This window comes from Cupressus sempervirens, chromosome 9, assembly GCF_028749045.1.
Source record: "Cupressus sempervirens isolate cs-2001-9-10 chromosome 9, ASM2874904v1, whole genome shotgun sequence".
NCBI classification, from domain to species: domain Eukaryota; kingdom Viridiplantae; phylum Streptophyta; class Pinopsida; order Cupressales; family Cupressaceae; genus Cupressus; species Cupressus sempervirens.
Window position 1 is genome coordinate 799,360,967 of NC_143126.1, and position 72,089 is coordinate 799,433,055.

Here is a 72,089-nt window from a genome sequence, read left to right on the forward strand (position 1 = left end):
GGATCTTTTGGTAGAGAAAGAGTATCTCAAGGAAGTAGAGGAGGAGAAGAAGGAAGGAGCAGCTCCTATTTTGCCACCATGAAGTGTTACCAATGTGGACAGCTTGGGCATCTTTCCTATAGGTGTCCTAATAAACCATCAACCTCTAGTAATGAAAAAAGAGTGGCTTATACTCAAGAAGATGATGGTAGCTCAAGCACTATTGAATTAAGAAAACTAGAATTAGAAATGGGTGAGAACTTGATGATTAGAAAGGTGCTCATAAGGTAGCCTAATCTAAGTGAACCTAAGTAGAGGAGGGCTCTCTATTAGTGTAAATAAATATTCATTATTTACGCTTACTTATGTTTACTCAGGTTAATGCATTATTTTAATATTTATTAATTAGTCACCTAGGAGTATGTGTACTCTTGTGAGTTTTCATGATGACATCATAGGGGTCCACACCTCTTTTAAGCACATGTTGTCTACAACACAAGAATCTTCTACACACATATGACACTTTGTCATTCTTATCCACTCATCTAGAATGTTGCATAAGGTGCTTAGTTGTCTTATCTCCTAGTTGTCTCTAGAGACATTCTAGGTGCTTCTTGAGAGGCTTTTATATATAGGCACTCCTAGTGTGTTTGAATATCACATTCTGAATAGAGCAATGTATTCAGACATACTTTGATTAATTGATCATATCCATTTTTGGTCTATAGTTGTGCTTGTGTTTGAGTTCTTAGTTTAGGGGTGAATTTTTCCCTTAGATGAATTCTTACATGGTATCAGAGCTGAGGGAGATTCTCTACACATAGCCATTCAATACCATTGTTGCTTCATCACCGCAACTTGACTCTAGAGTATTGCAGAAATTGGGAGTGTCCAGCACTAGATTTGACCTCACCATTGCATCCAGAATGCTAATTCGATGAAAATTGGCTATAAAGTTGCCTACCTTAGGCCAAAGTCGATTGTGAGGCAATTTTTTTTGCAAACTGACATCTGAAAGACCTATTTGCAACATTGGTATGATCATTTCAAATTTGTACATTTAATTTTTAGATCTGCATTTTTTTATCTGCATCTCTGCTATTTTTTTGGATCTACATTATTTTCCAAAACAAATTTGGCCATAGGGCCATAGGAGAGATTTTTTGCAGGTGAAGATTGGTACCTTTTGGTGCAAATCAGATATTTGCATCACATTTAGAAGGTCCAAAAACTCCTAGATCAAATTTTGTTTCATCCAAATCAGACATCTGAGGCAATATCTAGAGCCATTTTTTTTGGAGGCACAATCACAATTGAGGAAAAATAATAGCAGCAATGATTTTCAAACAACAATATCTTCCTCATACGAACTCCTTTTTGCAAGTAAATTTTTTTTTTTTGGGGTAGGATTTCGGATCTAAACATTGGTGCAGCTGGTTTGAGATCTGTATTCCTAAATTTTTCTACAACTCCAAAATCCTAATTTTTGCCACTTAAAATGCTTAGTACAAGCTCATTTGGACACATAATCAGATTCCATTTTTTTGAAAGTGCATTTTTTTGTCTACTTTTTAGATCTACAATTATATTATAGGTTTTGTAGACAGAAATACTACTTTCAAAAATAGGCTCTAAATTGGCAAGTGGCTATCAAGTGCCTAAATCATACATTGGGGGGGTTTCTTTGATTTTTTGGAGGTTCGTTGATTAATATCATCGAGTCTTGTCAAATTTGTCAGTCTGGTATTAGACCATAGTTGACAACAAGGAACTATCACAAATGGAGTACTTTGATAGTTGACCATCTAAGAGAGCATCCAGAATTACTTCCTTATCTGTATTCATTGCCACCTTATTTTAATTGGACATATGTTGTGAACCTTATTCACTTTCTACATAACAATATGAGTAAGGAATCTTTTTCTCCTCTTAGATTGGCACATTTTCCTTGTGAGATTTTTTTTCCTATTTGGGAAGCATATGGAGATCCATGTGATCCTCAATCACCAGAGAACATTCTACCTTCAGTCACTCCAACTATGGTTTCTTCAACTCCAGATGAGATCACACCTCCAGATGCTCCTGTTGCTCCTACTGATCCTATTCTAGTCTCAGATGCTTTAGATTTAGTGCAATAGGACCCTTTATGTCTTCCTACTCTACCTTCATGTGAAGACTTCCTTTCAGAAATTGCACAGCTATTTGTGAAGTCTCATAGTGAAGATGTGGGAGACATTATTGATCACATTCATCTTCTTTTTGAAGTGGATACTTCATCTTTTGCCGCAGTGATAGATTCATGTACTTCAACACTGTAGGGTACTTATGGCCTTTTAGGTGATGATTTCTTGCCAGACATTACATCTCTATTCTTGGAGTCACACACAATAGATATGGGAGACTTTTATGATGATCTATCACTTCTCTTTGCTAAGGAGGCTTCTTCTATAGTTGTTGCAAGGGCTCACTCTAACCCTCAAGTCCATTCTCTACATTATTGATCCTTCTAGATTGGTGTGATTGTGGATTCACATTTACAACATCTGTAGGAGGTCTCTTCATTAGTTGAGAAGATAGTTGGTTTCCTAAAGCAGGTTTCTCATCCTTCCTTGTTTGATCTACACTTCTCTTCAGCAGTTTTGGAGGAAGCCATCATCAGTATTGACATAGGGACTTTTGAATAGGTTTTAGCAACACCAGTCATCATTGAGATTCCTTCTCCATTCAAGGAACACATCTCATGGGTATCCTTGCATTTATTTCTTCCAAAAGGAAGGAACATCATTCAAAGGTCATGGATAAGCTTCTACAATGGAGCATTTCTCGTTGATCGACACACTACTTTTAGGGGGGGGGACTACCTCATCTCTATCTTCTCCTTTTTTGGGGGGACTTTTTCCTCTTAGGAAGTTTTGTCCTTCTCCTATTATTTCTCTTGTATATATTGGATGTATGTCATAATGGGGGGGTCTTGATTACTCCATCCATCCATGCATCCTCTTTCATCTCTCTTTTTGGGGGAGGGCTTTTTCCATGAGGTTTTCTCTCTTTCCCCACTTTATGAGAGATTTGTATTTTCATTATGTACATGGGTACCTAACATGGCCTAGTAGCCAGGACCCATCATGTATTTCATCCTAGTTTTTGTAAGCTTAACGACATTCCCCTAAGTTGCACTTAAGGGGGGGTGTTGGTGTAAATACGTGTTCACTATTTACACTTACTTAAGTTTACTTAGGTTAATGCATTATTTTAATATTTATTTATTAGTCACCTAGGAGTATGTGCACTCTTGTGAGTTGTCATGATGACATCATAGGGGTCCACACCTCTTTTAATCACATGTTGTCTACAACACAAGAATCTTCTACACACATATGACACTTTGTCATTCTTATCCATTCATCTAGAATATTGGATAAGGTGCTTAGTTGTCTTATCTCCTAGTTGTTTCTAGAGACATTCTAGGTGCTTCCTTAGAGGCCTTTATATATAGGCACTCCTAGTGTATTTGAATATCACATTCTGAACAAAGTAATGTATTTGGACATACTTTGATTAATTGATCATATCTATTTTTGGTCTACAGTTGTGTTTGTGTTTGAGTTCTTAGTTCTTGGGTGAATTTTTCACTTAGGCAAATTCTTACACTCTCTTTAGAGTCAAGTGTAAGATTCAAGGAAAAGTTTTCAAGGTTATAGTAGATTCTAGATCTACAGATAATATTAGATCAGAGGAGGTAGCAAAGAAGCTAAAACTTACAAAGGTTCACCATGCAAATCCCTATAAGGTAACTTGGTTGAATCAAGAGCAAAGTGCACTTGTTAATGAGCATACATGGGTTGAGTTTTCTATTGAAGCCTATAAAGAAAAATTACTTTGTGATGTCTTACCTATGGATGCATGCCATTTTTTATTGGGAAGACCTTGGCAATTTGATAGGAAGGTGATCTATGATGGAGAAGAAAATGCCATTTCTTTCAAGAAAGATGGAAGGACTTTCAAAATTCAATCCTTAATAGAGAATGAAGGGGAAGGCTCTAAGACACCTAGTGTGTTAATTAGTAGTGGCAGGGAGTTTTTGCATGGTTTACAAGATGAGAAAACCATAAGATGTGCAATTATGGTGAAACCAAAGGAAGAAGATATGAAGTTGCAGCCAATACCTCTTGAAGTACAGCAAATTCTTGATGATTTCAAAGATATTATTTTAGATAGTACAACAAGAGTACTACCACCTAAAAGAGCAATCAGCCATAAAATTGATTTTATACGTGGTGCTTCTTTGCCTAAAAAAGTAGCTTATAAGCTTACTCTAGATCAGAATAAGGAAGTGACAAGACAAGTGCAAGAATTATTGGATCAAGGGCTAATTAAGAAGAGCATTAGTCCATGTGTAGTCCCAGTGGACTTAGTAGCAAAGAAAGAAGGAAAATGGAGGCTTTTTATAGATTCAAGGGCTATTAACCGGATCACTATTAGGTATAGATTCCCTATTCCAAGAATAGAGGACTCGATGGATTTTTTAGGAGGTGCTAGGTACTTTACTAATCTAGATTTAAAGAGTGGTTATCACCAAATTATAATCAAGGAGGGTGATGAATGGAAGACCGCTTTTAAAACAATAGATGGGTTGTATGAATGGCTTGTGATGCCATTTGGGCTCACAAATGCCCCAAGAACTTTCATGAGCTTAATGAATGAGGTCATGAAGGACTTCACATGTAGATTTGTGGTAGTGTATCTAGATGATATACTCATCTATAAAAAGACAAAAGAAGAGCACTTGGAACATGTAAGGTTGGTCTTGAAGAGACTCCAAGAAGAGTAACTAGCCATCAATTTGGAAAAGTGTGTATTCATGTAACAAGAATTGGTTTATTGGGGCTTTGTAGTGTCTAAGGGTTATCTAAAAATGGACCCAAGAAAAGTTTAGGCAATCTTCGATTAGCCTACTCCTAGAATAGGGACTGAGGTGAGAAGTTTCATGGCCTAGCACAATTTTATAGAAAGTTTGTAAGGAACTTTAGTGGGATTTGTGCACCAATACTAGACACCATCAAAGGTGGGCTGAAAACAAAGTTCAAATGGATTGAGGCAGCAGAGAAGACATTTCAAACATTAAAACAAGAGGTAGCTACAAAACCCATTTTAATCTTACCTACTTTTGATAAATTATTCACTCTTGAATGTGATGCAAGTAATATAGAAGTAGGGGGTGTATTGACTCAAGAAGGAAGATCTATAGCATTTTTTAGTGAGAAACTCAATGAGACAAAGAAAAGATATTCAGCTTATGACTTGGAGTTGTATGCATTAGTACAATGTCTCAAGAAGTGGAGACATTACCCCCTACCCAAAGATTCTTTTGTCTTTATAGATAATCAGGCTTTGAGTTATATAAACACTCAAGAGAAGCTTAATAATAGGCATTTGAAGTGGTTGGAGTATCTACAAAATTTTACATTCACAATCAAACACAAGAAGGGACAAACACAAGAAGGGACAACTCAACAAGGTAGCAGATGCCTTGAGTAGGAAGCTTTTGAATTTCCAAGAAGTGCAGCTACAAAGCATTGGAATAGAAGGTTTTAAAGACTTGTATGAAGAAGATGAAGACTTCTCTCAAGCCTACAAGTTATGCCTAAAGTTTGAGAATCATTTTCATAGTGATTTTGTAGATTATACCCTTCAAAATGGATTGTTATTTAAAGGTAATCAGCTATGTGTACCTAAGGGATCCATGAGGGAAAATTTGATTCAAGACATTGGAGTTAGTACAAAGATACTACTTTTGGCCTAAGTTAGCAAGAGATGTATGGAGATATGTTGAGCAATGTGGAATATGTCAAAGAGCTAAAGGAGGATCAAGCAATGCAGGACTCTATCAACCCTTTCCAATTCCAAATAGGCCTTGGGAATGTGTAAGTATGGACTTTGTGTTGGACTTCCCAAAACCAAATCAAGTATGGACAACATTTATGTTGTAGTAGATAGGTTCTATAAAATGAGTCATTTTATTCCATGTGAGACTACTCATGATGCAAGTTATGTAGCACATATGTTCTTCAAGGAGATAGTTCAGATTCATGGACTCCGTTTGAGTATTGTGTCTGATAGGGACAGCAAGTTCATGGGTCATTTTTGGAAAACTTTATGGAAAAGGCTAGGAACTAATATTTCTTTTAGTTTAGAATACCATCCTCAAACTGATGGTCAAATTGAGGCCATCAACAGGGTGCTTGGTAACTTGTTAAGGTGCTTAACAAAGGAGTATGGGCAGACTTGGGATCTTGTTATCTCTCAAGCTGAATATGCTTATAATGATAGTGTTAACAGGACCACAAGAAGAAGTCCTTTTGAGATAGTATGTAGACATCCTAGAGGAGAGAATGAGTTGAGAGATTTAGGTCCTATAGAGTTAAAAAGTGGACAAGCCAAAGATTTTACCCAAACTATCAAAGAGGTTCAAGAACAAGTGAAGAAAACTATGTTGGAGTCTACTCAAAGACTCAAGGCCAAAATGGATGAGAAGAGGAATAGAGTATAGTTTCAGATTGGGGACTATGTTATGGTCCACCTTAACAAAGCCAAAATGCAGCAAGGTATGCCCACTAAGCTCCAAATGTGAAGAATTGGCCCATGCAAGGTTCTAGCTAAGTATGGAGAGAATGCCTAGAAAGTGGACTTTCCATCAGACCTAGCTATCTCATTAGTGTTTAATGTTGTAGACTTGATTATATTTAAGGGAGAAATCAGTCAAAAAAGTGCAGCTCCACCAAGGGTCCTACAAGACCTTGACAATAATGCAATACCCAAGAAGCAACCAGATAAAATAGAGAAAGTATTGGAATCTAGGGTAAAGAAAACTATATGACATCAAGTGTATATGGAACATTTGATCAAATCAAAGGATCAACCTGAATCTAAAGCTACATGGGTTGAGCAAGCACATTTCAATAAGTTTGGAATTGACCCAGCTCTTCTTGACCCCAAAGTGCCTTAGTTTGTGTTGAGGGGGGAGTATGGTGTAGAAGCACCCTTTCAAGGCTCCCACCATATCAAATTTTTATGTTATGAACTTATTCTAAGAAGTATGTAGATAGAATAAGAGTTTCTAACTCATTTGGTGTGTTTTGCTATAATTTAGGCTCTTGGTCTAGGTGATTGGCAATGTATTGTCATGTTGTGATTTTTTTTCTTTCTAGGTGCATAGGGTGTTCCCAAAATGTTGGAATGGTGTATTGGGGGAAGTTTGAAGCCCAATAATTCCTTGAGAAGACCCAACAGTGGTCTTGGTGACAGAATTGCAAAAAGAGAAAAAAAGAAATAAAAATTGCTAAGTTGCTGGTCACTTGTGTAAAGCTGTTGAGCAAATTTTGTTAGAAAGAAAGTTAACTTGTTTAAGTGGCTAAAAATTCCCTAACTCAACCCATACACCATGGGATAGCCTATTTAAGGTTGGAAGAACCTGAACCAAGGGTAGTAAGTCATCTTTTTGTATAGCATTGTGCTGCTACAACAAACTGTCATTGGTTTTTATACATTTTTACTAGTTTTTGGTGTTGTTTGGTAGCAAATCACATTTTTACTATCATTTTTTTGCATGTTCTATTTTTTATCTTGCATATTCTCCATTATACATGCATTATATTAGATCTATAAACATGTTTTGGAAGGTTTTAGTAAATTTTTTTTAAAGTAAGAGTTTGTTGTCCGATTTTTGAGTTCTCAATAATGAATGGGCTGTAGCTCTTGTTTCCACCATGGGATTTCCATGGCCATTTGGATTCCAATACTATAGACCCTCATGTGTAACATATTGAAATAAAGGGTACAAAAAATATGTGCAAGCATATGTTTGACAAAGCCCTAGGCGAGCTAGGCAATGCTTGACTAAGAGCAAGCAACAAAGAATTTTTTCTCAAGAGTAAAGTATAATGATTCAAGACTTTCCCTTTAGAGGGATTCAAGAGGGATATAATAGGGTTCTTTCTTGAAGAGGAGAAGTTTCTATGAGTTGAATAGGGTGTTTGAAAGTTGTGGACAATAGGTAGCCCTCAAAACCCTTCAAAGCCCTCATTTTTATCATTATTATTGTGTGGCTTTTTGGTGGCCTAAAACCTCAGAAATATTTGAGTATGTATTGTGTGAAAATTTTTTTATTAAGGCCAAGTATGATGAATCCCTAAGGGTAATAAGTTATTAGCCCTATAAATCTAGGTGGAGGCCTAATTAGGGGCTCTTCTAGTAGCTTTTTTGTGAAGAAACCAAGAAATTGGGTATGAATCCATTGTTACCATCCATTTAAGCATACTAAAAGTGTTCCAATAGCACCTTAAAACTCATAAAAACCTTAGTTGGACTAGATACTATCATGGAACCCTGGTAGACCTACATATGCATTTTGGAAGAATTTAACTCCTAGGAGGATAAGTGAGTCATGGAGCAAGATTTGATCATTTCACCTAGTGGGAAGGTTAGGGAAGATCAAGGGATGTTCTAAGTTGTAGGAAATACTATAAACCACATAGGTGTAGAGAAAACACCAAGATCCTATTGTTGGATGAGAACCATAGACTAGCTAGTCTATCCTAGCCTACCCCATCAGATTGGTGTCAGAGCTTGTAAAGGTGTGGGACAAAGCAAGTACAAAGCAAGGTGAATGCAGTCACCTAGTGAATCTAGTGATTCTAACACAATGGTAACCAATGATGAATTGGATAAGAAGGTAGAAGAGAAAGAAGAAGACACTAGGTCTTTGAGAGAAAGATTAGCAAAACTGGAATAGTTGTTAAGCAAGGTCCAAGACACTACAGATAAAGTCAAGAACAAGATGGAGTAGAAAGAAGAGGAGGCTAGAGAAAAAGGCATTGAGTTGGAAGAAGAAAATCCAACACCAGATCTTGTTTTATCAGAAGAGCCTTTCTTGAAGGTAATCAAAGCAATAAATAGTAAAGGCTTGGAAGGCATTCCTCTATTCAGTGGCAAGATGGATCCTGATCTCATCATGAAATAGATTGAAGGAATGGAGAACTATTTTCAATGTGATGGTATCTCTAATGCTCAGAAGGTTAAAGTGGCAAGGTCAAGATTGAGAGGCACTGCTCTTACTTGGTGGAAATTTGTGCAAATAGAGAGGGAAAAAGAGGAAAAAGGTCCTATTACTTCCTAGAAAGGAATGGTGGCTAAAATAAAACAAGTCTACATTCCTAAAGATTATGAAATACTATTTCATAGGAGGAAACAAAATCTAAGGTAAAAAGATATGGATGTGCACTCCTATACTAAAGAATTCCAAAAGACATGGATGTGGAGGCCTAATTAGGGGCTCTTCTAGTAGCCTTTTTGTGAAGAAACCAAGAAATTAGGTATGAACCCATTATTACCATCCATTCAAGCATAATAAAATTGTTCCAATAGCACCATAAAAATCATCAAAACCTTAGTTGAACTAGGTATTACTGTGGACCCTGGTAGACCTACATATGCATTTTGGAAGAATTTCACTCCTAGGAGGATAAGTGAGTCATGGAGCAAGATTTGATCATTTCACTTGGTGGGAAGGTTAGGGAAGGTTAGGGGATGTTCTAAGTTGTAGGAAATCCTATAGACAATATAGGTGTAGAGAAAACACCAAGATCCTATTGTTGGATGAGAAGCATAGATTAGCTAGTCTATCCTAGCCTACCCCATCATTAGGATAATGGGGAACATTCCATGAATATGAAGGCTTGATATTCATGAAATGAATTAATTTAACATGTATTATAGATTTCTAATTGTGCATATGTAGATCCAAGTGGGATTTAGGTGATCACAGTTCAACAATAGTGAGGAAAGCATTGAAATTAGATTCTCAAGTATAACAGTAAGCATTCTACCTAAACAAGGGACCTATTTTGTGATTGGGAATGTTTTAAAATTTTCACTTGATATTGAATCCATCATCAATTTGGATTAGAAGTGTGGAGAACCAAAAGATTGAGGAAGCCCTAGATTATAAGGGTTTGAGGGCACAATTTGGGGTTTTCTAGGTTAGAGAGCATTGGAGGTTAATTCCTTTCGGAATTAAGAAATTGAAGACATAATAAGACATTTTCCTAGAGTTGGGGTTGATAGGAGGTCATTGGTTGATATTTCCTTTGAAAATTTGGTCTTTTTTATGCTTTGAAAATAGAGGGTAAGTCATGGTTAGGTGTACTGATACAAAACAAGCATATGAAAGTTTTTGATATGTCATAGAACTCTAAAGAGGGTGTCTAGAAATGCTATCATATTTTCAAGTTTTTTGTGGGAAGAGAAATTTATTCCCATCCTCAGTCTACTACAAGGTTATTGGATAGCCTATTAGGCCTTTGGAAAAGTTTGAAAGGACTTTGTGTCTTAGAAGCATGTGAATCAAAATAGAGTCTTATAATCCCTTGAGTTTAAGTGTTTTGGGGCCTAGGAAATTAAATCCATCATTGTGTGTTAGGTTCTTGAAACATTAAGATATCATCCTTGCATAATCATTGATGTAGGAGCATCTAGTGATGTATGGGCAATTCCTGTGTCACCCAAAAAAAATACCTAGACATAGTTTCTATTTCATGTGTTTTAATTTTTAGATACCCATTAGGGTCAAATAAAGGTTCCAACTCTCATAGTTCCACTATTAGTGTTCTGGGTTAGAGTTTTTAAGCACCTTGGAATTTGTGAAAATGCCTTAAAAAGAGGATTAGATAATTGAGCCATAATTATGGTGAGTTAGAAGGTGTAAATTGGAGGGATGATTATAATTGTAATTTAAAACACTTCCAAAAAAGAATCAGGTCAAAAGGCTCCATGGTTAGAAAGTTATTGTAGTTTTTCAAATTCTGGAGACCTCCTAAGAATGCTTCAAAGTCAAGTTTGAGGCAATAATGACCTCGTATGAGCCCAAAAAATGAGGGATGAGAAAAGATGTCCACAAGGCTATAGAGCACTCCAAGAGCTTTCCAAAAATGTAAATAGTTCGTCAATCGGAGCTACAGTTCAAAAGTTATGCCTCCTGGAAGTTCAACTACCGAATCTGGATTCTTCTAATTTTGTGCCGACTTCTAATGCAACTTCTAGGGCCTTCTGTTTTTGCGGTGGATGCCAACTAGCACTTTTTAGAATCTATTCCTAATCTTTATTCCTTTGGGGTCTATTTAAGAATATTTTTGGCATTGTAAAAGACAGTTTAGAGTGGAGTTTGAGAGAAGGTACTGGAAGAAGAAATTATCTCTAGATTTATACTATTATAAGCCCATAGGGCATGTTTTGGAGTCTATTTTTTCTGTATTGAGTGTATTGGCATATTTTCATAGTTAATAAAGTTTTCCTTTCCTATTGTGTCCATTCTGGTCTTGGGTTGTGACCCCATCAAGTGGTATCAGAGTAGGTTTTCCTGAGTGTGTAGACAGAGTGCCAACTATGAGGCAATTTGCACTAGGACTATGTAAGTGTGGGTTTGAGTTAAGAAGATGCCTCCATGAAAAGAGTGTGGTGGAAGGGCTAGAGCTATTAATCCTGAGGAGCCCTCCAAAGGTAGGTTCAAGCATTGCAGGAGGAGCTTCATAGAGGAACAAATGTTGCCGCAAAAGATGAAAGTGAGGATGACAATGAAGAAGAAGAAATTGGATAGGAAGGGGAAGGTGAAGGGGAATTTTTGAATTAGGTAGAGGAGAGGCTTTTAGGGGCCATTACGAAGTTTGGAAAAAGACCTACAATTGATGTGGGTGTATTTTTAGGAAATAGGAAACTGGATGAGTTGATCAACTAGATCAATGAATTAGAGTACTTTGAGTATGAGAATATCAGGGACCCAAATAGTGTTAAGTTTGCAAAGGCCAAACTAAAAGGCCATGCCAAAATCTAGTGGCAAGAGGTTCAATTGGAAAGTAATAGAAGAGGAAAGAAGATGATCACAAGGTGGGATCGCATGGTGGAAAAACTAAAGAAGCAGTTCAATCCTGTTGACTACGAGCTTGATTTGTTTAAGAAGAGGCATTGATTAAAGCAAGCAAGAAAATCAGTCCAAGAATATATAGAGGAGTTTTACTAACTTTTGATTAGGGTAGGGCATGCAGAAAAAAATAAGGAGAAGGTTGCTTGTTATCTCAGTGGGTTGTGACCTAGCATCGAGGAGGAATTAAGTCTTGTAAGAATGACCAGCATTGAAGAGGCATATCAGTTTGCCTTGTCAATTAAAAAGAAGCTAAATAAAAGGTTTGAAGAGAGATAAAGAGGGTGTAGTCAAGGAGGAAGGGGTAGTGGTAGGTCATTTGGAGGCTGAAATGAGACCCAAAAGAAAAATGAAGATGTGGGTACTAGCAGGAACTAGAGGAATGAAGGTCACAACCGCTCCCATGATCAAAACTTTGGAGATTAGAGGGGAAGAGGTAGAGGATGTGGACAAGGTTTAGGAAAAGGAGGCTTCTGTGGTACCTATTTCTATTGCAATGAAGAAGGTCATCGTGCCTTTGAATGCCCTCAACGACATAGAAGGACAGATAGGAGGGCTAAGGGTCAAGCTAGGGTTGCTCATGTGGATGAGGATGCACACTCATCACATTCAGAGGATGCAAAAAGAGGAGAGACTTTAGTAAATGAAAGGGTCCTACTAAGTAATGAGACTAAACTAGGACAAAGGAGGAGTCTATTTCGTACCAAGTGCAAGTGTGAGGATAAATGTTGTGATGTGATCATTGATGGTGGTAGCACTAAGAACTTGGTGTTAGAGGAGATGGTCTCTAAGCTAAAGCTCAAGAGGGAGAAACACCCCCAGCCCTATTCAATTGCTTGGGTGAATGATGATCATAAGGTCCTGGTAAGTGAACAATGTTTAGTGAAGTTCAAAATTGAGAGTTTCCATGATGAAGTTCTTTGTGATATTATTCCAATGGATGTCTACTATCTATTGTTGGGAAGACCATGGTAGTTTGATAGGTATGCAGTACATGATGGCCATGCAAACACATACTCTCTGATAAAGGATGGAGCTCACCACAAACTAAAGCCCATGATAAAGGAAGGTGAAAAGGTATTCAGTAGTGCTAGGATCTATCTTGTTGATGGAAAAAAATTTTTAGATGGCTTGAAACATCAGTGTATGTGTTATGCTTTGATTCCTAGAAAAGATGAGGAAGGTAGTAGTGAAATACCACTTGAAGTTTCAAATTTATTAAGTGAGTTTGGAGATATCATCTCTGATAATGTTCCAAAAGGATTACCACCAGTAAGGAAAATTAGTCATCGAATAGATTTAATCTTTGGAACTAGTTTTCCCAATAAGGTTGCTCATATGATGACTCATACTAAAACTAAGGAGCTGAACAGATAGGTTCAAGAGCTATTAAGGAAGGATTTGATTCGAGAGAGCCTGAGTCCATGTGTAGTACATATAGTACTAGCACCAAAGAAGGATGGAGAGTGGAGAATGTGTATAGACTCTCGAGCTATAAATAGGATAACCATCAAGTATTGGTTTCCTTTGCCAAGAATAGATGATCTTGTGGACTACTTGAGTGGAGCTCAGTACTTCACAAAGATAGATCTCAAGAGTGGCTATCACTAGATATGGATATGAGAAGGAGATGAGTGGAAAACTACCTTCAAGACCAAGGAGGGTCTCTATGAGTGGCTAGTCATGCCCTTTGGATTGATGAATGCCCAAGAACCTTCATGTGGCTTATGAATGAGGTACTTAATAAGTTCTTGGGAAAATTTGTTATTGTCTATTTGGATGATATTTTAATTTTTAGCAAGACTTTGGAAGAACATTTATTGCATAGCTGTAGTGTCCTTGAAAGGTTGAGGGAAGAGAAACTGTTGATTAATCTCAGGAAGTGTAGCTTTGCTAAAAAAAAGTTAGTCTACTTGGGGTTTGTTGTATCACCTGAAGGTCTCAAAATGGATCCAGAGAAGGTAAAAGCCACCTTGGAATGGCCTACTCCAAGGTCTGCTACTAAGGTGAGATCATTTCATGGTCTGGTTAGTTTTTATAGAAAGTTCATTAAGAATTTAAGTGGCATATGTGCACCCCTGACTGACACAATAAGGGGGGATAGAAAAGAGTTCAAATGGATTGTGGTAGCTACGAGAAGTTTTGAATTGCTGAAGAAGAAGGTGATAGAACAACTTGTGTTGGCACTTCCTAATTTTAGTAAGGTGTTGTAGGTGGATTGCGATGCAAGTGGCAGTGCTATTAGGGCTATATTGAGCCAAGAAGGTAAGCCTATTGCATATTTTAGTGAAAAATTGAATGATGCAGAGAAGAAGTATTCTATCTATGATCAAGAGTTCTATGCAATAGTTCAAGCCTTAAAGAAATGGAGGCATTATTTATTGCCAAAGGAATTTTTTTTATATACTAATCACTAGGCATTATAGTACCTAAATAGCCAAGGTAAATTAAACAAGAGGCATATGAAGTGGGTAGAGTTCTTGCAGAGCTATAAATTTGTGTTGAAGCATAGAAGTGGAAAGTCTAATAGGGTTGCAGATGCATTGAGTAGGATGCAGTTGTTGCTTACAGTAATGCAGGTTGAAGTAGTTGGGTTTGATGAACTCAAGAATCTATACCCTGAGGATCCTAATTTTGCTAAAGCATGGAAAGCTTGTAAAGAACCTATTGCTATAGACAAAACCAAGTGGCTAGACTATTTGATTCAGGATTGTATGTTGTTCAAGGGCAGTCAATTGTGCATTCCAAGGAGTTCCATGAGGGAAAATCTAATTAAGGAGAAACACAATGGAGGGATGGTAGGACATTTTGGTTGAGATAAGACCATTTCCATTCCTAGAGAACATTATTTTTGGCCTCAAATGTCACAAGATGTGAAGAAGTTTGTACAGAGTTGTCAGGTTTGTCAAGTGGCCAAGGGATTTAGTCACAATACTGGACTATATCAGCCATTGCCTGTTCCATCAAAGCCATGGGAGGACATAAGTATGGATTTTTTTCTTGTATTGCCAAGGACACAAAGGGGTAATGATTCATTATTTGTGGTGGTTGATAGGTTCTTAAAAATGGCACATTTCATTCCATGCCACAAAACTCATGATGTTGTCCATATTGCAGACTTGTTTTTCAGAGAGGTGGTAAGACTACATGGTCTCCCAAGGAGTATAGTTTCTGATAGAGATACTAAATTTGTGGGGTATTTTTGGAGAACATTATGGAAGAAGTTGAGAATGGACTTGAAGTTTAGTTCTACACGCAGGCTGACGGACAAACAAAAGTGGTAAATAGAAGTCTGGGAAATTTGCTGAGATGTTTAGTTGGGGATAAGCCCAAGGGATGGGATTTGATTCTACCACAAGAAATATTTGCTTACAATAACTCTATAAATAGGAATAGCAGTAGAACACCATTTCAAATTGTATATGGAAGTAGCCCAAGGACTACACCAGAGTTGAGGAAGATGGAGCAAGGGGAGAGGGCAAGTGCGAAAGCAGAAGAATATGGTAAACATATCAAGCACCTACATGAAGAGGTCTAGGCACACATCACCAAGATGAATCAATAGTATAAAGCTAGGGCTGATCAAAGGAGAAGACATAAGGAGTTCCAAGTAGGGGATCTAGTCATGGTACACTTGAGAAAGGAAAGATTTCCAATAGGTACTTACAACAAGCTGAAGATGAAAAAATTTGGCCCCTACAAAATTTTGAAGAAACATGACTCAAGAAATGCATATGAGATGGAGTTGCCAGATGGAATTCACATTTCTCTTATCTTCGACATTGCAGACTTAAAAGAATATCATGATGATGGTTCAAATGAGAGATTGACATTAGAGCCATGTCTAATTCCTACTTTTAAGAAGGAGGAGATAAAAGAGATTCTGGATAGTCATGTGGGCAGGAGTACTAGAAATAGGAAGTATGAAGAGTACCTAGTTAAGTGGAAAGGATGGCTGATATAGGACTCAACTTGGATATTAGTAGCAAAGGTTTCCCATTTGGGGTTTCCTCTACCATCCATAAAGTGATAGGGTCACTTTTCAATCTACCTTGGGTATCTGATGCAGGAGCATCCAGTGGTGTAAGGGCAATCTTGTGTCACCCAAAAAAAATATACCTAGACATAGTTTTTGTTTCATGTGTTTTCATTTCTAGATACTCATTTGGGTCAAATAAAGGTTCCAACTCTCATAGTTCCACTATTAGTGTTTTGGGTTAAAGTTTTTAAGCACCTTGGAATTCATGAAAATGCCTTAAAAAGGGGATTAGGTAATTGAGTCATAATTATGGTGAGTTAGAAGGTGTAAATTGGAGGGATTATTATAATTGTAATTTAGAACACTCCAAAAAAATAATTAGGTCAAAAGGCTCCACGGTTAGAAAGTTATTACAATTTTTTAGTTTCTAGAGACCTCCTAAGAATGCTTCAAAGTCAAGTTTGAGGCACTAAATGACCTTGTACGAGCCTAAAAAATGGGGGACAAGCAAATATTTATATAGGGCTATAGAGAACTCTGAGATCTTTTTAGAAATGTAAACGGTTTGTCAATGGGAGCTACGGTTCAAAAGTTATGCCTCCTAGAAGTTCGGCTACTATTTCTGGATTCTTCTAATTTTGTGCCAACTTCTAATGCATCTTTTGGAGCCTTTTGTTTTGGCGATGGATTCCAACTAGCACTTTCTAGAATGTATCCTAATCCTTATTCCTTTGCGGTCTATTTAAGAATATTTCTAGCATTGTAAAAGTTAGTTCGAAGTGGAGTTTGAGAGAAGGTACTAGAAGAAGAAATTATCTCTAGATTTATACTATTGTAAGCCCATAGGGCATGTTTTGGAGTCTATTTTCTTTGTACTAAGTGTATTAGCATATTTTCATGGTTAATAAAGTTTCCCTTTCCTTTTGTGTCCATTCTAGTCTTGGGTTGTGACCCCATCAATCACCATTGGACATATTAGAGACATCAGTAATGATCTTCACATTGATTGCATTGCTATAGGTGCAGATATATAGATTGAAATCATCTACATATATGTAAGTATTAGTCTAACATAGCAGTGATATTGATATTAATCATATAATATAAACAATATCAATTGTGTATTAAATCTTTCATTCTTATATTGAGAAGTATTAATTATCATTATTTTAAGTATATACTATATCTAGAGACTTCATTGAAAGAAGTCTCTTGCAATTGAAGTTAATACTTTAATTGTCCCTTTTTCCTTTGTTGTAACAAAAATGGACATTACAAGTAGTATTAGATCTTAGATTCTTTCCATCCTCTAAAGTTGAAAGAACTTAAAGCTTGTGCAAAATATCAAGAAAAAGCTCTGAGGACAAGAAAAACATGTGTGGAATAGGAGATCTTAAGAGAAAGGTGGATGCATTATTTGTAGAGAAAGAAGACAGTTAACACAAACTGGTATAATTGTTAGATATGTTAACTCACACCATTGTAAATGCCTCTAGCAAAAGCAATAGAGGAAAAAATGGATAACGTGAGAAACTAAAAACTAGGAGTCTAAAGAGAAAGAAACCATATTAAGTTCAAGGCATCAAATACCAACATTAACTTCTTAAAATGAGCAATCAGAAGAAGCAGAACCAATATTGGAGGATTTACAATATCAATTCAAACAAGATAGGATTTATATCAATTCAAACCATATTTTTATTTTCTTTTTATTGTTGTGTTACTTTCGATGTTTTGACAAGCTAGTTCTATTAAACCTAATAATACGATTGTGTCAGTCCTAAGATGTTTGGAGAAAGCTCCTCAGCTACCATTACAAGACTAGGGTGATCTTATTAGGTGTCTCATGTGATAGAAGGATTAGATTTCTTCCAACCAATTATCCCTTGTTCCTCACAAGCAATCATTACACACATCATAAGTGGAAGAAGAATGTGTTCACTTTTCATTTGCACATATTGATCACATTTCTCCTTTGTTGAACTTCTATAATGAGCTTTGCGAGACTATATAGTACTCGAGGATATTCCATCCTTCCATAAGGATATTTCTCTTATAGTCAATTCTATATGATAGTGAGCATCCCATTTAGACAACTAAAGAGATCTCATCCAACTTCATGCCCTAGACATTGCATAGTAGTGACTAAATTGTATTACCTAGAAGAAGAAAAGATTTCAATATTCATAATCTTGAATACACAAGCTGAAACTCCCTCCTTACCTAAACATATGAAAAACCAAAGTATGAATGTACTATTTGTATTCAAATGATAATTGATTGAGACATTCAATATTAAACAAAGGAGATGAATACTCCTCATATAAGAAATTATACAAGATCTTTACATAACAAAAATGATTGAGGACTTCACCAATTATAGTATCAGAACCAGAATTGGTTTCTTCTTGGCTATCATCATTGTAGGATTCTATAATGCATGTGTCTTATGATTAAAGAATATATAAGAACTCCACTCTCATGATTTTGGTCAATATTTGTAGATGGTTCTAATGATTGTTTGCAGATATTGATATGGGTGGTAAATGCATCCTTATTGACGTGAGTAACATACAAGGCTTGATGGAAGAGTAATATAAGATGGATGTTTATAGACAAAGGATTAATAAGTGTATTTGTATTATAGGATAAGGAAAGGGTATGGATAATGTAAATATATTTGTGTTGTGTGTAGGACAATGCAAAAATACTAAGGATGATGATAAAAGGTTGATTGTTGCTAATAATATGTGTGTATATAGTTAGATCATATTTATTGAATGGATGATGGTTGAAGATCTAATGAATGGACATTGAATGGTAAGGTTGGAGGAATATTGTTAGAGGTATGACATTTCCTTGATAGATGTTGATTAATTGTTGTTGATAGATATTGATTAATTTATGACATTGACTACTCATCAATACAAGAACCATCCAATTCATTTTTCTCATTTATTCTCTATTGTGAGAACTTGTTGCTTTAAAAAGAATATTAAATCTTTTTACTAACAAGTATTTTTTGTTAATGAGGTTTTCAATAGAATATGAAGAAGTTGACAATGATGGAGCTCCTAAGTATTTTTATTCCAGAGGACTGGTCCTTTACATTTTTTGAAGGAATCAATAGGTACCATAATTCTATGTTTAAGGATAGAATAGTGACTAAAATTGATTGTGAGAATGGATGGATATCCATTTCATTAGCTGAAAAGTGGTCCCCTTAGAAGGCAAGCTCCTATTAAATGCTCATTTCTACCAATTTGATTATTGCAGCATTGGAGATCTCTAATTTACCTTTACTTTAATTAGAAAAACCTAATTTAATTCAAATTATTGATCCTTCCTATGTTAAATGCTTCTCTTGTCTTATTGCTTAGGCTGCAATGTTGCACAAAAATTATGTATATTGTGTGTATAATAATGTGCACTCATATACTTATGCATGTCTAATATATTTGTAATTGATTCATTTATTCCTTTTATAGGTTTATGGTCTTGATATTAATCCTAGAGATATCAAAGTTGCCTGGATAAACTTGTATTTGAACTCCTTAGATGAGAATGGGTTCCCAATTTATGATTATGAGGGGAAGACTCTACTTGAAAGGGTAGAATTCCATGAATTAGATCTCTTATCTTACTATAGAGAACAAAACATCATGGTTGATTATATTGTGGCCTACATTCCATAGGTACCCAGTTCATGTTCTACAGTATTTCTTTTCCTCATGATTGTTTCAACTAATTTCAAAGGAGCAAGACTAGCTCCCTATTGTTACTAGAGTTTAGGTAATTGCAGTTTTTACTTATAGAGCTATTGAAATGATTAGGATAGTATTTCTTGATGGTTTTCAAGTTCTACTTGATTGTAATATTATGATTCAAATCAATTATATGTAGATACTCAATCCAAATCCTGAAGCCATGTCAAAATTAATCATAGAAATTCTAGTGAGGAATTTTTTTATTCACTTAGCAATTACTATGCACTTCAGGTAGAGATGATGACTTTATGATTTCATATCTCTCTTTGTGATTCATTAGTTTTATTATCTTAGTGTTATCTCTTGTTTGGTGATGTGAGGAATATAAATTCTGGAGGAACTAATAATTTTTTCTCTCATTGTATTCTAATTGGAGGTAGTTCTACTATAGAAAGAAATATAAATGCTTGACTTAGCTTTTACAATGACTTTCTATTTTTTTTACTTACCTAGTTATCTAACATTTGAGTACTATCATCTAAATAAAAACACATGTAATATTTTTTGCTACTTTCCAATAGTGGAATATTTTTATCTTGATCACTAATGGATAGTCTGTAGGGAATTCACCTATTCTTTAGCTTAATCAGTTCATCACTTTTCTTCTATTCTACTCAATTTTTTGTGGTTTTCTTTACCAACATAGTTTGTAGTGAAATAGCCCCACCTATCTCATCTCATCACTTAATGAGATCAGAATAGCTATCTTGGTCGAAGGTTGGTGAGATCACCCTATTTGTACTGTAATTCTAAAAAATTGAAAGGTCCTTGGCCATAAAGAGACTAAGGCTTGAACAAATCCCTATATATTACACCTTTGTGGGCTTTCTTGAAGAATTTTTTCAAGGGCTTATCTAGTCTCTTTATCCACATGAGGCCAAAAAATATTATAATTTTTCTATTTATAGGTATGGTTGAGCCCAATTTTGTAAGGTATAGATTGCCTTATTTTTGTGTAAAGGTCCAATAGGCCACCTCAATATTTCAAAAAGCTGCCACATGTTTATCAATCATGTGGCATTGCCACATGTGCTTTTTCTATTTTGTTAATCACTCTATATTTGCATACACATTATCCTCTCTTACAATTTTCCTTCCATTCAAAACCTGATAAAAAAATATGTACATACATTATCAATTGTGAACACCATAGCTATAGTTTTAATAATTCTATGTTCTATTTCCTTTTTGTTGCCATTGTTGAACATTATTTGCTATAATAACTTATTAACTATAGCCTTTTTATCCTTTCCTCTTAAGGGTATACAACTTTAGCTTTGGAGCTAACATCCTTAACTTCTTAACTCAAGGTTAAACTACTCTACACTGGAGGCAATTATATATCTCACAATACCAATAGTTTTCTTTATCTTGCATTTGACACCAAATCTCTCTTGATAGAGAAAAGCACCTATTTCTACTTGCAAATTTAACTAGAAAGAATTTACAAGTTATACTAATGAACTAATTTTCTACAAAGTGAAGTACTGAAACAATCATCTACCATGTATCATCTAGTTGTCGCTACTAGAGGTGGTGCTATAGTTTGTGCTCAAAATTGGTAGGACAATGTAGTGTATTATTCTGACAATCTTCATATTGAGCATTTCTTTTTCTTATTCTTATAATGCAATAATTGTATGAATACTTTTTTTATTTGTTTCGAAATTGTGTTTAAAATTTAAAGGGGCTATGTTCATGAAGTAAGGAATTACTGTTTGGCTGGATGTTCCATTGGAGGCACTAGCTAAAAGAGTTGTAGCTATTGGAACACATTCTAGACCTCTTTTAGGTCAATAATCTAGCAATGGTTATTCTGAATTTCATTTTCTTCATTTTACTTTTATGTGTTGCTAGAGTTGTCATCTTTTACTACTATAAAATTTATGGTAGTTTCAAATGCATCTAAAAATTATGATTTTTTTTTGCTACCAAAGCATTTCCAATTTATATATTAGTTAGCAAGAAAACACAATTCTCTATTTTACTAGGTTTCATGATCAATAAGTGATTATAAATCGGCTTCTAAGGATGGTTGGTCCCAATTCTGACTAGTTCATTAATATGAAATGCTGGAAATGATGAAATGATTTGAAGTTCTTTCATTTTTTTTTGAAAGTAATTGTTATTGGAGTATAAAAAATGTAATTTTTATTAGAGTATAAAAAATGAGAACAACTCTTGATATCTATCAAGCTATATAATTGTAAATTCAAAATGGTTCTCAAATAGGAAGAGGTTCATTGGTTAAAGAAAATTAAAGTTATATTTGGGAGTAAAATCAACTATTCTTAAATTTTTATGCACATGTAAAACCTTCACTTAACTAAATTCTGTCTAATAATAAAAAAAGTTTGGAGATTTGGACATGGGTCCACAATCAAACCTTTTTTGTGTAAAACATTAATCACCCTTTGTGCATATTGAGAGGATTAATTTTTAAACTCATCCCTTAATACATATATCTAGATTCATATTTGTATATTTATATTTTGTAAATATGGCCTAAAATGAATAAAACCCATAAAACTTATTGTAAAATCTCTCTCTCTCTCTCTCTCTCTCTCTCTCTCTCTCTCTCTCTCTCTCTCTCTCTCTCTCTCTCTCTATGTGTGTGTGTGTGTGTGTGTTTATTCAATGAGTTATGGACAAAGGGTCTGGTCTCATGTATTGAATGCATAAAAAAATGATTGTACACATCAACCCTCTAATAGGGGTGCACCAAAAGTTCATTCCAAAAATAACAAAGAAACCCCATCCCATAGATATGGGTGCATCAAAGTACACACTTCATCCTTATTTTTCTATTTACTTGATGACCTTAGCAACATTGAATGTCTAGATTTTGATAGTGAGAGTTTTCATTCTCCTTACATCTATCCATTCTTGCTAGAAAGTAACAAAGGATTCCTTTGAACAAGCCTAGGAACTTCTAACAATTAGAGTGTCTCATGGTGTTGGAGAGGTTTATGCTTTTGTAGAAACTACTAAGGTGACAGAGTCATATACTTTGGATTTATCATTATAAGCAGCCATATAATCACATACTTGAGATCCATGTAAAGGAGATTCAATAGGAGAAGAATTTCCATCTATGAGAGGATGAGGCTCAAGATTATGTGTGCTTGAAAAGTCAAAGATATATGAGATAGAACCTTTTAAATCTGAGCGCTAGGTGGAACAACATGGTGTTAGAGTTCAACCTTAATTCATCATATCAACTCCCCTCTTGAATCCATGTTTCTTTGGTGGTTGGTGATCTTTAACATTAGGGTGTGAAATGATTAGTTGAGAAACATCTACTACATTGAACAGCTATCTTTTCATAATCCATAGATTGGGCCCAATAATAATTACCAACTTTTAGCAAAGTGTCAGTAGGGAGACTATTAGAAGGGTCCATTTCCATATAGACACATGCAAGGATAGGGCTTTGGAAGTATATTATTTCATTAGAACTACAATTATATTTACAATTTTGTGTTCTCTTTCTTAAATACATGAAGCTATGAGAAATTTCCCACAAAATAAATTCTTACAAAGGACAAGTTTCCTTGGGGATGTATGATTTTTCATAGCATGATTTTTGTAAATTAGGATTGAGGGTTACCTAGAAGCTATGTTTGGGATATAGTGAGAGTTAAAGTACTGATGACAAGCTTATGTCATTGATATAGCCAAGAATAATTGAGATGAAAGTTCCAATTTACAAGCAATACTTCTAACTTATTATGTCATATTATTGATGTTAGTATTGGTAATGGTTCCACAGGGTCTTTTGACCTATAAGTAATGTTTCTTACATAGTCCATTATTGAGTTTTTCCTTCCAAACATTAAGTGCTTGTAATCTTTGCTTTGAAACTTGTTTAATATTGGATCTTCTTGTTCTTAGGTACTCACTAAAAAGATGGTAGATTTGCTAGATTTTGATAAGGATCTTGTTCCCATTGAAGCTTCCTTGAAGGTATTTTCAATTCAATTCTTGGCCCCTCATAATGAATTATGAGAATTATTGTAATGTTTATGTTAATTTACAATTTTTTTAATTTTTCTAAATAATCTGATATATGACAGATCTAACTATATACCTTGGTAGAAGAGATACAAGCTGTGAGCAAGGGCCTTGAAAAAGTTGAACAAGAACTAAGTATTTTAGAGAATGATGGAGTTGTGTCAACATGATTTCATAAGGTACATAATCAAATAGATCAACTTCAAGCTGTGCTCACTATGTCATATCATTATTAAGTTTGGGATTCTGTCACTAAATTATCTCAACATTTCTATTTTGTTTTAAATATGTTTATCAAACTTGTTGCCACAGGGAAATAGTTACCAATTTTAGTTTTGGGGGCTGACCCTAGTTCAAAACATACCAAAATTCTCCCCTTTATGTTGGCTATTATATGTCAATTTTTTAGAGTAATTTTTGCTATAATATTGTTAGACACATAAGACTGCTCATTTTAATTCAATGATATTTTTTAGTGCATCTAATAATAGGCTGCCCTTAGCTATTTTCTCCCTTCCATGTGCAATAGGGTTCCCTAGTAGGGTGCATTAGAAATTGGAATATTCATAGATGACAGATTCATCTTATTACTTGCTATGTGTCAAATATTCTATATTCTTCCTTTGCTATTTGCTCTACTGATGTATTGTGTCTATGGGCTGATTTACTAATGAAGGTTTTATGTTTCGTGAGGATTGAGGATATACTACTGTATGATCTCCTTGCTAGATGCAATATCATAGATATAAGTTACATCAGACGTCTGATCATATGCTTCTCTCATATTGATGTTCTCTACTATGTCTACTCTAACAAATGCATATCACTAATAATTGCTAATATAACAAATACATCATTGTTTCCTTGAATGAGTCTTGATTGCTATTTAGTTTGGATTTTCTCTATTTCTATTTGATGTTATTGTTGAGTATATATGTATTTCTTTTTGTAGCTACTAAAAAATGATCAGAGTTGTGTTAAGTTTGACGTAGCCTCCATCTTTCCAATCTTATTATTTTGACTGGTAGCAAAGATGGTGTTCTTCATTTGTTGTCATGCTTTGCTTGAATTGAATTTAACGGTGGTTTGGAGGTAGTGTTGGAACTTGTTGATGGGAACCCCACACCATCTCACCGAAAGAGTGAAGAATACTATTATTGCCTCTAACATCTTTTAGGGAATTGGAAAGGCTATTTTTAGCTCTAGTTGACAAATGGAGAAACTTTAGATATAGGTTGTGGAAGGAGAATTCAAAATTTTTAGTCCACTCCAAAAGTTGGAGCTAAAGGAAACAAATGAAGGTCGAGCTAGTTACAATTTTGCTTCATGCAAGTTTCAATAAAAGACATGTAACTTATTTGGTGTTTTTAATAGATACAGTATAAATTGTGTTTTTAGTATGTTGATGACATCTTAGTATCTTGGTAGCATACAGTGATGCCATAGCCCATGAAGATAGTGGCCATTTTGAGATTGCGATCATTAAAGAAAAACACCTAATATGTATATATCTTATATTTCACATTTAATCATACCTTTCCTTCATTAATTTTTATTTAATATTACCAATGTATGCTAATCGATACCCTCTTTATTCACAAATGTTTTTATTCAAGATTGTCATTAACTATTATATGAGAGGCTAACTATTTACCATTGGTGGATGTTATCTAGATCAAACAAATATCAGCTATATAAACCTTATATTTGGACTCCTTTAGATAATGTAGATAAATTTATATAAACAATTATATCTGTTATGTTAATTTTAGTAATATCAATAGTGCTCTTAGAATAATAGAATCAAATTTAGGATGGCAAGAAGTTTGAAATATTTCTAATTCATCTCTTTATGCATAAATGTCCATTTGTTCCATGTTGTATCAAGCGATTATCTCTTATCCAATCCATTTAATTTGCAACCTTTTAAATCTCTTCAAAGATAAAGCTAGAGCAGGAGAATTTTTCTTCTCAAAGGTGTCCTTTGATTGTAAAGCATCCATTCCATAAAAATTCTTCTACTCCAGCTTTATCTTTGCAGAGATTTAAAAGGTTGCAAATTTAATGGCTTGGATAAGAAACAATTGCTTGATACAATATAATTTTTTTTGACCATACATTGGTGGAAATTTCAACCAATTCTTGATAGTTTTCTACCAAGAATTGGTCAAAATTTCCACCAATTATAATTTTTATTTGACTAAACATTGGTGGAAATTTCAACCAATTCTTGATAGTTTTCTACCATGACTTGGTCAAAATTTCCACCAATTATAAAAAAAATTCGACCAAACATGGGTGGAAATTTTGACCAATTCTTGATAGCTTTCTACCAAGAATTAGTCAAAATTTTCACCACTTCTAAAAACATTTTGACCAATAGTGAAAAATCAAAGCTAGCAAAAATAATTTTTTTTGACAAATGTATTGGTCAAAATGTTGATGAGAAAAATTACCACGAACTACTTGGTCAAAATTTTGACCAACTCGGGTTGAAATTTTGACCAAAATTTGTCAAAAATTGAGTTCAAATTTACTAGTGATATGTCTCTTCATAATCTATGCCTTCTTGCTGTGCATAATCTTTAGAAACAAGTCTAGCCTTGTTTCTCACAACTTCTCCTTGCTCATTCATCTTATTTCTGAAAACCTATTTAGTCCCTATCACATTCTTATCTTTTGGTCTAGGAACCAATTCCCATGTATCATTCTCTATTATCTGATCCAATTCTTCCTTTAGTTCTTGCATCTAGTGATTTTTTAGAAATAAGGAACACTAGGGGGGGTGAATTAGTATTCGACAAAATTTAGTTACTAACTAGATATTATTTCTTACTTTAAACCATACATAACAAAGTAATAAAGTAATGCTGAACACTAACAACAACCATGCACAAAGATAACTCATAACACCATATTTTGTTAACTAGGGAAACCTTGGCCAAGGGAAAACCCTAGTGGGGATGATACCCACTAGATAATATACTGATATATAAGTTTCTTGTTAGAGGATGGACCATGTTAGGAGTTAATGAGAAAATTCAATATAAGGAGTCCCTAGTAGGAGACTTTAAATTCCTATTAGGAGATTTCAACCCTGTTAGGAGTTGTAGTACAATAGATGTAAGATGAGCCCACTGCCCAAACATGCACTTCCAACTACAAGAAGAGCTCACTACCTAAACAAGTAATCAAAATTCTAGAATATAAGTACTGTAACTTCTTGCTTGATTGATCTTTAATCTTTAGCTCAATCTTAGATCATAAAATAGCTTATAGAAAACTTTTCATATATTACTTTCACAAAAGTTCACATCCAATTGCTCAACATAACAATTACAAGATAACATACTTTAATTCTAAAGATGTCCTTTGCACAAATACCATGCCTTCCCATAAATTGCTGCTAGGTTAGCTAAGACCACAATCCACTTTTTCAACTTAGAGTAAACATCTAGGATGTCTGCCCTAATTGGACAAGTAATTATTTTGTAAATAAAATAATTCTTTCTTTCAATTCCACTATCCTATTTCACTTACAACACAAATATCTTTGTTTTGTACAGTCCATACTAACTTCCAAGGTTATACACATCATCATCTATTGGTCTCAGTTTGGTTTTGACATTAGAGTGTCAACACACTTAACCACTTCTCATATAAAAGTTGAGTACACTATACATGCCGAGCCACAGCATGTGCCAAGCCAAAATTCCAATAGGTGCTGAGTGACTTTAGGTGATGAGCATTACATAGGTGCCAAGTGATATATAGATGTTGAGTCACAGTTGATGCTAAGCAAGTTAGAATGCTTCATATGCCGAGTGAGCCAGAACTATATAGGTTCTGAGCAAGACATAATGTAATAGGTGTCAAGCAAACCAGGATCAAACATGTGCTGAGTAACATAGAATTAGCATATGAGTTTGTGACTTCACAAAATTAGATGTAAACTATTTTTTGAGCTGATATGGAAGGATTTTGAAGGATAATAAGGATAAGAATGAATATTTTATATTTCCTATGCAATCAATAGGCAGCCAATAAGAAAAATAGAGAAGGCATGCAACCAATGAGAATAATGCAAGAAACGAGCAGGAATTCAAGATTCAATATGTATTGTAGATCCATACATAACCCTAAGTCTACAAAGTCTTTATAAGAAGGCTTAGACCCCACAATTTTATGTTGCTAAGTAGAAGTTAAGGAAGTTGCTAAGCAGATAACAAAAATTGTAGAACATGGCAAGCAGCAAGGGTATCAAAGATTTAATGAATTGAGTAGCAATTACACATCCAGTTGATCATAACAGAATAAGGGATATGAAAAAATATTAGATCAAGCAAGGATCACATTAGAATGAGTAGATCAAGTGCCTAAAATTAGAAATTGAAGATTGTAAGCAATCAGGTCAAATATTTCTAATACTCTCTAGCAATTGTATTAGATAGTGAAAATCCTATGTTGATAGGTTGGCTTAATAGCTATTTTGCAGATCTTTTCAAGAGGTGACTAAATCCTTTAACTGGGTGACACTTCAAGTAAAGTGTTTTAAATCCTTTAACCAGGTCACTATTGATATAGTGTAAAGCCTTTAATAGGGTAGACCTTTAACAAGGTAGACAATTAGAAGTGGTCAAACAATTATTGCTACATTGATTTTGTGAGTATCATCCCCACCCCAGTTTTACCTTCTTATTCTTGGAGGGTTTCTAAGTTACCAAATTTTGGTGTCATGTGTTGATGCATGTGTTTACTTTATGTTCATTTAATATGTTTACATGCATGCAATTTACTTTTAATTATTTTTTTAAAGGATTTGAAAAAGTTAAAGTGTGTTACTTTTGATTTATCCCCCCCTCTTAAAAGTACTCTTTCCATTTGAACATTCCAACAATTGGTATCAGAGCAAGGTTCTCAAAAGGAAAGCTTAATAGCTTAGGGAAAATATCTAAAGATGGAAGTTTTCAAACTTGGAAAGACCATAGACAATTAGGTGATTGATGTGCACCTCGCTCTATAAAAAATTGGAGGAAGCTAGAGAAGAATTGAGAAAGTCCTTAAAAAGAAGGAAGGATATAGCCATAGCTGAAAATGACATACTGTAGACACCTAAAAACCTTTAGAAAATAAAGTATTTTTATTTTCTAAAAAATTCCTGATGACATCATCATTTATTAATTAATTAATTTATTTTTATGTCATTAAATCCCTTTATCTTAATTAAAAATATTTAATTAAGGAATCCCTCCCAAAAATGTTTAGATCTTATTTAAACATCATTTCTTTATTTATTAATTATTTAATTAATAAATTGACCAAAAAATCCAAAATAAATAAAAAATTTATTTTTTGTCCAAAACTTGGCCAATTTCCTTAAGACCACTAACCTCTTCCAAAATCTTCTAATCCTTCTTTAATTTTGATTAAAGGCTAATCCCATCATTTCCTACCCCTAATCCCAACTCAAAATATTTAATTAAGATTAAATATTAATCCTCATGTTTATTAAATTTTTTTTAATAAATATCTCCTCAACCCAAACCCTTGAAATAAATAAAACTTTATTTATTTCCTAAAAATCTAATTTATCCTCATCCTAAGAAGTTCTAGACTCTTCTAGAAAGTCTTCATCCTCATCCTAGGAAATTCTAGACTATTCTAGAAAGTCTTTATCCTCATCCAAAGTCTAGACTCTTCTAGAAGATGTCTTTAAACCTAATCCTAATCCCCTCCTAACCTTGTCACATTCCCTAAACATGGGTTAAAACTTACTAATCCAAGCCAAAGTTAACACATATCTCCTCCTTCACCCACCCTCATTAAATGCCATCCACTTGCCTATCCCTAAGCTAATCCTAAACCATCCTAATCCATCCTCTAATCATTTGCACAATCCTAAGCAAGCTTAAAACCCTCCTAATCAAGCCCAAGTCAAAATTGCTCTCATCTCCCTCAAAATATCTCAACAATAAAACTTTATGAAGCTCACTAGGCCATAAATGACTCTTCCAAGCCCTTTTATTGCTCTTGCAAGTCATTATGAGGGTCTTTATGAAGATTTCATCTCTTGAGCCTCCTTTGTTAACTCATCCTTCCCCTTTCCTCCATCCTCTCACCATGTGACATGTGTCACTCCTTGATTGGCTGTAAGGAAGCACAATCCATGTGCTCTCCTCTCATGCAATCTGAGCCTTCCACAAGCTTTTTCCCATCCTTGCATCCTAGCCCTTGATCCCTCAAGCCCTTTGCCTATTTAAGGAATCCTATCCCAAGCCATTTCAACACAATCCATGAAGTAAAGTCATAATGCCATTTTAAGAAGCCATTTTACATCAAAACCATACACTCACACCCAAATTCCAACTCCATTTGAAGCCCTTTTTGAAGCATAATCTTGAGCATACATCCTATCTATTTAGACAAAGCCACTCAACAAAAGAGCTTCTTATTGAGAGAGCTCATTAATGGATCATATTCTTAATTGAGAGCTCATCTTAGTCTATCTTGAATTTTATGAATTTTGTTTAGTTTGTAGAAGCTTTATTTAAATTTGGTTTCCATTAGCATACTAACATTGCTTATATACATTTTGGCATGCCCGGTGGGAGCCTGCATGGGTCATCTTCATTAGATTTTTTAGTCAAGTTTTGTATGTCACTTGCTAATTTTGGCTAATTTTGTTTGTTTTTGTGATTGGTAGGATTGTATAAATTGGTTTTGTAGGTCCACATGAGCATGAAAAAGACAAAGGAACTCATAATCTATCTCATAGTGTTTGCAGATTTTTCAAGCTTATAGGTGGACAAAGAACTTGGAATTATTCTTCCTCTTCTTGTCTATATTCTTCTTATTCCATCTACTTCTTCTTCTTCTTCTTGTGGGGGATCTTGGCCATTTTTTTTAAAGAAGCAAAATCATACACACTTCTTTTTAGTGCTTAAAATGAACCCCCAAATCATACTTAAATCCATTAAAAACTAAAAATTTGCCCAAAAAAAATAATTTTTTTAACAAGTGAAACTAAACCAATCCAATCATTTGCATCCTTTCAACATCAAGGTTTTAGATGCATTCATGCAAAGTTAGGAACACTTCATTTTTGGGAATTTAAAAAGAACTTCAAGTTTCCATTTCAAAAGGTTCAAAATCAACACTAAGTGCACACTAAAATCTAAATCAAACTCAAAGCATCAATAAAGGATAAAATGAACCTCATTTGCAAATATTTTAAAGTTCTTTTAAAAATCTCATAAAAACTAAGAGTCCTAAATGGTTGCCAAAAATTGTCCTAAAAGCTTTGTTATTTGTTCCAAACAAATGTCTTGTTGCAAAATCTTGAATGTTTCTTAGGTTTTTCATGCATCAAAACAATCTAGGAATATCATTTTTGGGCTTAAAATATGCAAACTAGAACACAAAATCTTGAATGAAAACCAAAGTCCAAAGAGTCATTTTCACTTTTGAGTCCAAAACAATCTTGAATGATCTAGGGTTAAAACAAAGAACTTCAAAGTTCTTAAAACAACACACAAAATCTCAATCTTGAATGCTCAAAGGAAAAAATTTGAATGTTTAATCATTTGTCTTTGAATGCATGTTGCTAAAATCACTCATGAGTGCCATGGATTAAAATCAAGTTTTTTTAATTTTATGAATGCATGATTAAAACAACAAATCCAATCTTGAATGCCATAGATCAAATAATCATCTTTTGGGGCATAAAAAGAATCCACATTTTTGAAATCTTCTAAGTTATAAAAACTAATAAAGATGCTTTGAGTAAGTTTGTAGTTGGACTCACCCTCTTTAATCACCCATCAATTTAACTATTGGTTGCAATCTCAGTGCCATCTATGGGGATGGGTCTACCTAAGAGGGTGTTAAGTGCTCCACAAAGATCAAACTCCACTCACTTGGCTCTTTAGTGGTTTTTCTAAGTTTAGAAAATTCTTTGAATGCGCATTAATCTCGCTCACACTTCATTTGGACATAAAAATTGGACAAATCTTGATGTGGAGGGCCTCTGGGTGCATGCTTAGCAATCGAGTTTCGCACATCTTTGTTTTGGGCTTAAAACAAACTCACACTCAATCTTGAATGACTAACAATCAATGAACATTGCATGGTTTGGATGCATTTTCAATGGTGCTCGCATTTCTTATGTTGACGATCTCTCAACTTTCATTATGTTGACGATGCTGTCAAATTGGAATGAACATTGTATGCCATAATCACAAGTGTATTCAATCATAGCTTACAAAATCTAAATCATCAATTGGAATAAATGCATGTCTTTTAAAGCCCAAGATGATGTATGTGGTCTTGTTTTACACTTTTTAGGAGGCCTGCTTGGGGATTTCATCACCCCTTGGGATGACCTCAACTCCAGCATTCTGGTGGAGTATAAAAATCGAGAGGTGAATCCAAAGACACCTCTCTTGGAATCAAGATTTTTTCACTCGGGCTAAGCCTCAAGGAACTTTATATCCTTGAGAAGTGAAAGAGGAGAAGTGGGTTACCGCTCCTCTCGGCTGTGTGACATCTTTTTGGTTTCATCTACAGATTTGGGCCTCACGTACCTTGCATACATCGAGGACTCCCTAGGTATAACAAATTTCATCCTTGTAGAAAGCTTCCTAGGATGTTGGTGTGTTTGACGTGCTTGCTCCAAAATTTTGTCTACTTTTTTGTTCATAGCTTTTGAATGAATGTTTGCCAACTTTGGTCAAAATCCCAAAAAAGTAGAAATCTCCTAGCTCAAGGCCTACTTAGCATAGTCACTACCTCATCAAAAAATCATCCAAGCTCCCTCGCTGCAATCAAATCTATCTAGTTCCTTGCTTTAGAAAAATCCCAAATCCAAAGTCTCTCCAAATCATCCCCCCTAGCCAGCTAGCAACCCAATCAAAAATCACACCCAAGCCTTTAGAGAGTTGTTGTTATTCTGCTAGAATTTGTTATCCAATCAATCCGACCAATCCACTAGCCTCACCAAGGTTATCCCTTTGACAGAGCTTTATCTAGGGTAATCTAGCTTTGTCACTTGTTATCCCTCATCACCTTGAGCTAAAGGTTGGGATCCACAAGTGGTCAATCTCATGTCATGCCCATAAGATCATTAGTCTATCCTTAAGTTGACACAATCTCCACCAATCCAATGCATAGGAAAGCAAAACTCTCACTTTTTGACAGCATGCCCTTGAAGTCTTCCATCCACAGGAAAGCCAAAAATCACCAGCCAATCCTCCTTAGGTTTGTCATATAGCTTTGACTCTCCCTAGGAAATCCTTCATCAGCCAATCCAAAATCTAGGCTTAATCCAAATCCAACCATGAACTTCCATGTTCATCCATATGCAAGACCCCATCCCCTTCCAACTCATCATCAAAACATGAAATCCCAAACCTATCATGATGTGTTTGGTTGTATTGTCCTTTCTCCCACTACATCCTATTCCAATGATGATGAAAATCTTGTTGACTATGACGGGTATCTTGAGAGCCTTAGAGGCCTTCCACCAACCATCCCCAAAAATTCAAGAGTTATTCCAAACTATCTAGTCATGTTATATGATATCCTAGCTTCTCCTCCATCACCCAATCAACCAAGCTTCCAATCTTCCACCCTCATCACACTAGCTATTCCTATCAATCCACCACCTCCACCTTTGACACATGAGTCTCCAAGGAATCTCCTAGACGAAATACAAGAAAAGCCACCTCCAACAGTCGATAAGCCATTTCCTCTAATCCAACCATGTGAAGTAGTCAGTGATGAAGCTTCCCCATCTATAATATCACCTCCATCTCCCATAGCTATCACCCCCATACCATCCATCAAGTTGCTTAAAATCTGTCCACTTCCCGCAAGCATCAAATTCCCACCACCCATCGAATCGCTCCAAATCCCATCCACATCTCCTCCTCCAAGTATTATCCAAATCCCATATAATGAACCTCATGCATCCAATCCCATCCATTCCTATCAAGATCTTGTCCAAAATCATGTTGAAATATCCTTTGACAGAACAATAGATCCCACCATCCCACTTATTCCCCTACATGATCCACTTTTACCATCCCCTCCATATCTAAATCCTACCATCTTACTTACTCCATCTCAAGATCCCTTTCCCTCAGCCCACCCAACTCAAGATCCTATCATCCCATCTCCTCTGCTTCATGATCATACATCTCCCATAATCCATGATGATAGATCCATCGAAAAAGAATTAATTATCATATCTGAAGCTCCAACTCCTTCAGCTAGTAATGGACTCACATCTTGTGTTCCAAATAATGAATATCATATTGAAAAAATAAATGAAAATGTATTTCTAGATGTTGGTATCCCCACTATTCCTGCATGGTCCCAAGTCCTTCCATCTCCACCCCAAAGTTCTCATCCATCTTATTCCACATCTATTTTGGGCCCTCATCCTACTCCTTATCTCCAACCCTCCATTTTGGGTCCATATATCCCTTATCTAAATCCCACACCCTTTCCATCCACTTTGGGTCCTTACATACCTAATATGAATCCTTTATCCCCTCCATCTATTTTGGGACCTACACCTTCCCCGTTTCCATCTATTTTGGGCCCATATCCTTCCTTCCATCCATCCATTTTGGGAAATTATATCCATCCATATCCTATGTTCCAATCTATCCTTCCATCCTCTCAAATCCACTAGCTAGATCATCAAAGGCATTCACCCTTGAATCCCTTCCAACCTTTAAACCCTATCACTCCATCAATTATCCCTCCATCTCCTCCATGCTCTTGTTCCCATCCCATGGCTAATAGAAGCATATTGGCTGCCAAAATACAAAAGCATAAATCCAAAAATCCACAAAAATCTAAGTCTCAACATGTCCCTTCTAAAATACATGTTCAAAACAAGAAACATTTAATCCCAATCAAAGAAAAAGTCAAGAGGCCACAAAAGCCCAAGCTAAAAAAGTCAAAAATCATGTGGATACCCAAGATGCTCATAAAAGAAATGCATCTCAAAGAAAAATCTCAATTGGCATCCATTCATGCTACTTAAAAAGCCTCATCCATCCATCCTTCATCCAAATCCCCATATAAGCATCCTTCATCCCCCCAATCCACTTTTAGTCCATATGCTTCTTATCCTAAATTTCCCATCCTCCATCTTCCAACTCTACTTTTAGTCCTTATCTTTCTCTTCCTCCATTTTCTCCTCAACCTCGCTCAAAACCATCTTTCCCACTACTTTATCACCTCTCAAGGTGTGTGCCAATGATGATCTTTCCATTTTTCTCATCCATTTACCCACAAGCCTTATGTCTTCGCATCCATTATCTGTCAAACTCCCACCCACCATTCCACTTGTTCAATCCAATCCTTTTTCATCCATCCTACCAACATCTATAAGCCAAAATAGCTGAAGAAAGCCAAAATCATTCCAGCTAAGTCCAAAGTCAAAAAGTCAAAAAGAAAAAAAACAAAAAAAAAAGCATCCACTGGTGAAAACTTGGCAATTCAAGCACCTTGGACAAGTACCATGATGAAAACTTGGCAAACAAGCATCATGCGTAATCCTGCCATCCCCAGCTTAGCCTATCAGCCTCATGCTTTTGGTCATCTCTTGACATCCAACTCCATCTTCCAATCTATCCACCTATCCTCCACCCTCCATCTTCCATCTCACACCATCCACTTATCTCTTGCAGCTTCAGCCAACCATCCTAGCTATCATCCATCTCCCTAGCCCCTTCAGCTTTTTCCATCCTAGCTTCAATCCTATCACATCCATCATAAGACCTCCTTCCACATGTTATCTTCTGATTGGGGGCACTATATTCCTTGGAGATCTTGCCTTGTCCATCCTCCCTTATCATTGGTATCTAGCTCTAGGCTATCCTCATGCAAACCCAATGTCATCTCTTTCTATCCATAATAATCCTAGCTATCTACCATCCTATCCAGCCATCTCATCCTATTCCTCTAGCTATCCTTGGTCACAAAATCTCTCATCATCATTGGATGCATCCTACCAAATCCATATCTTTCGCTATCACCCCACCCTTAGCTTTTGCATCTTGCACAACATCAAACCATCCCACTATCCTATCATCTTGAGCTTTTGCCTGCTTGTAACTATCTTGGTCAGCTTCATCTTATAAATATCTTGGTCCGTCAGCTTGTACATCCTCTTTAGCTTAGTACCATTGTATCTATCTAGCTTTTGTGTCAGTTCCTCCTTGATCAACATCTTGCACACATCACACATCTTTCTTAGCTATTCCAATGCATCCTTTAGCTAGATCTCCTATCACCAAAGTGTTATCCTTCTTAGTTTAGCTTGCCAGATGCATCACTCATCTAGATCCACCAGCTTAGGTGCTCTCCAATAGATCCTTGTAGGATATAGCTTTCCTCATGTCTGATCTTGGTCCGTTAGTACCTCATCCTACCCATCTCGTTGGCAAATGTTTCTCTTTTGGATTTTCACTTTCTTTTGATTTGGAATCTTCCCTTTTGGGTCTTGAAGTATCTTTTCCAAACAATCTTTTTGTTCCCTCCTCAAAGTTGCCACGATCTTCCATATCATGGTATACTACGAATGGGGCAATCTGGGCGTAAGGTCTTGATCAAGTCTTTTGTTTGTTTTTCTTTTATGCTTGTGGGTTACCCAGTGTCGGTTCCACTCTGATTCTTTTGAGATTCATGTGTGATGCTGGGACAATCCTTGCGTGTTTATTTTGATTAGTCTGTCAGTCCTCTAGACAGTTGGTGAAAAGGCCTTGATGTTCTTGGTAACCTTGGCAATTAACCAACAGCCCTATAGAAAATCTCGTGCTCAACTACATGGTGGTACTTCTCTTTGAAGTATCCCCCTACTCAAAAAGCTTCATTGGTTTTCTTTCATTTCCATTATCCCCCATCCATATCTAGCATTCGTCTCTCCTACCCCAACTTATGCATTAGTATCTCTTTGAATCACTCCTCACCTTTAGCTTTAGGGATCCACAATCCTAGTCTTAGGGATCCACCAATCCAAATCAATCCACCAAGCCTCATCTTTCGAGATCCACAATCATAGTCCTAGGGATATCTAACTCTTTGAAATCCTATTTCATCAGCTTTTTAATCCCCTCATCCATCTCCCCATCCTGGATTCCTTTTATAGCACTCTGCTCCTTCATCCTCCAGCTTCCCTAAAGACTTAAGCTTGCTTCCTCTTGTGCCTCTAATTATCCTTTATCATTCTCCCATAGTGAGAGTTTGAGCTAACTACACCTCTTCTCTTAAGCCAATCTAAGTCTTCTTGCTCATCTCAAATTCTTGTACTTTTCAAGTAGTCATCGAGCCTCGCTTTCTCTCCTTGCCGCCTTCTTGAGGGGGCATCTCATAGTCCATTCTCTCCTCTTCTGCTCTAGCCTTGGGCATCTTATTTTCTTATCTTTGATGCCATGCCACTTGCAACATCACATCAAAGAGGGGCAAAATGTAGAAACCTAAAAAAATTTAGAAAATAAAGCATTTTTATTTTTTGAAAAATTCTTGATGACATCATCATTTATTAATTAATTAATTATTTAATTAATTAATTTATTTTTATGTCATTAAATCCCTTTATCTTAATTAAAAATATTTAATTAAGGAATCCCTCCCAAAAATGTTTAAATCTTATTTAAACATTATTTCCTTATTTATTAATTATTTAATTAATAAATTGACCAAAAAACCCAAAATAAATAAAAAATTTATTTTTTGCCCAAAACTTGGCCAATTTCCTTAAGACCACTAACCTCTTCCAAAATCTTCTAATCCTTCTTTAATTTTGATTAAAGGCTAATCCCATCATTTCCTACCCCTAATCCCAACTCAAAATATTTAATTAAGATTAAATATTAATCCTCATGTTTATTAAAAAAGTTTTAATAAATATCTCCTCAACTCAAACCCTTGAAATAAATAAAACTTTATTTATTTCCTAAAAATCTAATTTATCCTCATCCTAAGAAGTTCTAGACTCTTCTAGAAAGTCTTCATCCTCATCTTAGGAAATTCTAGACTATTCTAGAAAGTCTTTATCCTCATCCAAAGTCTAGACTCTTCTAGAAGATGTCTTTAAACCTAATCCTAATCCCCTCCTAACCTTGTCACATTCCCTAAACATAGGTTAGAACTTACTAACCCAAGCCAAAGTTAACAAATATCTCCTCCTTCACCCACCCTCATTAAATGCCATCCACTTGCCTATCCCTAAGCTAATCCTAAACCATCCTAATCCATCCTCTAATCATTTGCACAATCCTAAGCAAGCTTAAAACCCTCCTAATCAAGCTCAAGTCGAAATTGCTCTCATCTCCCTCAAAATATCTCAACCATAAAACTTTATGAAGCCCACTAGGCCATAAATGACTCTTCCAAGCCCTTTTATTGCTCTTACAAGTCATTATGAGGGTCTTTATGAAGATTTTATCCCTTGAGCCTCCTTTGTTGACTCATCCTTCCCCTTTCCTCCATCCTCTCACCATGTGACATGTGTCACTCCTTGATTGGCTGTAAGGAAGCACAATCCATGTGCTCTCCTCTCATGCAATCTGAGCCTTCCATAAGCTTTTACCCATCCTTGCATCCTAGCCCTTGATCCCTCAAGCCCTTTGCCTATTTAAAGAATCCTCTCCTAGGCTATTTCAACACAATCCATGAAGTAAAGTCATAATGCCATTTTAAGAAGCCATTTTACATCAAAATCATACACTCACACCCAAATTCCAACTCCATTTGAAGCCCTTTTTGAAGCATAAGCTTGAGCATACATCCTATCTATTTAGACAAAGCCACTCAACAAGAGAGCTTCTTATTGAGAGAGCCCATTAATGGCTCATATTCTTAATTGAGAGCTCATCTTAGTCTATCTTGAATTTTATGAATTTTGTTTAGTTTTTAGAAGCTTTATTTAAATTTGGTTTCTATTAGCATACTAACATTGCTCATATACACATAAACTACAAGGAGATTGACACCACACAAGTGTTTTCAAATGGAGATTCCAAGAAATTCGATGTAGCAATAGTTGAATTGATGGAGAAGAATATAGCTCAAGCAGAAGAAATCAGTATACTCAAGTTTGAACAAGAATCACAAGCCATAATGCTTTGTGAAGTGATTGAATAGAAGAAGAAATCCATTGAAGACAAGGCTATGATAGAAGATGAAAAGAGGAATCTTATCAATAGACTAGAGGAGAAGATAATTTAGTTTGAAAGAATCTCAAATATGCAGCTTGACACCTTAAGTCAGATGATTCATGAGCTAAACATGAAGGAAATTGAGATCTCCACCTTGAGAATGAAAAATGTACAATTTTAGAATGAATTGAGGAGAGAGAAGGAGATAGCATAAAGCTTCAACAAACCAATGAGGCTATCAAGTAATTCAAGTAGTTACTAAAATCACCAAGGGCTAGTAATGATACTTCAGGACTTGGTTACACTAGCGCTAAACAAGGAGAATCATCCAAGACTATAATAGAAAGAAATAACAAAGGTAAGAATACTAAACCTACTTGTCATTTCTGTGGTAAAAAGGGACATACCTCTAATATATGCAAGAGCAAGGATGGCCATCAACATGATATACCTAAAAATACAAGCTTTTGTGACAAGTGCAAAAAAAAAGGACATCAAGCACATGAATGTAGAACCAAGACCATGAGGACACCAAGATTTGAGGGTCACTACTACAACTGCAAGAAGTATGGACATAGAGCTTTTGAATGTAGATCAAAGCTTGTGTGGACACCTAATCAGCCTACAAGGGGAAACAACCATGCACACCACTACAACTAGGATTAAAACACTAGGTATAGCTATCACTACCATTAGGAGCATGGGCACATCCTTGAAAATTGCATAAGAACACACTTTAGAGGGAACTATGATAGGTGGTTAAGTCAAACCACATGTTTTAGTTGCTTGAAGACTGGTCACATCAATAGGTATTGCCCAACAAGGACCAATATTTCCAAGTTAGAAGTCAATAAAAGAAAAGAAAAGGTGGATGTTGAACAAATCAAAGGGAAAATGGACAAGACTTGGAAGAAGAAAGATGAGTGCAACACATCAAATGGAGGGATCACTTCACCCAAGAGGTCAAGTGGTCACATCTCATCCAACTAAGCAAGCATAGGTGTATGGGACTAATATACAAAGTTATATTATACATCAGTCCCAAGACAAAGAAGTACTACAAAGAAGAAATCAACATGAGCAAAGATGCCAAGTAAAAATTTGAAGATGCCGAGTAAAGCTCCAGTGGATGCTGAGTTGATGGTTGATGCCAAGTTGAGAAATATCAATGGAAGCTAAGTCATGTTGAAACCTTCAAGTGCCAAGTTTATAACTGTATGCACTAAGTATTTAATGCTAGATTTTCAAAGGTATAAGGTTGAATTTTGATCATTTTTATGCCATTCAAACATAGAGAAAATATGCCAAGAGAGTAGAAGTGATCAAAGAGCAACCTTGAGGCGTTTTGCACCGATTTCAACAGTGATTTAGCACAAATTTTGTCAGTCTAAGGTATTTATCAAGTGCCAAGCTATGTAGTGTTAAAGTTTTAATATATTTGAAACCCTAGTTTCGTATAATGGCTTCTAGTTCTAAGAAACCCAAGGGAAAGGAAAGTTATGAGGTTCAACTAGTTAGTAATGAAGTAAAACAATTGAATTTTAGACCCATTCCTGAGGTAGCCTACAAAAATGACCCTGCTAGCACATTGTCCATAATTCCACCCAAGGTTATCATGGTGCAAGATGTAAGGAAGTGTTACAACTATAAAATAGGAGTAGTAGGTGACCTTGAGGTATTCCAAGCCTATGACAAACTGTGTGATAAAAAATTTTTGAAGGATGAGTTTCAAATAGTTGAGAAAAAGGGTTTAACAAATGCCCTAGTTTACCCTACAGGTTTCAAAATAGAATGGATACATATTGTTCTTAGTAGAATTCATAATGGATGTTTGTGGTTGGAAACAGGACCCATGAAGATTACCAAGAAGATAATACATAGGGTTACAGGTTTCCCAACCCTAGATTGGCCTAAGACCTTGTGTAGTGATTCCAAAGGAGTTATTGAAAGGAATATAGGAGCTAAGTGGAATAAGAGGGGCATGAAAATTGATACTATAATTGATACTCTTCTAGATTTTGTAGTGAGAGTGATTTCTCACAAATTCTACCAATCTAGTAGATTGAACAATGTACCATGTATAGCTATTGATGTAGCTTACAAGCTTGTGAAGAAAGATCATACATATGATCTAGCAAAATTGATGTTGTAGAAAATAAATGAGAACTTAGGAGCAATAAGGAAATCAAAAGGTGCTCAATAGAACTTTGGTTTAATTCTTGTCTACATATTCTTTTATGTCATGAAATAATTGTTGCTTATTTTTGCGCCCCTGCCAAAATTTGAATTCAAATACAAACCCCACCCAATGACTAGTTCCCAGGTTTAATATTATTTTAATGCCTGAGAAATACCAAAAAATTAAATGATTAAAACCTTAGTTTATTTCACTTTTTTCCTTCCGCTAGCCTGCAACTTCCCATGCTGTTAGATCTTCCCCAGATCTACGGTCGGTGCTATCTCACCATGGAAAGTTGCACGTCATTTTGCTATGGCAAAATAGCACCTTTTGGCCACATGTTATAGTGGGTCCTCCCTTTCCCTTGATTGTTTCTCCAGCACTGGGTTTTGACAGATTGATGATGGGCGCTATGGTGCTATCATAAAATCCATGCTTCTCACTGTTAGTGACATAGTGCCTAGATAGAAAGTGATCCTGTGGTGAAGTTTTGAAATATGGTGGGTCCCAAGTATGCCCCGTATAATATTAGTGATGTGATTTAGTACACATTGGTAGTGGTCAATTTTGTCATTGGCTAAGGTATGAATGTGGGTCCTACTTCACTTGGCAGGCTGCAACGAGGTTTTTCAGACAGGTTGGCACATGGCCAATTTTTATTTGTAGGCTAGATCCATATTGCTCATCGTTGATCTCGTGGAGATCAAGGGTGGGCGCTATCTCGCTATGGAAAGTTGCAAGAATTTTAACCATAGTGACATAGTGCCTTGGTGACACGTGGTGCAGATGATGTAATGGGCCCACCCTTCTCCAAGTGATATTATAGCTCATCCTCGATGGCATGTTTTCAGGTGGGTCATAGTACAATGGTGGTTTTTCATTGGACTATTCAGCCAACTTGATGAGAAGTTGTATGATTTTGTTGCTCATGATAGATCTAAAGAAAATCCATGACAGGCACTATCTCACTATGGAGAACTGCAAGGATGTTATCCATAGCAACATAGCGCCCTTTTTCCATGTGGATTAGTGGGGCCAGGTCTCATCAAGATAAAGATGCCAGGTTGTGCCAGGTGTGCTAAGCTATTTTGTGAGCCCAAAAGTTTTAAGGGTAAAATGCGATAATATGGCGAGTCTTCATGATCGTCAGATCTAAGGATATTGACAATGGGTGCTATCTCGCCATGGGAAAGTGCTCAGAGGATATGCATAGTGACATAACACCTAGGTGACATGTGTCACAGTGGGTCCAATTAAGGCATTGCCAATTAAAGGCTGGCGGTTATGTTGTATCCATAGCAGTTGGAGTTGAAGGATGATGCAGTTAGTAATGAAAGTGAATGGTCAACTCGAGAAGACCTTATGAGGTGGCAAAGTAAAAGGAGATCATTGGTCCATGTGGCTCATCTTGGTGCCAAAGACAGGTTGACTTGCTGACCACACTGGTTCGTGAAATGGGAATAGGGGATATCAAGGTTTTTGCATGAATATGATCTTATGATCGATTCCAACCACCCTGAAGTTAATACAAAGCAAAGACGAACACTCTACCCCCCGATCCAACCTATCTACCTGGTCAGAGTAGCTTAATGGTGCTATTTCTATCTTCTTAAGGCATTATTTGACATAAAAGATTAGTTATCATTGCACCTGGATCTATATCCAGATCAAATTTTCTCTATGATTGTTCTCTATAGGACTTAATGGTAGTTGGTTGGGGAGTAATTATAGTTGGAAGACATCTCAGTTATGCCTAAACTATAAAGGCAATTTTTGTAAATTTTGTCCAAGGTAGATCATTCTCTGTTGTTCTCTTCTGTTACTCTATAATTCTAGTATAAAATTCCCTTTGCCTCTAAACTGTATGATTTTTGCCTTATCTCTTTCAACCATTGGTGTGAAGTGCGAGAACTCTTTGCCTCCACTAGTGTTTTGTAGAAATCAGTAATCTGCATGACTATATCTCCCTGGCCTATGAATGATAATATAAGAAAATCTCTCTTTCCTTGTGTCATTCATCTTGGTCTTCTGATTTGCATGTGATTATTAGATTAAAGCGAGTCTGAATGTGTATACCCTTAGTTTCATTCTAGTTCAATAGTGCATATATGGACAGAGATTGGTCTAAACACTTTATATTGGTGCATCACCTCTTTAGATTAGATTAGGTAGATTTGCTTTCATGCTCTCCTTCTCCCTTTTCCTCTCCAAGAGTAGTTAGGTGCATCCTAATATTAAGAGGAAGTCAACCTTCTCCGGAGACTCAACCTCATATTTCATGACCCACATCTTTTAGGTTGTTTCCATGTTTCACTAGGTTGTCCTCATGCATAGGCTTTGGACAAGGGTGCAAACCTAAGTGACACCAATTTTTTGCATGCCTGGTGGGACAACTTTTTAGAAAATTTCAAGCCTACTGGTGTCAAAAAGGAAGATTTCAATATCAATACTTAGGAGATAGTACTAGCTTTGATGTTTAAGCCTTCAAGAGGCTCATTCTTCAAAGTACTTGGTGACTCTGAGCTTCAATACATATCTGGTTCTAGGCCAAAGTTGCAGTGATTCATGCCCAGAACTAAAACAAGGGCATCTTTTAGATGTAAGTTTCAGTACCAAGAGCTTTCATTTTCAAACCCTAGAAGAAGGAAGACTAGAATATCTTTATCACTAGTGAGGAGTGTAATAGTAACAAATACACCTACAAGATCTATCTCTACTCCTACTGTTGTTAGATCTCAGCCTAGACTGCCATCAATACATATCAATAGATCACTTGTCTATTTGGCATTTCCTAGAACTCATACTTTTGCCACCTTTAATGGTGGGAGCCCTCTCTTATTAGCCCAAAGACATGACATACCTGTAGCTGCACTCAAAAGTATACTAGAGTTTACTAGTGAAACTTCTATCTCCCCCTTAGAACACATTCAAAAGGTTGCAAATGTTTGCAATATCCATGGTATTACAGAGGATGATGTTGTAGTTAGGCTCCTAGCCTCATCCTTGAAAGGAAAAGCACTACAATGGTATAGGGGTTTAGCTCATGGTTCTATAACAGATTGGGATGGATTAGGAGTAGGATTGTGCAAACATTTTGAGGATAAATGTGAATATTTGTCACTTTTAGAATAGTTGACCACTATAAAAAGAGCCCCCCATGAATGTATGACTGATTTTAATTATAGATTTCAAAAGACATGGGATAGAATACCTACTTCAGTGAAGCCTACCCCTGGTAATGCCTTCTTGCATCACCTTAGAGCTTCTAATAGTGATATTTCCACTACAATCCAAACTATGGGAGGAGATACCTTGCCTAATGCTTATGACATAGCAATAAGGGCATAAAATATATTGATACAAGGAGGTAAGTTAGCTCCAAGTCCTCCCATGCCTTTCTTCCCTGATGTTCCAAATCATCAACCAGCAATGGCTCCCCTTCCCACAACTTCTACATCACAATCCCTTGTCTTAGTCCCTCAAGCTTCCACATCTTCAAATGGGATAGATGAAATCAAAGAGATGATGCAATCTCTGATGCAGAACATGGATAAAAGAGAAAAGAACCTAGAGAAAAAATTGCAACATCATGGGAAGAAGTTAAAAGATCAAGGGAAGAGGTTGGAGGATAATTTCTCTATGATGCAGAAAGTGAGCAACAAGGTGGTGACTTTACAAAGGCAGCAAGCTAAAGGTAGTAAGCCTTATCAATTGCAATATCAAACTTTAAGCAGTGGTAGGCCTCCAAATCCTAATCATTGGAACAATTCTTCTGATCAGAGTAGGCAGGGTGGCCATGCTTCAACCTCAAATGTAAATCAAAGTAGGTCCATTGTCCCTCAAAACAATATGGCTCAAGATCAAGATTTTTGTCCCTCCTGTAACTACTCCTATGCCTATTGTATGTATCAGAAGGCTGAATCTTTTATGGCTTTGACAATCCAAGAACCTACAGCAAAAAAATAATACAAGGAGGACCAATCTAAAGATGCCTTAGATATGCAAAGACAAGGTGATTGCTCTTTTATGAATCATCAAATGGAGGAGCATTGTAATGTAAACCAGGATTCCATTGCTCATAAAACTAGAAGCAAAATAAGAGCTATGGAAGATGTCGTAACTCCCTCCTCCCAATCATGCCTCAACTTCAAATGCAATATCTCATGAGCAAGAAGCAAATAATCAATCAAGTACCTTTCAGCAACAAAGGCAAAATCATGGCAGAAAAGATACTACTTCTCCTTTAGGCTCCAATTTAGTTGCACTAATAATGTAGCTAAGTATGAATCCTTGATTCAAGGTCTCCTACTTGCTCAAAAAAGAGGAATCCAAGCCTTAAGGGTGTATGGAGATAGTGAGTTGGTGGTTAATCAAGTGAAAAATTAGAATACCACCAAGAATGGTTTTCTTAAGTCTTATAAAAATAGGGTATAGGATTTGCTTGAAGGTTTCAATGCATTCAACATTCAAAGAATCCCTAGAAAAGAAAACATACATTCTGATAGATTTGAAGCAATAGGTGCATCTTATGATGTACCAAGGAATCTTGAGGAGGAGAAGAAGCAACAAATTAGAGTGGTAGTAAAGCCTGCAATCCCTGATAATAACACCCATTGGCAAGTGTTTGAGTCTGATTAGAAAATTGTGAGCTTCTTGTAGAATGAATCAAAATTTTTAGAGAGGAATTAGTCAAGACTACAGGATCAGTATGGTGATTAGATCATTCATCTCAGTTCTAACAAGCTACCTAAAGGTCTCATTACCTTAGAAAGTGTCTTCAATCCTGATGATCAAGCAAGAGGCAGAGTCATGAACCTAGCTGCTGATGAAGATGACTACATTCTAGTCATGGTTGCTAATGGAAAATCCTTGAACATGGGGAAGGTATGTTCTAAAATTGAACAAGAAATTTTTTTTCATCTATGTCAATAATTTAATGATGTATTTTCTTGGACATATGATGACTTAAAGGGCTTTGACTCAAGGTTGTTTTAGCATACCATAGATTTAATTGATGATGTAAAACCAGTAAGACAAAAACAGAGACTGGTGAATCCTAAAATTGAACCCTTAGTGAGAAAGGAGCTATCCAAATTGATTGAGGCCAATATAATTTTTCCCATCAAACACTCATCATGGGTAGCAAACCTTGTCCCTGTTAGGAAGAAGAATGGAGAAATTAGATTGTGTGTGGACTTTAGGGACCTTAACCAAGCTTCCCTTAAAGATCACCATCCTCTCCCTTCTATGAAGCAAATTTTGTCCAAGGTCAGTGGTTCAAAGAGATTTTCATTTCTTGATGGATTCTCTGGTTACAATCAAGTACTAGTTAAAGAGTCTGATAGGTACAAGACTACATTTACCACTAAATGGGGTATCTATGCTTATTTTAAGATGCCATTTGGCCTAACCAATGAAGGTGCTACATTTTAGAAGGCAATGAATATGGCCTTCAAAAGATTGATTGAAAGTTTGTCTTAGTTTACCTTGATGATATTACAATGTATTCTAAGAATGCAGAGGATCATTTTGATCATCTAAGATAGGTATTCCTAAGATGCAGAGAGTTTGGGGTTTCCCTTAACCCAAAAAAGTGTGTCTTTGCTACTAACCAAGGAAAATTATTAGGACACATTGTATCTAAGGATGGCTTAACTATTGATCTAGAGAGAACGAAAGCAATACTTGCCCTTCCTCTTCCTAAACATAAGAAAGGGCTGCAAAGTTTCTTAGGTAGGATAAATTTTGTAAGAAGATTTATCCCTAATCTTGCTACTATGGGGAAATCTCTTACAACTATGCTCAAGAAAGGTATGGTCTTTACATGGACCAAGGAAGAAAATGAAAGTTTTGAATAGATCAAGACATCCATAGCCTCAGCCCCTACTCTCATGAATCCAAATTTTGAGAAAGATTTCATCCTCTATACCCTAGGTGGTGAGTCAAGAATTTCTGTTGTCCTGACTCAAAGAAATGATAAAGATGAGGAGCAACCTATAGCTTTCTTTAGTGAAGGGCTTAAAGAATACGAAGATAAATATAGCTATATAAAGAAGCAAGCCCTTGTAGTCATCAGAGCTTTAAAGAAATTTAGACACCTCCTGTCTCATAATAAGATTCATTTGTTAGTACCCCATGCCAGTGTCAAGGATTTTCTTTTCAACAAAGATATTAGTGAGAAAAGAGCTGGCTAGATCACCAAAGTGATGGAGTATGATGTTGACATCCAAGTCACTAAGTTGGTAAGAGGGAAAGGATTGTGTAAAAAAATGTTATCATATCAAGAATCAGATGAGGAAGTTGCCATGGTTTTAACAGAAGAACATGAGGTAAGAAATGATCATCCAAGGAATTGGATGGATGATATGAGGAATTTCTTGCTAGGAAATAGATACCCTCAAGGATTAGATAAAGCTAAGAGGAGATAGTATAGATTACAATCAATTCCTTATGTCATTGTTGATGGTATCCTTTTTAGGAAAGATTTTAATGGAGCCCTGTTAAGATGCATTGACAAAGACCAGGTTGAAAGAATAATCAAAGAACTTCATGATGGCCCTAATGGTGGCCACTTCTTAGCAAGGACAACTACAATGAAGATCATGAGGGCTGGTTATTACTAGCCATCTCTATTTCATGACTATCATAGGTATGTAAGGAAGTGTGAAAAATGTTCCTTCTTCTCTGGAAAATAGAGATTTGCAGCTCTTCCCCTTCATCCTATTCAAGTGGACCAGCCTTTTGCTCAATTGGGATTAGATTTCATAGGCCCTATCATTCCTTCTTCTAGTTCTGGTCACAAGTGGATTCTAACTACTACAGATTACTTCACTAGATGGATAGAGGTAGTTGCATTGAAAGATGCCACTGAGTCTTCAATTGTTGAGTTCCTTGATTGAATTGTGACTAGGTTTGGTGCCCCTTCAACCATTATTTTAGATAATGCAAAGTCTTTTGTTGGAGCTCAGATTTGTGCATGGGTAGTAGATCATAATATCTATTTGAGCACATCCTCAAATTACTATCCCTAAGGTAATGGTTTGGCTGAGTCCTCCAACAAGAACCTGATTAGAATCATGAAAAGGGCAATAGAAGATAACCAGAGGTGTTGGCATAAAAAACTAAAGATAGCTCTGTGGGCTGATAGGATAACACCTAAGAGATCATTAGGGAATTCACCATTTGTGTTAGTCTATGGCAGAGAAGCAAGGCTTCCAATTTCATTGGAGTTCCCATCCCTAGAGCTAGCTCATTAGCTGGAGTTGATTGAAGATGATGCCATGACAGTAAGAATGGCATAGCTAATGGAGCTAGAAGAGAAGAGAAGTAAAGCCATGTAGACCCTAGAGACACACCAGCGATAGGTAAAGAAGAGCTTTGATAGGAAAGCCAGGGTCAGAACCTTTAGAGAGGGGGACTTGGTTTTAAAATGAGATGTAGATAGGGCAAAACTAGGAAGACACTCAAATTTTGACACACTATGGAGTGGTCCCTACTTGATTGAAAGTTGTAAATAGGCAAATGCTTTCTAGTTAAGCAAGCCTGATGGTGAGATTCTTCCTATCCCAGTTAATGGGATTTATCTCAAGCCATGTTTATGAGGGTTTGAGATTTCATGTACATAGTTAGCTTAGTTTCATTTCTAGTTTGTCCCCTATTTTCCAAGAAGTGCATAAGCAGAGGATTTGTCTCCATGAGACAACAAGTTTTGAAATTTTGAAGGTTATAGATGGAGGAGCTTTGTCTCTGGTTCTAGTTGTAGAGACAAGGGTTTCAAGGTTTTTTCCTCTTAGAGGTGGGGTTAAAGTTTCATAGCACTTAGAATCTACATATTTTTTATGACTCTATAGCCCAATGGATGCTTTAGGCCCTTGGTCATATGTGTAGTAGGCTCGCATCCCCTATGAGTCGCTAGAAATGTTGCTTATTTTTGTGCCCCCACCAAAATTTGAATTCAAATACAAACCCCACCCAATGGCTAGTTCCCAGGTTTAATGTTATTTTAATGCCTGAGAAATACCAAAAAATTAAATGATTAAAACCTTAGTGTATTTCACTTTTTTCCCTTCCGCTAGCCTGCAACTTCCTGCACCATCAGATCTTCCCCAGATCTACGATTGGTGCTATCTCACCATGGGAAGTTGGCATCATTTTTCTATGGCAACATAGAACCTTTTGGCTACATGTTATGGTGGGTCCTCCCTTTCCCTTGATTATTTCTCTGGCACCAAGTTTTGACAGATTGACGATGGGCGCTATGGCGCTATCAAAAAATCCATGCTTCTCACCGTTAGCAACATAGTGCCCAGATGGAAAGTGATCCTGCGATGAAGTTTGGAAATATGGTGGGTCCCAAGTATGCCCCATTTGATATTAGTGATGTGATTTGGTACACGTTGGTAGTGGTCAATTTTTTCATTGGTTAATGTATGAATGTGGGTCCTAGTTCACTTGGCAGGCCGCAATGAGGGTTGTCAGATAGGTTGGCATGTGGCCAGTTTCTATTGGTAGCTTAGATCCATCTTGCTCATCATTGATCTCATGGAAATCAAGGGTGGGTGCTATCTCACTATGGAAAGCTATAAGAATTTTAACCATAGTGACATAGCGCCTTGGTGACACGTGGTGCAGATGATGTAATGGGTTTTCCCTTCTCCAAGTGATATTACAGCTCATCCTCGATGGCATGTTATTAGGTGGGTAACAGTACAATGGTGGTTTTTCATTGGTCTATTCAACCAACTTGATGCAAAGTTGTATGATTTTGTTGCTCACCGTAGATCTAAAGAAAATCCATGAGAGGCACTATCTTGCTATGAAGAACTGCGAGGATGTTATCCATAGTGACATAGCACTCTTTTCGCCACATGGATTAGTGGGGCCAGGTCTTGCCAAGATAAAGATGCCAGGTTCTGCCAGGTGTGCTAAGCTGTTTCATGGGCCCAGAAGTTTTAAGGGTAAAATGCGGTAATATGGCAAGTCTTCATGATTGTTATATCTAAGGATATTGATGATGGGTGCTATCTCACCATGGGAAAGTGCTCAAAGGATACACATAGTGACATAGCACCTAGGTGACATGTGTCCCAGTGGGTCCAGTTAAGGCATTGCCAATTAAGGGCTGGCAGTTATGTTGTAGCCATCGCAGTTGGAGTTCAAGGATGATGCAGTTAGTAATGAAAGGGAATAGTCAACTCAGGAAGACCTTGTGAGGTGGCAAAGTAAAAGGAGATTGTTGGTCCATGTGGCTTATATTGGTGCCAAAGACAAGTTGACCCACTGACCGTGCTAGTTCGTAAAATGGGAACAGGAAATATCAAGGTTTTTGCATGAATATGATCTTATGATCGATTCCAACCACCCTGAAGTAAATACAAAGCAAAGAGGAACACTCTACCCCCCAATCCAACCTATCTACCTAGTCAGAGTAGCTTAATGGTGCTATTTCTATCTTCTCAAGGCATTATTTGACACAAAAGATCAGATATCATTCCACCTAGATCCATATCTAGATTAGATTTTCTCCATGATTGTTCTTTGTAGGAATTAATGGTAGGTGGTTGGGGAGTAATTATAGTTGGAAGACATCACAGTTATGCTTGAACTATAAAGGCAATTTTTGTAAATTTTGTCCGGGGTCGATCATTCTCTGTTGTTCTCTATTGTTGCTCTACAATTCCAGTGTAAAATTCCCTTTGCCTCTAAACTATATGATTTCTGCCTTATCTCTTTTAGCCATTGGTGTGAAGTGTGAGAACTCTTTGCTTCCACTAGTGTTTTGTAAAAATCAATAATTTGTATGACTGTATCTCCCTGGCCTATGAATGATAATATAAGTAAATCTCTCTTTCCTTATGTCATTCATCTTGGTCTTCTGATTTACATGTGATTATTAGATTAAAGCAAGTCTAAATGTGTATATCCTTAGTTTTATTTTGGTTCAATAGTGCATATATGGGTAGAGATTGGTCTGAACACTCTATTTTGGTGCATCACCTCTTTAGATTAGATTAGGTAGATTTGCTTTCATGCTCTCCTTCTCCCTTTTTCTCTCCAAGAGTAGTTAGGTGGATCCTGATAGTAAGAGGAAGCCGGCCTTCTTCAGAGACTTAACCTCATAGTTCAAGTCCCACAGCTTGGAGGTTGTTTCCATGTTTCACTAGGTTGTCCTCATGCATAGGCTTTGGACTTGGGTGCAAACCTAAGTGACAAAAAAGGTTTCCTTCTATTGGAAAGGTGAACTAGAATTCAAAAAAATTTGCAATCACTCAAATCATTGAGTACATTAATTAGATGGGTGACAACTTTGAAGCCAAAATGTCAAGCTATTTTGAGGATTTTATGAAATCCATGAAGCAAAGGGTTGGAATATTAATTTACCTACTGGAAAAACACATCAATGAGATATAATTTTTGGTTGACATTGAATATACCTATATCTAGGCAACAATTCCAAGAGTGAGATGACTAAGGCCATTAGGATATGAACTTGATGTGGATGAAGCTCCAGCAGCAATCACAACATTGCTTGTAGAAAATATTGATAAAGAGGCACCCCATTTTGGTATATTTGATGTTGTGAAATCAAAAGTTGAAACAAAATTGAAGACAACATCTATAATTAAGAGGAAAGATAAATTAGTGAAGAAGATAAAGAATAAATTTTGTGCAGATATTGAAGGTGAAGTAGGTGTTGAAGAGGAGGAAGAAGAAGAAGGCGAGAGTGAAGAAGAACAACAAGGCCAAGGCCCAATGGAGTTGACCCAAGGCTTAGGAGAAGATAAGGAGGAAGGTGCCAAGGAAGAAGAATCCAAGGAAGAACATACACAAGCCAAGCGAAGGAAGAGAAAAGCTAAAACTCAACCTCCAACCTAGTCTAAAGAAAAGAAGGCTACATGAACAACTCAAGCCAAGCCAACACCAACAACAAGAGCTAGAAAAAGGGCATCTTCACAAAAGGCCAAGGAACAAACAAAAGAGAAGAAAAAGGCCATTGAATAGATTCATGAAGTGTAGAAGAAAAAAATAAAAAATTTGGCATAACCAAACACTAATGATGAGGAGAGAATAGAGTTAGAGGATATTTGCCAATTTAGAGTGGTAAGCCATCCTCCCAAATCTACCATAGATAAAATTTGTGAAAATATTAAGAATGCAGATTTGAATGATTTAAAAAACCTTGATTTCAATAAGCTAAGTAGAGAAGAGAAAAACAAAAAAGAGGAATCTATATATGGGATGATGGCTAAATTTAAGAATACACCTCTAGAGCTATACAATACCATGCTTAGGGAGTTATATGAGATAGTTGAAAACAAATGACACTATTTTCTAAAAATGGAAAAGGAGATCAAAGAATCTACCTTAGCACAAGCGATGCCTAACCTGACAAGGTGTCAAATAAAAAAGGCTAATAAGAAATATGGTGGAAAATTTGCACCTAAATATAGAGCCTTCAACATCCTACAAAATAAGATTGAGGATGTAGTGAATAAGGTAGAGGCTAGTGCCAAGGAGAAAATAAAGGGAAAAAAAAGTGGAAGAGAAGTAACAAGAAGAGAAGAAGGAGGAAGCAAAAGCAAAAAGAGATGGAGAAAAGAAAGGAGAAGAAGAGAAGAAAGAGGAGGAAGATACAGAATATGAGGAGGACAAAGAAAAAGGAGAAGAGGAAAAAAAAAAAGAAGAAGACATGGCAACAACTGAGCAATAGCAGCAAGAGGAACTGAGTGTGCAAGACACTCAAATGCCACTCCCTAGCCCTCCTCATGTAACTGTCACATCTTCAAACACAATAACAATCAAGGATGTTCCTAAAATTTTTGCTTATAACATCAATCCCCTAACTATAGATGATTTCTCCAAGATCCTTCACCAATCCACTCTACAAGCACAATTATGCACAAACCCCATATTGGTGAGTGTAGATGAGCTATAGAAGGTAGTAGCAGAACCAAAAAGAGACAAGGTAAAACCACAAGAACCACCTTTTATCTATACAACTACTAGCACTCAAATTTTAATGCTTCCACCACCATCTCCAATAATTGCAATAGTAGCAAGTGACACCATTCATAAGTTGAGTGTAGAAGAAGGGAAGTCTGATGAGAAAGAGGATACATCAAAGGAAGAGGAACATGTCATTATTCAGACATTGGTAGAACTACCAAAAATAGGTACTCCTACAAAAACTCTTTAGAAGCCAAGCACTAAAGCCATACCTTTGTAAATATCAACACCAGGCTCAAGCTTAACCAAGGTTACTAGGGTACTTCACTACGGAGACCTTGAGCTAGATGAAGAGATAGTAATACCTACTTATGACTCAAAGACTATCATCATGGAGTAGATTATAGAAATGCAGGATGCATTAAATAGGAGGAAAAGGTAGGAAATAGTTAGAAAAGAGTATAAACATAAGAAAACACTAAATGATATTAAGTACATCTTTATGGATGCCTTCAACTTGCAATCATTAGATGAGTCAAAGCCTATAATGGAACAATTGTCAGACATTATTGACCAGGTGACAAGTGAAGACCAGGATAAAAATGTCAAACTTATGGAATGGTCTAAAAGGAAGTTTGAAGGAAAGGTAAATGAGAAAATATCTAGTGGCATAACACTTGCATAGGTAGAATTGGCCAAGAAAATTGAACAAGTCAGAACTATACTTGAGAGCATTTTCTCACTATACAAAAAGCTGTGTGATTTTTCCAATTTGACATAAGAGACAGGCTAGAGGATAATGAACTTGGAGAGAAATCTGAAGATTTCTAGCATGCAATTACCAAGAGATCCAGTTCAAAGTGAGAAATTTTTTTCCCAATCGCTTCACACTCAAAGAGAATTAGTTGCACTAACAAGTGAAGAGGCCAATATAAATTCCAAATTGATGCAGATACAATCCTCCATTACCGCACATTTGGAGGTCCTCCATGAAGAAAAAGTCTATGCTAAAAATGTTTTAAATAAAGATCCTAATCTTTCTACATTAGATGGGCTTTTACATCTTGTTGTAGAGACTACCATCTAGCATAAGTAACTAGACATTGCTTTGGAGAATTGGGATGCAACTCTCAAGATGATAATGGAGCTAAATAGCACATTTTTTGTGAAATATGGTATTACTCCTTAGAACCCTTTGATATAATGGAAAATTGCAAATCAAGTAAAGAGGATAAAATAATATTGTAAAGCATATTGTAAGAGGGAGCATATGTAAAGATGGACAAATTGTAATAGATGTAATGTGAAGGTGTTGTTTATTTTAAGTTTTTGATACTTATCCAATTTTTTTATTTAGTTTCCATTAATTCCAAAGGGGAGATTTTTGACAATTGACTAATGGAGATATGTAATTTTTATCACTTATTGCAACACATGATGTACATGCTCATAGGAAACCTCAAAAATAAAGAATACACTGTTGTATACCAAATTCATACTTAGACAATTTTTGGAGTACCAAAAGCTAAGTATCTTTATTTCTAAGGTTTCCTATGAGCATGTACATCACGTGTTGCCATAAATGATAAAAATTATATATCTCCATTAGTCAATTGTCAAAAATCTCCTCTTTGGCATTAATGGAAACTAAATAGGGAAAATTGGATAAGTATCAAAAACTTGAAATAAACAACACATTCACATTACATCTATTACAATTTGTCAATCTTTACATATGCTCCCCCTTACAATATACTTTACAATATTATTTTATCCTCTTTACCTAACTTGCAATTTTCCATTGTATCTCTCCCCTTTTGACATCAATGACAAAGATCAAAATGTTAAAAACAATTCAAAAACTATCCATCTACTATAAAAAATGCTATCCTTCTATCTTAAGCTGATAGGATCTTCATACAATCATCAAAATTTCCCTTAAGACCATCCATAACTTTAGTCCATGTCTCTTTGGTGGATTTAGTAGAGGTGAGTATTGCACATAAGGCATATGAGGCAATCTCAACTACATTTAGGTCTGAATACAAAAAATAGAATAAGTTTCCTTGGCCTTGACACATTCCTCTAGCTGTTTCTCAACAAAAGATACTTTTAGAGAAATAGAATCTCTGAAATATGACATTCTCTTCAAAATCTATTTCTTTCAAAGTTCCAATTTCCTAATATCATTGTGAATACTAGCCATTTGTCCTTCAAAATCATCAATCTGACAAGATGGATGTTGTATCTAGCTGGATAGAGCCTCTAGCTCACTCATCTTTACTCCAATCTAACTGTCAATGTCTTTAGTCAGTTTATATGATAGAGTACACTTAATTATAGTATCTTCCCATCTTTTTGACACTTCCTAAGTTCCTTGATACAAGTATCTAGACTTATCAAATCATTCTTAATATTTTAGAAAATGGTGCTAAATAGGTTAGCATCATGTGAAATTTGTGCCTTTACTTCTACAACATTTAAAAAATTGGTGAATTCTTAATCAAATGACTTTAGCACTACCTGTGCCCTCTATTCTAGATTTGCTTCTATGTCCTATACTGCTAGAGTACTATGTAGTCTGTCAGTAACCTCAATCAAGGTTTTCTATAGCCTCTTCACTGTTCTATTCTTCTGAATAAGTTTTGATAAGGATGAGATCAAATCAGTTTGATCATCATCATCAATTGCTTGGCTAGAAAGTGAAAGCAGAGTAGATGAATAGGAAGGTTTAGTATCATCCTCCCCTTGCTTCTTGGCTGCCTCTTTTACTCTTCCCTCTTCTTCTTCTTTCTTTTCTCTTTCCTTCTTTTCATTTTCTCTCTTCTCTTCCTCTTCCAATCTATTTTTCTTGTCTTCATATATTTTCTTTCTTATTTCTTCTTCTGCTATTCTTTTATTTTCCTCCTCTTCCTTTCTTTTCTTCTCATCCTCAAGCAATTTTTGCTTGGCCTCTTCTACTTTCTTCTTTTCTTCTTCTAGTAATATATTTTCCTCCTTAATTTGCCTCATTTTCTTTTTAATATCCTTGGTATTAGGTTCATTAAGTTCAAAACCTTCAAATGGATTAGTGTCATTAATGTTAATTGTAACATTGGTCTGATCTATTTTCATAATGTCACCACTCACAGACACTTTTGAGGTTTTGGGTGCTGGTGGAGATATTGCCTTAGATTTTATCAACATTTGACTTATTGCTACTGCAGTCTCACTTCTTTATTTGTCTTTCTCACCCACCATAAACAAAAATAGTCTCACTTTATTCCTCAAGTAAGGTGCTATATTATTCATTAATCTCTTAATCTCTTCTTCATCATTAGTCTTGAAAATAGTTCTTAGCACAAACTTCCAAAGTTTTAGATCTTCTTCTCTTGTAAGTGCCTTCTTCTCAATAAGTCTATCGTATACTTTTTGGTTTACTATCCCCTCAATATCACTCAATTTTAGATTAATTACTATAATGTATCTCATAGTAGAGATATCAATATGATATTTTTCAAATTTGTTAGACAAATCATAAAATTTGTTCATCTCAAAAAAGTTAACCTCAATAGAAATAGCTAAGTTTATCTTCTCTATCTTTAACTTCTAGGGTTGCTAAGCTTTTCCTACTAATTGCTTTTTTATTTTCACCTTCTCTACTTTCTTAACTTATTTTTCTTTTTCTTCTTCATCACTAGAATTGACAATTGTCAATTGTCAACGATATCTTTTGTCTTTTTCCTAGTCCGGTGGCTTGTTGCTTGATCCTTTTAGTCTTTGTGGTCACTGTTTCCACTAATCTCTCAAATTTTCTCTTTAGCTCACTTGGTTACACATCTGACACTGCTATGTATAGAATGCTATGTTCTAAAGATGCCTCTACAATAGATACTGATAAGGGTTATATATTTAGTATGCCTTGTTTCATGGTTTTCCTGACTACCTTAGACTCACTCTCAGTCATATTGACCTTTGATAAAGCATTCTTCATGATAGTTTCTATCTTCTTTTGAGAAGCCTTTTCCAAGGGTGCCTGATGAGCTGACTAGGAAATCTCATCATATGTTCCAAATTTGTATTTTGGTTTATCCTTCTCTAATTTCAACAACAAATCAATATATCCAACTACAATACCATCACTCAATTCATAACCTAAGGGATCAAGAAATGTTTCCCAAGGTTCTACTGCTTGTATATAAGTAAAATCTATATCAACCATAACACAAATGTCATCTTTAAATCTATCTACAATTGTAGGTGCACTTCTAAATCTCTATCTCATTTTATTCTAAAATGTCCTCATTATTAGGTTTCCACTATCCAATATCTTATCTGTAGGATGTCTTCTACATACTTCTATGATCTTTTCCATTGTACATCTATCACTACTCATTATCTTTGTGACTAATAAACATGGAAATATTTTAAGCACATGAAAGAATATGTGATTGATTAGTGACTAAAATGTAAATACACTATTCTTAGTCCTCTTAATATTTTCTAGCTTCTCTAGAAGTTACATTCTCAGAATTTTACTAAGGCTAACTTGTTCCTTCTGAATACATATCTTATAGGCTACATAGATGAATCTAGCTAACATTTCATCAATTTTTGAACTTTCACATATAGAGTAGGCAAAAATTCTACTCAAAAATCTTACATCATCTTGCTTAATGGTGCTGATTACCATGGCTTTTCCATTGTACACTACTTTAGCATAACTTTAAACTTTCTTCTTAACCATTTTCTCACCTATAGGTACACTATCTTATTTACTAAGACCAATTACCTCATGAATAAGGTTAGATGTGATATCAATTACACTATTTTGCATCCATAATTTCTTGTCATGTATTCTGCTTCAAATTATTTGTGTCCACTCATTTGTATCCAATTCATGATAGAAATGATATTTGAATAGGTCTAATTCCTTCAAGTGTTAAAATCTAGGTTTCATAGTCATATCATGATTGAAGACTAATTCCCTATCCTTGTTCATGTATTCACTCCCAATAGATTCAAACTTATTGGTAAGGTAACTTCCTACATCTTCTAGATATACTACATTGTTCAGAGTAATGGATAATGCTAAAATAGGGTTTCCTTCTATGGGTTTCATAGAAGCAACCTTCAACTTAGGTCTATCCTCATTCTCAACATTGTACATTGCTAACATATCCATGATTCTATCAAATATGAGCTTTTACCAAATAAATTTGTGGGAAAAATGATAAAATACGTCTGTTTGAAAATAGGGTTTTCTTTGAAATCATCTTGACAAGTTTCTTCTGAGTGCTTTCTACTTTGGATGTATTTGTAATGAAGTGAAAATCAAGTCTATACTCCATTTATTCCATCAACTTGAACTTGCATTAATTGGTGCACTTTGCAAACATGAAAAAACTATCAATTACATTCTGTAACCAAATAACTGGTCAAGATCATCTATCTAATATTTAGATGCCACTCAAGGTTTTCCATAGCCTCCTTTCATCATGACAAATCTCCACAAGACTTTTCTTTACAAAATTATTTATAGAAACATAGTTTTCATCTTCTGTTATAGAATTAACTTTCTCTATAATACCAATAACTCTTAATTCCTTTGTAACTTGTTTAGATAAGCTCCAAATTACAAGTGAGATTAGGTATCATCCAAAATTATCTTGATACACTTTTTTCCAACTTTACAACCTCTAATTCAATATCTGAATGAAGTTTTCAAATTATGGTGCTGTAAAAAAGTTTAATTCAACTTAATTGAATCAAACTTGATAATTGACTTTGATCTTCCTGTGTCACAAACATCTAACTTATCTTTTGAGATGTCCAATTCTTTTACAAATGCCTAATTGAGTACTTCTCAAAGTTTACTAACTACATTCCTTTGTTTCTTATTGTCTTTATTAGTTATAGAGTTCCTCTCATCATTCCTTCTATCATTTTTGATGTTTATTCCATCATTCCTTATATTTCTAAAGTTTCTCCCATTGTTCCTTCCATCTCTAAAGTTTTTGTCCATTCTACAATACTTTGTTGTATGTCCAAAGTTGTTACATAACTGACATACTAGTGTTCTTCTTCTAGGATTTTGCTGATCATCAAGTGCATGATAGTTTTGATCTATGTGTCCAGAGTTGTAACACTTATAATAAACAATTTGTCTTCTATCTTCATAAGGTCTTCCTTCTCTCAATGTCCTTTCATTAGATCTTCTTGAATCTGTAGGGTTAGTATTTCTAGACATTCTGCTATTCCTTTTATCATTATCATACTTAGGTTTCTTACAATCAATTTCTTTATGACCCATACCATGACAATTATGACAATAAAAATCCTTAACATGATTGAATGACTTATTTGTACAATCTCTTTTCATATGACCTATTTCATTACATGGAGAAAACATACTTCTAAATTCACACCTAGTTTCTTTATGAGATTCCACTTGCTTTGGTTCATCCAATATTTCAACTTCTTTAGATTTGTTAAAAGATTTACTAGATTTAATCTTTTCACCAGATTTTCTTGGATTTGATCTAATCTTAGGTTTTGTTGTAAGCATGTTAAATAGATAGCCAAGACTAGTGTTATAATAATTAGGTCTCTATATTGACATTGACTAATCAAGATTTTCTCTACTAGAATAGAGCTTTTTAAGTTTTTGGTTGCACTGAGTTAATTCACCTTTCATAATAGTATTTTATTTATGAAGTTCTTCATGATCTTCTTTAAATGTTTCAAACCCATATGTCTTCTTTGCTAGAATTGCTCTCAAATATGCATCCTAAATTTTCAAATCAAACTCAATTTTGCTAGGATTATTTCTCAAAGTCAACTTTGGATTCATAATCTTCAATTCATGCTTCAAGATATTGTACTCTATCTTTAGTTTCAAATAATCATCATCAGTAGTTTTAGATTTAGTAGATTCAGGCTTGGATTTGAGATGTTTAATCTTTTCCTTCAATTGTCCAATGCATACTTTGGATTCTTCATATCCATCTTTCAACTTGTCTCTTTCTTTAGTAAGGAGATCAATTTGTTCAAGTCCCTCTTCAAGGTTCTTCATCAACTATTCAATATCCATAGGGATCTTACTCAAGCTATTAAGCCTCTTCAAAGTAACTATAATTTGATACCAATTGTTAAAAATATGGATTACTAGGGGGGGGGGGGGGGGGGGTGTGAATCAGTAATCTACAAAATTTAGTTGCTAAGTAGATATTATCTCTTACTTTAAACCATACATAACAAAGTAATAAAGTAATGTTGAACAATAATAGTAACCATGCACAAAGATAACTCATAACACCATATTTTATTATCTAGGAAAACCTTGGCAAAGGGAAATCCCTAGTGGGGATGATACCCACTAGATAATATACTAATATATAAGTTCCTTGTTAGAGGATGGACCTTGTTAGGAGTCAATGAGAAAATTCAGCATAAGGAATCTATTGACCAAATTTTCCTTCTCATCAAAATCACCCCTTTTGAATTCAAAGGATAAACAACCACTTTAATATATATAATGTCATAAAATAAGGTATCATATGGTTAGGATACCCAAACCATATAGGTAAGATGCTATGATAAAGGGTCCATCATAAGATTGTGGGGCAATTTTCAAAGGGTCATGATGCCATGATATGTCGTAGGATTGGAGGGTCATAGCATTGGGAAAGGAGAAAGAAAAGCTTAAATGCTAGTCAAGTGGTTAGAATCCCTAAAGGGGCCATTTGTGATGTTATGACAAAGCCTTAACCATAGCATCAGGAGGAAAGAAAAGGAAGCACTATGATATTAAAAAGTGGAGGATATCATAGGATCATAGAAGGAAAGAGACCAAGCTATAATGCTATGAAAGAAAAAGAGGATATCATAAGATTAGAGATGTCATAGGATCATAAGGCCAAAGTTTAAGACATAAGATATTACAAAGTTGCCAAATTTTGTGAGATCATAAAGGGAAATTTGTTTGGTTTTTATATTAAAATTGAGTGATGCATGGTATGTGGGTCCAACTTTTTCACTAGGCCTATCAGAACACATTGTCATATAGTGGGATTTTCATTGGCTGAGCCTCTAACATGTCAAGGTTGTAGGCCACATGTTTCATGTTCTACCTTCTACCGTTTGATGTAAATAGATCAAGGGTGGTCACTTTGTCACTTTGAGAAGTTGCTTGATCGTTAGTTATAGAAACAAAGTGACGAGTTTCCATGTGGCACGTGGGTCTATTCCTTTTGTGGGTCATGGTGTGGTGGGTTAGTGTTAGATAGGTTAGCAAAGGACCATGTTTCTATTGGTTGATGCATTGATAGGTTGGGTGTACCTTTGAGGCCATTGAATGGAGATAGATTGATGTCTCTCACTGTGTTGCTATGGGAAAATGATGAACCTTTAGCTATAGTGATATAGCGAGGTCTTGCCATGTGTCCCAGTGAGCCCAAAAAGGTAGTCATAGTTAAGGCTAACTATTACATGACATCATGATTAAGTTGGAAGGTGGTGCAATTAAAGTGATATGGTGATCAAATGCATGAAAACTTCATGAGATGATAGAAAATAAAAGAATTTTGGCCCACATGGTAGATTCTAGTTGCTTGAGTGGGTTGACCTACTAATTTTTCTTATTCATAAGCTAGAAATGTGGAAAAAGAGATGGTCGTCTACACAATCCAATCTTCATGGTTGATTCCATCCACTTTTCAATGAATGCCACACCCAGTGAATGAAGGAAAACACTCTGCCACCTTTGTTTTATCCATCTACTTGGTTAGATTGACCTAAATGGTGTTGTTTTGTCTTCTCAAGGATTTGTTTTGGAAAAATATTGGATTTCATTATATTTGAATCTATACTAAGATAAAATTTTCCCTAGGGATATATGATTATTCTTTGAAACATTTAAGATAGTTGTTGTGGAGTAACTTCAGTTAGAAAATATCTCAGTTATGCTTGAGCTATAAAGGCAGTTTTTGTAAATTTTTAAAAGGTCAACTCTTCTCCATTTTCTCTAATATTGCTCTTTGAGTTCACTGTAAATTCCCTTTACCTTTGAACTTATATGACATTCTACCTTATCTCCTCTAGTAATTAATGTAATGCAAATATTTGTAATCTTGCATGACTATATCTCTTTTTGACTTATGAATGATATATAAGTGAATTGTCTTCTTCCTTGTGTCATTTATTTGGGTTTTTTTGATCTACCTATGATTGTTAGATTAAAACAAGTCTAGATGTGTACATCTTTTTATGTCATGATGGTTCAAAAGTGCATTTATTGGTAGATATTAGTTTGAACAATATATTTTGGTGCATCACCCCCTTAGGTTAGAATAGGTTTCATGCATTCCTTCTCCATTTTTCTCTCCAAGGGTAGTTAGGTGCACCCTGATAGTAAAGGAAGCTGACCTCTAGAGACTCAACCTCATAGTTCAAGTCCCATAGCTTGGAGGTTTTTTCCACATTTCATAAGGTTGTCCTTAGGTAAACATTTTGGACAAGGGTGCAAAATTTTGTGACAACAGTTTTGGCATGCCTAATGGGAGCATATTCATAAAATTTTAAGTCTACTGGTGTGAAAAGGAAGATTTCAAGATTAATGCTGAGGAAATAGTGCTAGTCTCAGTATTCTAGGCCTTTAAGAGGCTCATTTCTACAAAGCACTTGGTGAATCTACACCCTTTATATCTGGTTTAGACTAAGTTGTAGTGATTCATGCCCAAAGTTGAAAGAAGGGCATCTTCTAGAGGTAATTTTCAATATCAAGAACTCTCATTTTCAAATCATAGAAGAAGAAAGACAAGAGTATCTTTATGACCAATTAGGAGTACAATAGTAAAAAATACACTTGCAAGATCCATCTCTACTCCTCCTATTGTTGGATCTTAGCCTAGGTTGTTATTTGCCCATATAAATAGACCATTATTCCATATGGCATAGCCTAGTGCTCATGCTTTTATCACCTTCAATGGTGGAAGTCCTCTCCTATTAGGTTAAAGGCATGATATACCAATATCAACCCTCAAAAGTATACCTAAATTTACTTGTGAAACTTCCATTTCTCCCTTAGAACATATCGAAGAAGTTAAAAATGTTTGTAATATTCATAGTATATCTAAGGATGATGTTGCTATTAGTCTTTTGGCTTCATCCTTAAAAGGGAAGGCCTTACAATGGTATAGAGTTTTAGCTCATAACTCTATTATTGATTGGAATGGGTTGGGAGCCAGATTATGTAACCAATTTGAAGATATGAGTGATCACCTATCACTCTTGGAGTAGTTGACAACTATCAAGACACCACCCCATGAGTGTATGACCGATTTTAACTATAGATTTCAAAAGACATGGGATAGAATACTTACTTTAGTAAAGCGTACCTTAGTAATATGTTCTTACATTACCTAAGAGTTTTTAATAGTAACATTTCCAACACAATCCAAACCATGGGAGGAGACACTTTACCTAATGCTCATGAATTGTAGTAAGGGTGGAAAACATATTGATACAAGGAGGAAAGTTAGCCCCAAGGCCTCCTATGCCCTTCTTCCTTGATGTCTCAAATTACCAACTAGCAATGGACCTTATTCCCACATCCTCTATATCACAACCTCTTGTTATACCCCCAGTGGCCTCTACAACTTCAAGTAAGTTCAAAGAATTGAGGGACATGATGCAGGCACTTATGTTCAATAATTAGAAATTGCATGATCAGGACTCTAAGATTGGAAAGGAGGTGTGAGACCAATGAAGGAAGCTAGAGGAAAATATCTCAGTGGTCTAAAAATTGGGTAAAAAAGTGGTGACATTGGAAAGGCAACAAGCTCAAGGTAGTAAGGCTCATTAATTGTAATATCAAACTCTGAACAATGGTAGGCCTCCAAATCATAATTATGGGATCAATTCTTTTGATCAAAATAGACAGAATAGTCATGCTTTTACTTCATACTAATCAAACCAGGGCTCTAGTCCCTCAAAACAATTTGGCTTAGGATGAAGATTTTTGTCTTCTTGTAATTATTCATATGGTTCCTATATGTTCTAGAAGGTAGAAGAGTTCCTACTGGTAACTACATAGAATCCATATGCTAGACAACAATATAATGCCCCTCAGTCTACTAATGCTGCCCATTTGTAGCAACCAGGGGATTGTTCTTTTATGAATTATCAAGTGGAGGAAAATTATAATGTAAACTAGGATTATATTGCTCACAATACTAAGAGAAAGAGGAAAGACATTGAAGATGCTATACACCCCCCCACCCCCCCCAATCAATCGTCGACTTCAAATACAATACCTCATATACAAGCAGTAAATGATCAATCAAATACCTTTCAACAACAAAGGAAAAATACTAGCAGAAAGAATGTGAGTGATCCTCAGGTTGTTCCATCTCAACCTCCTACAAATGCAACTTCCAGAGCTTCTACAAAATCACATAATGCATCATTCAATGTAGTAGATAATATAAAGAAGAAAAATATAAAAATTTCTATGTGGGATGTTGTTGCTACTATACCCATGCAAAAGAGGTTGCTATAACAACAGTTGGAAAGTATTGAACTAAAGGATCAACCACCTAGCATGGAAAGTGCCACAAGCCTAGTGTAGCCATCAAAGGAGGTAGAAACAAGTACAAATTTTAGACCTCCTCCATTTTATGTTTCTTTGATTATAGGGGATAAACTAGTCCACAATTACATGATTGATTCAAGGGCTAGTAGTATAGTGATGCCTAAGGGCATTGCTAATGCATTAGAAATGAAATATGAAACCATTGTTAGGGATGTATTATAGTTGGATGGTAGTACTATATATAAGAATTTGGTATAGCTATGATACCAAATAAGAGTTTTCCTTAGGGAAAAATTCACCCAAGATCAAGGAACTCAAGCACTAGCACAATAGTAGACCAACAAGGTATGATCAGAATAACAATATCCAAAATTGATTTATTATCATTCAATTGATATGTGATGTGAAAGTACACTAGGAGTGCCTGTATATAAAGACCTCTAGAATTATTCTAGAATACATAGGAATCAACAACATGATAAGCCATACAACTAGGAACATGTCCACTAGGTATGGGTTATCCTCCATTAAGCACAATAATTAGTGCGATGATGAGAGGATAAGCCTACAAAGATATAGCACATAAAATTATGTTGTAGACACCATCTACTAAATTAGGAGTGTGAATAACTATGTTGTCTACATGAAAAATTAGTTATTTATGAAAACTCCAGTGTTGTAGATACCATGTGTAGAATTGGAGTTGCTTCTTCTATTTTGTCAACATGACAACTCATAAAAGTACGCAAACCCCTAAGTGTCTCACTCATAAATAATAAAATAATGCATTAGTCTAAGTAAACTTAAGTAAGTGAAAATAGTGAATAATTTTTTACACCAACACCCCCCTTAAGTGAAACTTAGGGGAATACACTTAGGCTTACAAAAGCTAGGATGAAAATGCAAAATGGGTCCTAGCTACTAGGCCATGTTAGGTATCCATATACAAAAGTAATGCAATTTCTCATAAAGTGGAGAAAGAGGGAAAACCTCATGGGAAAAAAACCTCCCTCAAAAAGAGAGATGAAAAATAAAGATGCATGGATGGATGGAGTAATCAAGAGCCCCCCATTATGACATACATCAAGTATATACAATAGAGAAGTATGAGAAGAACAAAACCCCATAAGAGGAAAAATTCCCCTTCATAAGAAAGAAGAGAAGAAGGAGAGAAGGTAGTCTCCCCCCCCCAAATATAGTGTGTCGACCAATGAGAGCTACTTCAATGTAGAAGCTAATTGATGAGCACTGAATAATGTTCCTCCCCTTTGGAAGAAACAACGGCAGAGGTACAGGTGAGATACTTTCCCTATGTTAAGAAAGAATCCTAAAGATGAATGGTTCCTCTAAAACCTACTCAACTGTCCTATGTCAATGTTGATAGTTGCCCCTTCCAACATTGCTGAAAAGAACAAGTGCAAATCTAGCAAGGATGGATATAGAACATATTCAAAAGAAGCATGCATCTCCTCAAATAATAAAGAGACCTCCTGCAAATTTTGTACATAAGGATCCATAATCATATCAACCTGGTAAGATTGATCATGTAGAGAATGGACAGGTGGGTTAGAGTGAGCCCTCACAATAACTAAAGAAGGATTGTCATCATCAAAGAGAAGATGTATATCATCAATGATGTCTTCCAAATCTACTACGTATGATTCCATGAATAAACTTGAAATATCTGACAAGAAGTCATCTATTGATGCTTGAGCTAGAAGACAAGGCATACCTTGCTGTGCTGGAGTACATGAATAGATCATTGTGGTAGTGGATGAAGTATTCACCTCAACATAGAGAAGATTAATATCATCGATGATGTCTCCTATATCTTCAATGTGAGACTCCACAAACAACTCTACTATGTCTGGAAGAAAGTCATCCCATGAAGCTAAAGTAGGAAGACATAGTAAATCCCGTTGCATTGAATTAGTAGTATCTATGGCTTGAACAAGTTTATTAGTAGCAACAAGAGCATCTAGAGGTGTGATCTCATCTAGAGAGGATGCAACACCAACTAGAGGTAAAAGATCTTTTGGGAATGGAGAAATGTGTGGATCTCTATATAGCTCCCAAAGATAGAACTAATAATCATATAAATCAGTTGACTTCATGTCATCAAATGAATCCATAACCTCTATATCCATATGTAGAAAGATTGTATGAAAAATGATGGAACCAGTGGTACCATCGTATGAAAGTCCTTTCGCATATGGCAATGCATTATGCTGACTAAGACAAGTGATAACTGGAATTGACTCCACTGCTGATAGTTTTATGTTGTCAAGGTAATTAAATCTTCCTCATCCATGACGTACTAATCAATGTACCTCCCAAAATGCAAGAAAAATAATCAACCCCCCCAATGTATGATTTGGCACTTAGTGCGATAGCCACAAGCCAAGTTAGGGCCTATTTATGAAAGATTTCTATCCATAGCAATGCATAATCTGATTGCAGATCTAAAAAGTAGACAAAAAAATGTACTTTCAAAAAAAAGAACTTGATTACGTATCTAGATGAGCCTATACTAAGCATTTGAAGTGGAAAAAATCAGGATTTATGACTTGCAAAAAAATTTAGGAACAAACATCTCAAACCAGTTGCACCAATGTGTAGATCATGAAATTATATTGCAAAACAAAAAAAATTGCTTGCAAAAAGGAGTCTGAATGAAGGAGATATCGCTACTTGAAAATTGATACTATAATTATTTTTCCTAAATCACTACTGTTGCACCTCCAAAAATAAAATGGCTCAAAATTTTCCTTAGATGTTCAATTTGGATGAAACAAAATCCAATTTTGGGGTCTCTTGACCTTCTGAATTTGATGCAAATATCTGATTTGCACCAACAAGCTCCAATATTCACTTGCAAAAAACTCTCCTATTGGCCCAATGGAAATTTTTTTTTTGAAAAATAATGCAGATCTGAAAAATAGCAGAGATGCAAATGATAAAATATGCAGATTTGAAAATTAAATTCAAAGATCTAAAATGATCATACTGTACTTGCAAATTAGGACTTTGGGTGCCAATCTACAAAAGAGATTTGCCTCAAATTTGACTATGGCCTAGGGTAGGTGAATTTATAGTCCAATTTCATCGAATCAACATTTTAGATGTAATTGCAAGGTCTACTTTGGCTCTAGATGCTCCCAATGACTGTGATACTCTAGATCTGGGTTGAGGTGTTGAAGCAATAATGGTCTCAAATGGTTATGTGAAGAAAAATTATCCAAGCTTTGATACCATGTAAGAATTTGGTATAGCTATGATACTAAATAAGAATTTTCCTTAGAGAAAAATTCACCCAAGATCAAGGAACTCAAGTACAAGCACAATAGTAGACCAACAAGGTATGATCAGAATAACAATATCCAAAATTGATTTATTATCATTTTATTGACATGTGATTTGAAAGTACACTAGGAGTGCCTATATATAAAGGCCTCTGGAATTCTTCTAGAATGCATATGAATTAGCAACATGATAAGTCATACAACTAGGCACATGTCCACCAGGTGTGGGTTATCCTCCATTAAGCACATGAGTTAGTGTGATGATGAGAGGATAAGCCTACAAAGGTGTAGCACATGAAATTATGTTGTGGACACCATATACAAAACTAGGAGTGTGAATAACTATGTTGTCTACATGAAAACTTAGTTAATTATGCAAACTCTAGTGTTGTAGACACCATGTACTAAATTAGAGTTGCTTACTTCTATGTTGTCAACATGACAACTCATAAAAGTACAAAAAATCCTAAGTGTCTCACTAATAAAAAATAAAATAATGCATTAACCTAAGTAAACTTAAGTAAGTGTAAAAAGTGAATAATTGTTTACACCAACACTATCATTACTATATGGATCCTTAGGAATGTGGAAATGGCCCTACATGTATGCCTTGGTTGTACTATAGCTCAAGATATATTAGTTGTTGAAGTCAAGCTACATTTTTCCATCTATCCTTCAAGAGATTTCACTACAAAAATAGGTGGTTACATATCTTGTGATTGGTCAGACATGTTTTTTAGAACAAGAAATGGGACCAAGGCTTCAATTAGAGTAGAGCCTCTAGCCCTCCATCATATTGAACCCTACACCCTTAATCGCATCAATATGAATTGCACTATCCTATAAATGGATGAGAATAACATAGTGAATGAGCCTATCACTTTTGTAGTAGAGATACTTGATTTTCTCTTACATGAATGGGCTAATGCATATTAATTGGATTCCATATTAGAAACCCTTGAGGTAGGTCTTGGTACATTCAGTGTGTTAGAAAAGGATGCTCTTGTCCCTAACCTTATGAAAACCAAAGAATATGTGAGTGGGATATGGAGTATGTATTTTGATGGATCAAGGAATAAGAATGGATCAAGGGTGGGTGTGATGTTGATTTCTCCTATACAAGTAAGGTACTACTTCTCCTTTAGACTCCAATTCAGTTGCACTAATAATGTGGCTGAGAATGAATCCTTGATTCAGGGTCTCCTACTTGCTCAAAAAAGAGGAATTCAAACTTTGAGTGTATATGGAGATAGTGAGTCAGTGGTTAATCAAGTGAGAAATCAAAATATCACTAAGAATGGTTTGCTCAAGTCTTACAAATATAGAGTTTGGGATTTTCTTGATGGTTTAATGCATTTAATATTTAGAGTGTCCCAAGAAACAAAAACAAACATGCTGATAGGCTTGCAACCATTGGTGCTCATTATGATATACCAGAGCATGTTACCAATGAAAATAAGTAGCAAATCAAAATTGTTGTAAGACTTGACATCCTAGATAATTTAACAAATTGGTAAGTATTTGATTCCAATTTATATATTGTCAATTTCTTGCAAAATGAAGTAGAGTTCTTTGCTAGAAATCAGTTCAAGCTGCAATGTCAGTATGTGGACAAGATTATGAACCTAAACTCCAACAAATTGCCTAAAGTTCTAGTTACCTTAGAGGGAATTTTCAACTCTGATGATCAAGCAAAAGGTAGAGGTCCAAATTTGACCACAAGAAGGGATGACTACACACCTATCATTGTTGCTGATGGAAATACTCTTAACTCGGAGAAGGTATGCACTAATGTTGAACAAGAAGTTTTCATTAATTTATGTCAAGAATTCAAAGATGTTATTACTTGGACATATGAAGACTTAGGGGGTTTTGACCCAAATTTATTTCAGCATACCATATATTTAAACCATGATGCTAAGCCTATTAGAAAAAAATAGAGGTCAGTGAATCCTAAGATTGAAGCTTTAATGAGAAAAGAACTATCAAAACTTATAGAAGCCGATATCAATTTTCCTATTAAGCACTTTTAATGGGTAGCCAATCTTGTTCCCATTAGAAATAAGAATGGAGAGATTATATAATATGGGACTTTAGGGATCTTAATAAGGCTTGTTTTAAAGATCACCATCCCCTTCCTTCTATGGAAGAAATTCTATCCAAAGTTAGTGGCTCAGAAAAGTTTTCTCTCTTAGATGGTTTTTAAGGCTATAATTAGGTCCTAGTCCAGGAGTCAAACAGATGTAAAACAATATTCACCACCAAACAGGGCACCTATTCTTATAGTAAGATGCCTTTGGGGCTAATGAATGTAGGTGCCACAATTCAAAATGAAATGGAGATGGCCTTCAAGGGTGTGCTAGAAAATATTGTATTAGTCTATCTTGATGATATAATTGTTTTCTCAAAACATGCAATGAATCATTTTGATCATTTGAGATAGATATTTGAAAGATGTAGAGAGTATGGTGTGTCCTTGAACCCCAAGAAGTGTGTGTTTTCCATTGACCAAGGAAAGCTCCTAGGACATATTGTGTCAAGAGATGGGCTAACAATAGATCCAGAGAGAGTAGAAGCAATTCTCTCTCTCCCACTTCTCAGTAATAAGAAAGGATTATAAAGTTTTCTTGGTAGGATAAATTTTGTGAGAATATTTATCCCTGACCTTGCCTCCATGGTGAAGCCTCTTATAGCTATGTTGAAGAAGAATATGGTGTTAACTTGGACCAATGAGGGGAAATCTAGTTTTTAAGAGATCAAGAAATAAATTGCATTAGCTCCCACTCTTATCAATCCCAAATTTGATAGAGACTTCATCCTTCACTCCCTTGGAGGAGAATCAAGTATATCAACTATTCTAATACAATTGAATGATGAGAATTTGGAGCATCCCATTGCTTTCTTTAGTGAAGGGCTTAAAGAGTATGAAGACAAATACAACTATGTGGAGAAGCAAGCCATTGCAATCATAAGAGCTTTGAAGAAATTAGACAACTTCTATCATACAACAAGAAGCATTTGCTAGTACCTCATGAAAGCATGAAGGACTTTCTTTTGAGCAAAGATATTAGTAAGAAGAGAGCTGTTTGGATTACTAAGGTAATGGAGTATGATGTTGACATCTAGATTACCAAGTTGATTAGAATGAAAGGATTGTGCAAATAGATGATTTTGTCTTAGGAGTTAGATGAGGAGGTTGCCATGATATTGATAGAACAAAAAGAAGCAAGAAATAATAATTCAAAGAGTTGGATAGATGAAATGATGACCTTCTTGATAGGAAGTGGATACCCTCGAGGATTAGATAGAACTAAAAGGAGATAGTATGGGCTATAGTCAATTCCTTATGTCATAGTTGATGGTATCCTTCTTAGGAGAGATTTTAATAGAGCCCTATTAAGATGCATTGACATAGAATAAGCTGAAAGAATGATCAAAGAGCTTCATGATGGTCCTGATGGTGGCCAATTCTTAGTAAGGACAACTATAGTGAAGATCATGAGGGTTGGTTACTATTGGCCATCCTTGTTCCATGATTGTCATAAGTATGTAAGGAAGTGTGAAAAATATGCCTTCTTCTTTGGTAAGTAAATGGTAGTAGCTATTCCTCTTCATCCCATTCAGGTGGACCAGCCTTTTGCTCAATGGGGATTGGATTTCATAGGCCCTACCAATCCTTCTTCTAGCTCTAGTCACAAGTGGATTTTCACTACTATAGATTACTTTACTAGATAGATAGAATAAATAGCATTAAAAAATACCATAGAATCTTAGGTTATTGAATTCCTTGATGGAATTGTGACTAGGTTTGGTGCCCCTTCAATCATTATTTTAGATAATGCAAAATATTTTATAGGAGCTCAGATTTGTCATGGGCAATTGATCATAATATCTACTTGAGCACATCCTCAAACTACTACCCTCAAGGAAATGGATTGGCTAAGTCATCCAACAAAAACCTAATCAAGATTATGAAAAGGACTATAGAGGACAAACAGAGATGTTGGCATCAAAAGTTAAGGACAATACTGTGGGCTGATAGAATAACACCTAAGAGCACCATAGGAAATTCACCCTTTATATTGGTATATGGTAGGGAAGCAAGGCTTCCAATTTCATTAGAGTTTCCATCCCTAGAACTAGCTCATTAGTTGCAGCTAATGGAAAATTATGCCATGATAGTAAGAATAGAAAAACTAATGGAACT